Below are 72,089 nucleotides of genomic sequence, written 5' to 3' on the forward strand. Positions count from 1 at the left end.
GGCCTTCTTCGTTCGAAGTTGCTTCCCTAAATTCCGCAGCCACTCCTCCATGTCTGAGACTACCATCCTAACGCTCATACACAATGGGCCCTTTTTCTACTATCTCTAGTCAACCTTGCACCTGCAAAGGAACGCACATAAATCGGTTCACAGTTCCATGCTACTTGCAATTAAAATTCTAAAACAACTTACTAGAAAAGACATTTCCATGATTTAATGTCAAGTGAAACATTCCTAAATCGGCCTACACAGTCTTTTTCCCCACCTGGGCCTCTGCACGTTTCTGAGCATCACATCCTAACATGGGCAATACATTTTCGTTCATTAGGCCTTCATTATTACAACCAGGATACATTTTCTAAACACATTTTCTAACTTAAGCACTTCTATTTCGTTATATGAATACAATAGCAAATTTCTAATCAAACATCTTCATACATACACGAATTGTGTAAGCACTTCACTACAAACAATATTTCTTTTAGTCTAACTTTGCATTAACATATCCAAAGCACTTTACGTTCCCTTAAGTAAATTCTGGCACAGTGTTTCACAGCTCTACAAAACATTCAACATGATTATAGTCCTTTATATGTGTGGGTGCTGATTATACATGAATATGGTGCACCCCTATAATTTCTAACTCAGTTTTGCGCTCTCTCAGGAGCTTTCAAGCTTGCTACTGTTTTGAGAATGGAACATTCTAGATTTTCATTGTAAATAGTGTCCTTGTTTCCATTACCTCCCTTGTTATTATTCGTGTGAGATTTTGAAATGACATGAAGTGATTGAATTTAGTCTTGGGCGTGAAAATGCCACCTTTCACTACCACGTGCTGGCATTTGCTCTGACCTTTTCAGATGTCCTGCTATTGTGAGGTTTCAAACACACGCTTTTCTGCATGTATGCAGTGTTACTGTCATACCATAGCTCTGTGTTTAACTGTGTGCCTTATTCAGACTTAATTCACTTCACCGAATGCTTGAGGCAAGCAGGCCACTTTTAAGATACATTAGGGTTTCGTGTAACTTACCTCCTTCACTGCACTCACATTCCCATTGCTGAATGGACCACAGAAGTTGCTTCTGGGATTCTATAGTTTGTTAGCTGGCTGCTTGTGTTATGGGGTGTGCGCTGCACGAAAAGCATGACATAAGGAGACGGATGAAAGAGCGAGTCAGATGAAAGAGCGAGTCAGATTAGTCCGTCTCAGCCTTTCAAACCTTTCAGAAGTATCACTCTGTTAGGTATTTTTTATGGGGTGTGCACTATACCGGTGACGACATGATCAAAGCGCTAGGAATGTGTTATAAGGAAGAGCACACCTGCACCCCGTTTCCTTATTCATTCTCATGATTTACCCAGGAACTTCTGAAGCGGGCCTTTCTTGATAACAAGGTCCAGTATTTGCCATGGGATCCAAGTCAGTTTATTTCAAGTTAAGTCCCCAAAACCCAAATGCGTTAATGCAAAGGCTTCTGGGCACACGTTTCACTTTGCCGCTTCCGCGTATGCCCCCATTAAAGGCAGGAAAGTGAACGCATATTTCCAAAGGAACGGCTGAGACTGCTAGAAAGGAGCGGTCACCATCTATTGTCTTGTACTGCATTGTGCGAGCCATGTTTTGATTTGCCGGGTTACGTTGTCTTAAATTATGCTTGGGTGCACGTGTGTGAGCTGGTAGGTAGTATTATGCTTATTTAACGCTCAAGTATGGTATGCTTTGCGATGTTATCTTAGTGCTTTGGCTGTGTGTTTGCGGTTGTTAATTATCCTACAATTTATTCTGCTGCCTGTTACTATGTTATGCTAAATTGTGGTTTGTCATTGTGTTCTCTTTTGCTGTGTTATGCTGTTTTTCTGCGTTACACTGCCCTATATTCTTTTGTTGTTCTTTTAGTATGTTATGTGTTGCTGTGTTGTGGTGTTTATGCCATGCGACAGTAGGCCGTTTTGCAGTACTCTGTTCTATGTTATGCATTGCTGCTGTGTTGTGTTATGCTTATGTTGTACCTTGATGTTTTCCCATAGTACACCATGCCACGTAATGCTATGTTATGATGCTATGTGCTTATTTAGGCCAGCACTTCTTTGGGCGTACAACCTCACTCCATGTCATCACAGCACTATGTCCCCAAGCCTGGGCTTTATTTGTACTGAGGGTGCATTCTGGGAGTCATAATTGTGGTCTGCTTCCAATTAACCAATCAGACAAGCGCGCAAGACAGCAAGCATGAGTAAAGGCAGCCCGGGGTGTGAGGTTGTGACACTGTGAGTAACGGGTAGCATACCATACCACCACACAGGTTTAGTGTTAGGTTACCGGTAGCTTACGGCGGACGTATTTTATGTTCTGATGTATAGGCACGGTCTCTTTTTCGTGATTATTTAACCTGTTACATATTGAAATCAGGAATATGTTACAGTTATTAATTGTGCAGGCAACACCACATGTGTTCAGATTAGCACATTAAAAGCAGATGCGAGGCTGCCGACTTTCAGTGTTCTACTGCCGGGCGTTTACAGCAAGAATCTGAGTGGTCCGTCGGCATAAACGCCCGACGCTGCTGCTGGAAACCAGGGTTAGAGCCTCAAGGTCGTGTCCACATCCTGTGATTCTGGGCAAATCACTTAATCTCCCCGTGCCTGAATGTGTAATGTAAATACGGTGCTCGAGTAAAGCGCTCCAACGAGAGAGATTAAGCTATTGACATTGCCATTTATTTATCTGTTTTCAAAATCAACACATAAATAAAAAGTTTGCGCCTGCCCGAGGCCACGCAGTGGCCATAAGGAGGGCGGGCTCCTAGTCACGGAGGGCTGTCCCGCCCCTGTATGACTCAGCAGTTTCCTCACCCGAGGCAGTCTCCCCTGGTTGGTGGAGGCTGGTATGTGATGCACGTCCGGGGCGGCTGGGAGGAGCCTTCTGGAGTACTTCAGACCTCTGCCCCTTCGGGGAGGCCTCTTTGCCACTCCGGACGTCGCGATACAATGTTGGGACACTCTTTTGGTCACGTCGGGACACTCTTTCCTTCTCCTCAGGTCGCCGTCCTGAGGTCTGGTGTTGCGTCGATGTGATGGATCCGACGTGCTGCTGTTGCGTTGCTTCCGGTGAGTGGGGATGTGAGGCGTCTGCTGGTTTCTTTGTCCCTCGGTGTCTGTTTTGGTTGTCTCCCTCCACGGTCCTGTCGCCTGCCCCCAGCGTCTCATGTTCGTGAGTACATGCGAGGCGCTTGTGGCGGGGCTTTCCGCCTGAGTTATTGCGTGGTTGTGTATTGGTGCGTCTGGGGAGGTGGATGTAGGATTCATCGGGCAGAGTCCTTTCGGTCGGGCTTGGACCCGAAGTATCATGGAGACTTGTGAGGGGTTTGGGGGGCTGTGGCCTTTCCTGGATCCTGCCACGGCGCCTGTCCCACGCAGCTGTGAGCAGGGATGTGTTTGTATCGGTCATGGCGCCCATCCCGGGCCTCCGAGGTTGGGTTGTTGTGAGTGCTGAGCGGTCCCCCCCCCCCCCAGCGAGCGCGTGTAGTGTTGCTCAGAGTTGGTGACTGAGTCTGCCGGTGTGTTTCCGGTTGTATGGCCTTGGTCTGCTGTGTTTGTTCTTCCCTCAGCATGCTCCGGTCGGGCAGGGTCTTGCTGGTTTTGTGTCGCCTGGTTCCACGTTCGGGGGCTGGACGGTGGCCTCTCCCTAGCTGCTTGTCGCCATTTTGGTTCACGATCGCGAGTGAGGTGTGATTTCTATGCATGGTGAAGTTCTATTGAGCGGGACAGCCTTGTGTCCCTCGCCTATTTGGCTGATCTGTAGATTTGATTTGTGGGCTCCTGCTCGGGGGCATTTTGCTGTGGGCCCATGGGTGGTTCACCGTGCGCGATGCAGGGCGTGGTGCTCTAACTTTTGCAAAGGCGAGACCGTTGCATTGTAAATGCTTTTTATCTTCAAGTAAAAGTCAGTTCAGCTCACGGATTTAAAGCGAGCACGCATGCTCAGCTCCTCTGCATCAGCAAACGGAGTACAGCCAACGCTGCGTCTGGTGTAAGTGCCTCCTCCGTCCACTGGATGGCAATCCTCCCTCATTGATGTGCAGTTTTTGCTACGGAGGAGATTGTAATAGGTTCTGCATGTTTTCTTTACCCATATAGTGGTTTCCTCGCCGATCTTTAGACGATGTCGCAGTGTTTCTACAATTGAAAAGCGTGCAAAAGAAGTTTTCTGTATTCCCACCGAGATTTCATTTAATAAGGTGGCATCACGTTTAATAGTTCAGTTTTTTTAAGTTGTGTTTTGATACAGCTTTTGTACAGAAACATCAGCTTGTTATCTCTGAGGTGAATTACTGTCGTAGTAATGTTGAGCATGGAGGTTAGCCCCCATACCCCCCCCCCCCCCCACCCCCCACCTACACCCAGTAGGCACAATAATGCAAAAAATGTACGATATTCTATACTCTGCTATGACGTATTTAAAGCTGTATGTTGTGTTGTGCGTGAAATGAATAAAGATTATTTACAAACAAAAGTCTCCTTGTATCTTTGATTCGTCTTTGTCTTCAAGGTCTTTCTCTGATTCTTCTGCGTTTCGTCTTTTGGCCTTGCATGGTTATTCCACATATGCTTAGACTCTTAGAGGCTGCAGCACTATAGCCCGTTTTTTCCACAACTGTTAGTGTATAGGTGCTTGTTGGGCGGTGTACACACTTTTGCTACTTGGCTCTCCTGAGTCAGTCAATGCATTTTTGCGAGTTCTAGGAAAGTTAATTTATTTGTGATTTTTTTTACCTAAAGGTACTTTGAAAGCCTGAGCGGCAGCCCTTATGGATTTTTTGGATATCTTTCTAGGGTAAGATGACTGCACAACCCAAATAATATTTGTAATCATCAATAAATTGTTTTTTAACTGGGGATTTCGGACTCTATTTGCCATAGGTTGCTACAACTGATCTATGTTCTGATGAAGACCCTTTGAAGTTGCTGCTATTAAGTTGTTCCTCTGTACAGTATGCTTCATGTATGAGTTTTGTGTTGCCAAATATATACTGTCAATCAAAAGTGTATTTCTATTTGTAAATATTGTTTTGCGTACCAATATTCACCTTTGTCACAACTCACTTGCACAGCGCCATGCCTTTGGAGCACCTTATGGACATTTATGATTGTTTCTTTCTTTATTGAAGTTAAGAAATCTAGAATTAAAAAATATATCTCTTTGTTTATGTCAGGGGTCTTCAACCTTTTCTGTAGCGAGAGCTACTTTTTGTCACTGAAATATTCATTGAGCTGCCACCTAATATATGGATGTAAATAAAAGTACATTAAGTCCACATAACTTAAACACAGCCACAAGGGTACCCCGGTCCTACTCCAGTGCCGATACAGCGTTAGTGCTACATGAGCAATATAGCAAATGTAAACTTGTGGGTGTAGCCAAGGCTCCGTTTTGACCCTTGTTTATAAATCACACTGAGAATTGAGAATCTAATTTATACTTCTGTTCGTATTATCATGCAATGCATAATATGACCCCGCTCATTTTGAGAGTTAGGGCACAAATACCCTTAGCAATAATATATTTTGTGAGGTCCATGCAGACTTCATACCTATCTACAAGTATGTAAACATGTCATGGGAGAGACACGCACACTGTACAGCAGTCAGATAATAATGACAGAAAAGTGTAGGCAGTCTTTAACGAAAGGAAGAAAGAACAGAAGAAAGACTGAAATAAAGCAATGAAGAGTGGAAGAGAAATGAAGGACGGAAGAAAGAAAGGAAGGAGACAAAATAAAAAGGAAGTAGTGAGAGGTAAGGGAAATGTGAGGAAGACAAAAGGAGTGGAAGGAAGCAGGAGACGAGAGGAAGAGAGAAATGCAATGAAAAAGGAAGGGAAGAGTCAAAGCCAGAAAAGAGAGAGAGTAAAGTACACAAAGAGAAAAGCAGCAAGAAAAGAGGAGAATGAAAAAGAGGTGGGGTGAGAGAATGAGAGATGGAAGGAGAAAGAAGAGAATCAAGGAGAGAGGAAGAAAGATGATAAGAGAAGCAAACAAAAATGAGAGAATGGGCGAAAATACATGAGAGAAGGCAGAAAACCTAAGAGAAACAATAAGAATAAAAAAGGGGTTTGAGGAAAAGAAAGGAAGAAAAAACAGAAGCCAAACATAGAACCAACAAAGGAGAAAAGCAAAAAAGGAATAAACGAAGGAAACAGAAGTGAAAGGAGAAGGAAGAAAAAGAAAGACCTAGCAAAAGGTAACACTGAAACAAAGAAAGGACAAATCAGAAAGCAAAAAAGAGCAAATACAGAGAAAAGGGAAAAAAGTGAAATTAAGATAAGAAATTGACAAGGAAAGACAAGAAGAGGAGACAAAGAAGAGAAGTTGGAAAAACAGAGAAGAAAAGAAGAAAAGAGAAAGTGGGGCGAGAAAAATGTGTCAGAGGAGAGTGAAAGCAAGCTGAAGAAAAAAGTAGTAAATTACAAAACATACAAAGATTGACAGAAGAAAAGTAGAAAAACCAAGCAAAAGAAGGAAACAAAGTTTAGTGAAAGAAGCAAATTGTTTTTCAGAAGAGTGTGTGCTAGATGGTCCTGCATTTTCAGCTTCCCAGGCACCATTTATATTTCTGCTTTAGCATTTTGGCAGCTTCATATTGTCAAACCAATTGACAGGTAATTATCGTGTGCAAGCTACTCAGAAGTAGCATGAGAGTTACTGATAGGTAGCGGTTGACCTTTTGGAGAACCCTGGTTTATGTGGTGCCAGGGCACAAGCACTCTCCAAGGGATTTATTTGGTCTTGTGGAGATTTGTCTGAACTGGGGTGGCGAAGTGAGCTAAAGAACGATGATGGATTCAACCCAGATCTCTGACTAGGGGTGAGTGTCTGAAAAGTTTCAGCGCTCCGTCCATCATTTCCTTATGTTTGCCAGATTCTGCACACCGTCATGGGTCACCATCTATTACTGCCGCTCCACGTCTAAGGGCGCAGAATGGTTTATGGACAACAGATGTCGGTGCAGAGGAGAGGCACCTTTATTCTGCTCTGCACCATCACTTCCAGGCGAGATTGCTGTGAAGTCCGATGACACCAACTATCAGTGCGCAGGAGAAGCTGTTGGAAAAGGTTCTGGGTCCAGTCTGGCCCCTTATGGATTTTGAAAGCTATAGTGTCTGTGACTGGTTAGAGTAACCACCAGAAAGTGTTACTGAAAGTTGGTAACTTGTTCATTCGGCTCTCTATGCTACATACTGTGTAGGAAAGAAACTGTGGTCAATTTAGGGAGATGTGTATCCTTATCAGAATCTCCCTTACCACCCTTCATCTGTGCTTCCAGTTACTGCTGGGACAGGGGATGCCTGAGATGTGACTCCACAAGGGAGCAAGCACTTTCTGACTCCTTATGTGCTGTTTGCTAAGTCAGTGTACTGCATAATCCCTTGGAAGTTACTCCATTTTCTGTAGGTGTTTGGATTCAGACAAGTCACGTATTAAAAAGGCCTTACAAGATCCCTGTGGAGAAAAGACTGCAACTGCCTCAGTCGAAATCCTAACACATTGAAGAAAGACTGTAAAGTTGTAATTCTTTCTTCATAACTGTTTCTCTCAAAAGGAATTTAGCAACACCGTTACTGGCCCGTTTACAATTCGCACTCTGAACTAACTGGAAAGCGACAATGCAATATGTTCAAAACTCCTGAAATAATTAAATAATATTCCTTTGCACTAAAGAACAAACCTATACAATTAGTCTATGGTGCTGAACGTTTTCAGGTCTGGTGCTAAGTGATGATGCAACAGAGTGACCCCGAGTAATCAGTGAATCAAGCTGACCACAGCAACATAGGACTTGTGCACTGTTCACCTGACATCCCAGCCCCTTTAGGCCCCAAAATCTATGTCCATAAGCAGACTTCTTCACCAGGACAGCTATTCTTTTCATGCGACCAAGATACAGGTTCTGCCATTTAACCCAACTGCGTTCATTTAATTTGACTCTAGCTGTTTTCTGACCCATCCAATATCGATTTGTCTAGTCTGCCTCACACCACATAACATCAGAGCCCTCTTTGTAGTGTCTGGCTACAGACAGTTTTAGAGCTCTGTGGGCAGCCTTTCAGTCCCATCCTGCTGATACTAAGCCACGGTGCTTTGAGCTTTTGATAACATCATAATGTGGCTGAAGCAGCTACAGAAATGTCTGGTCCACATTTTTACATGCATGAAACAATTGTGGCTATTGTCAGTTTTGCAGCCAAGCCAGACTTATTGGTTTTGCCAGGTTAATTTCATCAGTGTACCGAGTACTTTAGGCTCTGCTTGTATTGTATGTTTGAAGTGATTTACATTCCTATTTTTCTTGAATTTGTTTACCTGCAAAGTATTTATTTTATTATTTGCCTGATTTGTATTGTGTTGGTTATTTAAACTGCATATGCTTTCTCAGTGGTAACCTGGTCCTTGACCCTAGACTATTATCAGAGGGGGAGCAATGGTGACAATAGGAAGTCAGATTGCATATTGTGGTCAAGTATTCTGGGCCGGTAGCGCTGCTGTAGTACCCATCTGTGCATTTATGTCCTTCCCCCTTACGCTAAGAAATTTCAATGTAAATGTGAATACCATCTTTGAAAATGAAGACATAAACTGGACACCGGTGAGAACAGAACAAAGTTCTTTAATCCTAAAGTCATAGACATTTGTATAAAAATATTTACATTGTGTGTGTACAACAAAGATGCTATTCCGCCAAAGGAGAAGTTCACAACTTTTGGATTTTTGAGACATAGTCGATGCTGGTAGCATGAATGGAATGTTGACAAGGAAAGAAACTGGAAAGAGGTTGTGCTGTCCTGTCTCCCAAACCAAATCCACACAGCATTATGTTGTGTGTATGAGAGATGAGTACTGTAAAATGGGTAGCATGTGAAAGTGTAGACAACAAAAATAATGTTACAAAATAAACTCCCAAAAAACATCTACTGCTAGAATATCAATACTACATAAACATTTTCCTACACAACTTCCAACAGACCCAAAAGCATTTGTCACCAAATGTATAGGACTGAAGTGAGAATAGTAAACCTAGTCCCAAAATGTTTGTGCAGCGATTTTGGCTGAATTTAGGAATTAAGCAAAGGTTGGCCTTTTGGGAGGGAGATATTTTTGTAAGGTCGAGATTGTTGGGAGTGTATATTATGGAGTGCTTTTTGCAACAGATGCTTTTGCAGTATGTTTTCACATAGAAAAGTAAAACTGGTACCAGGGGATGGAGAGTGGGTGTTATTTTCCGCTTTGGAGCTAGATTTATGGCCTAGATGTGGACGCATTGGAGCCTCCTCTGTGCCACTGCAGTTAGAACATGATCTCATGGCTTAAAGTGGCCCTGATCTGTTCAGTCTGCCTCTGTTACCCAAATAAATCCTATTCCCGTAACTGGTCTTCAACAATAAGGTATTGTCCGCTCTGTGCCACCAAGTGGCATTGAGATGGACACATTGGTGCGATGTGCCGCGTCTCTTGTGTGGATGAAAGGAACGTCAGTACTGCACCACAAACCCCATCACTACATTGCCACCAGTTATCTGACTGCAGGATTAGTACATGTCTATGGTTAAAAGTGTAGAGAAGTCTGTTAAGTTCTCTGGTCATATACAAGTGTAAACAAACTCAAACTCTGGGCCACTGACTGTATTTGTGCGAAGACAACCTTTCATGGAGGGCCAACAAACCCTCGGGTGAGAAAGAGAACCCTTAGGAGTGCAATGATTGTTGTGAGCCCTTCCTTGTTACCAGGAAATGGATCTGTGTTGGGAGACTTCCAACCCTTCAGAGATACCAGGACCTTGAAGCCATGTCTGTGGCGTTTATGGACACCCCTAAGGTTCAGAAGTAAGGCGAAAGGCTATGTGGAGCACTCATTTCTATTTTATAGAGATATGAAATAGAGAGTATTGGAACACTGAACGTATAGGAAGCAGAGCTATAAAAGTAAATGCTTATGGGACAGACGCACAGTGAATCAGACGTTAGGATTGAGGGAAAATGTATATTATGCCTTCTATTGTGACTTCCCCTTGGACGGTTGTTTTATTTTATAAATCCAAAATTTTGTGTTGCAGTCCAACACTCATATTGATTGAGAATGGGAAGAAGATGTTGGTTGAAAGGCGTTATGGGGCTGAATTTGGCTATCCCAAAAGATTGGCTATTTTCAGATTTTGGAACTGAAGCATAACGCCGGGAAGCAAGGCTACCCAACCCAGGCTCTCTTGTGCAATGACTATGGATGTCTTATGAACAGAGCCCTACATTGGAGGGAAGCAACGAACACAGGGCAGTGAGAATTTCCAGCGCAGTGGCTCACAGTCATGGGCGACAGAGACCAGGCTTTGTCCGTGGGACTGTTGGGTGGATCTAGGACCAGGGTATGCCGAGCTGGTGCTTGTCCAGCCAGCCACCTTCCTTACAAAACACAAGCTTGTCCCGCTGTGTATTGCATTTTGTCCTGACATCTCATTAGGCATGTCTGTCTCTTCCACCCACACCTCTTCAAACGAACGGGAACATTTGAAATTATAGCACTCTGCTTGGTGTTATGGTTTCTTTGCACACTTAACAGCAATTTCATATGTGAGCGTTAATACATACATAATATGTTGACATTTGACAAAAACAGACAAGACAAAAATAACGAAAGCCACAGTGTATTGCTATTGGGGTTACTACATGAACACCGCTGCTCTAACGAAGGGGTACTTGAAAGGTCCATTGCTTTTCATTGTCATTGGCGTTGTATCAGTTGGTTCCTATAAAGTGGCGGCCCTGTCTAAGATGACGGCCCTTCTGCACGTGGCACGCATGTCCACCCTCCTCGGCGACGCAGAGCTTCTTCCTTCAGTTTCTGGCATCTGATGGGTTGAGGTGAAAGCTGAGGAGGGAGTATTGTGCTGTTTGCCCGTGAGAGGGGGCCCGCATGCCCTGGTAAGCCTTACTTCTTCCGCAGGACAAGGTAGAAAAGTCCTGCGAGGAAGCTGAGACAGAAGCAGATCCAGGCCAGGATGAAGCAGTAGCCGTGGTACCAACTAGATGGGAATGTTTGGGGGAAGCGTGCAGTGTAGATTGATGCAGCAATCATTATACACACCCCTGCGGAAGAAGAAGGAAAGAACCAAGAGTAAGTAAATCAGACTGCACCCATTCTGCCGATGCGGCACGGCCATCGGCGCAACATCTTTTTACACTACCAACTCCAAAATGAACCAGTTATACTCAGTGTTTTAAATGGGCTGGTACTGTCCGGTACCGAGCACCAGCACTTTTTTTTATATTGAGAGGGAGAGTACCTAACTTTTAACTGGAGATTACTGGCACTTCTCAGAAACGAGCAGGTACTCTGGTACCCGTACTTCTATTTTTCCATTTCAAGCACTGGTTAGACAGGACAAATGTTCTCTATAGTATACACACTAGTATCGCGAGCAAGCCTTTTTTTCACACATGCTGGTAATCTAAGAACACTTTTAAAAGCACATTTAATGTGTAATACAGGGCTGGCAGTTGACTCCTAGCACACACTATCTTGTATGTTTCATTTAATTTTTATTTATTTATGAATTTGTTAACAATCCTCCCCCCTTTTCCCCAATCCGTTCCTCCAGTGCCCTTCAGATCAAAGTATTAATTCCTGTTGCAATCAACAGGTGACTAGCTGAAAAGCCCTCAGCGATCTATGTCAGGTCAGCGCCTCATAGTTGACATACAGACGGACTCTGTTGCTATACTACGGCGATCTTGTCTTCCGGGGTTGACTTAGCCCTGGGAATTCCCATTTGCGTCCAGCGCAATACACTGGAGCATTTACTTTGGACTACCTTCTATGTTTAATTTGACATTTCGACTTGCTTTACTTAAGACCTGATGAAGTTCTCCAAGAGAAAACGAAATGCTTTGGCTGAGCTGAATGTTCTATTACCGTTTAAGAAATACTGATTTGAAATAAAGACCTTTTTCATTACAACAAGAGTATCTTGGACTTCATTGCCTGGCGCACACCCAATTGCAGCTGCACTTTTGAATCACTGTCTTCAGAAACCTCCATAGTAGTTTATTGAACTCAGTGGCTTGGTGTAGTGCAGCTTTTCTTATCTTTTTTTACATCACCTGGTGTCTACCCTGTATATATCTGAACTTTTTTGTATCCTTTAACCCATAGTTTATTTAGACCTGTTCAAACTATTTTATAACCTAATTGATAAAGAGGTATCCAAATTTTAATGCATCAAACTTGTTTCACTTGCCAAAAGCTTCTCTATTAAACCTGCGTCCGAAGCCCGGATTTCTAAATAATGGTGTTTATTGTGATGTGGAAGACCTGTTGATTCATGTATAGTGCTCAATATTAGGAGTGTAGACCTGGGGCTCTATTATGTAAGGCAAAAGACACACAATTGATGGATGGAATGCAGAACAAATCAAAACATTCACCCCCAGTCAAGAGATCTGGGTTAAATCCATCATTCTTTTGCTCACCATGCCACCCCAGTTTAGACCTGTCCATATGCAAATTAGTCTTGACCCTGTGCCTCATGGGAACAGTCCAGCCCGAACTGCCAAGCCAGGTCCTCCCTGGACCGGAAACAAGCATCCAAAGGGATTCCCTCATTTTCTTGGGGCTACGCCCCATGCAAATGAGGGAACGCCCTCTTGAGAAAGCGCAGTAACTGTTTGTGCTCCTGCGCTTTCAGTATTACAGAAGGGGCCGCACAAGGGTCTGTGGTCCCTTTTGTAACACCAAAGTGCCCCCGAGGCATGGCAAGTGGGCGCAAATGCCTGTTGCACCCCTGGGGCACTTAGTGAATATGGTCCCTGGTGATTGGAGGCCTAGTCAAGTTTGGGAGTCTGTTTTGAATTAGTCTATTTTGTCCATGTGTCCAGAGAGCTTCCCCTACTAAGTCCCAGCCCATGAAGTGGTTTATGAAACATCAGCGCTCCTGCACTCCAGCTTTTCACCACTCTAAAAGGTAACTTTAATGAGGAACCTGGTATTAGGCAGAAAAGTAGGGTACCCCCCAGCCCTCCTTGCTATAGTGAGCTGTAAGCAGTACCTGTAGCTGTCCTTGCTTTTTCACTCCCTTTATGAAATTGAGACGTGCATTTTGTGATTGTGACAAAATGGGAAGGTCTAATTGGATTAGTTTGGCCTGAAAGAGGAAGAGAGCCTTCAACAAAATTATACTATTATTGAAACTATTCGCCCATTCCATCAGAGTTAATAAGTGTCATTGGGCCAGCACTTGGACTTTCTTGAAAAGAGGTGGGTAATTTGTGGTGTGTCTACTTTTTATTTTTGGACCTAGTTGGACTCCTCAATATTTAATAATGCTTTGATTCCAGATAATGGCGGGTTAGATCTCAGCCAGAGCTCGTAGCTCTTTAGGATGTTAATTCCTAGAACTTCTGACTAGGTCATGTGTTGTTTAAACCCCGGGATTTGGTAAAAATCTGTCATTGTCAACGGTGGTCTTGGTGTGGGCAAGGTCACTAGAATGTAATCTACAAACAGGGAAAGTTTAAAGTCGAGCTCACCTAATTTAACTCTTTGTCTGTCCGTAATATTTTCAGAATTTGCTGCGCCATCGGTTCCAAGTAGAGCAGAAAAAAGAGGTGTGATGGGGTCAATCCTGCCTCGTCCCTTTCTCTGTCTCTACCCCTTCTCAGTCCTGTCTTTAATTCGCATCTTGCTTACCCATGGTTGCAAACCCATAACGCCATTGATATAAAGCGGTCATTTAGACCCCTGTATATATGTATCTATGTTGCTGTCTATTCCTTCTACCTTGCTTATCTTGTGAGTGTTATGCTTGCCTCCATCATATTCCCCCTGCATTGCCTGCTTGCGTAATGGGTCTTTCAGGCATGTCTCGAATCCTGCCTGGTGATTAGTGCTTGGTCACCTTGAGTTGGCGTCTGGGCCCTCCCCCATTTGTAGCTTTCATGGTCTGCGCTCTTCGCGTCCACTAGCTTGCTCATTTCAACATGTCCAGCAGAGCAGCCGCCACCTTTGTAGACTTTGTAGAGTAAGCAGCGTCTGCAGGCCTCTGTTTCCTCTGTGTGCAAAATTTTACAGGGTCTCCCATCAACCTCAAACCTCTGCTTAGGCTTTGTGGCCCTAGTTGCTCGGCCCCACTGCTGTTTATTCTAATGGTGTGATCGCTGGGATGATCCTAGTATTCCTTCACATGGGTGCTTTCACCAGTTGGATCACTCTACCTACCACTGCGCTTAGAATAGTCGTGTGGCCCCAGGGTAAATTTTTCAGGTGCAGGTGAGTTAGCTCAACATGCTCCCCCCTTCCCTACTAATATCCAGGCGTCCTCCACCACTGAGGGTGCTAGCTGTCGGTGCAGGGGCTGGCTTGAACTTTGGTGCTAGTTGACGTTTTAGGCACTGAGTTAATAAGGGCTCAAGGAAATCAGCCCCCTTCATTGGAAATATTTTGATGAGATCACTGACTCCCGGAACAATGCCGGACCTTCCTCCACACACAACTGCAGGTTGCCAGAAAGGAGTTCAGCTCCTCCATACCCATGTACTTTCAGACAAACACCTCATCTGTACATCCGCAAGAAATGAAAGTATTTTTTTTAATCTTTGAAAATTTGTGCATCACACCAGCATGATTTGCTTTGCTGAAGCCCAGAGGAGGTGAAAGGGCATGGTGCGCAATCCAAGCAGATGGGCTTTGACACTGCCAGATGCCTGGACGATGTGACCAAGAGAAACCTCAGTGGACACAGGTGGTGTGCAGGCTGAGTTAAGAGTACCATCTGTTGTTCACTGCTAATCTGGAACAACTTCGAATATGATATGCACAATTATGTTTTATATGGTATTTTTCCACAGGCGGTGTTACTAGCTGGCAAGTGGCCTCATGTTATGTGCAACTCCTGTGTATCCAAGGTCGTGCTGATGATCAAACCGTAGAATAGGCAAAGAAAGTGAAGTTGACAGTATCTACTGTGAGACGGTGGAAAACTACTGGAGTTGATGACGTGGAATTCTCGAATGTTCTGTGGGTTTAATTGGTGATCACACTTTAGTCTTGAGAGCAGATACCCCTTGGACTCTGAGAGGTACTGGCCTCGGCTCATATTTCCATTGTTTTGCTTTGTGCTGTGCATTGTCCCGATTTGCTCAACTTTAACTGAAGCCACCAGTATGCTGATATAACCTTCCTACTTTCCCATATTTAACTAGATTTCCCGACTTTAGTTTGAGACTAGTTAAAGCGTCTTTAAATGTATTCATGTATAGATTGGAGGATCGAAACCTGTACACTGATCATCCAATCCTATTTCTTATCCTTTGTCTTGTTGCAACTGAATTTCTTGTATGCCGTATCCTACTAAGATATTTCAGTTTACCTGTAGGAATTCTGTATTTTTACATGTTCTGGAGATTCATATATATCAGTTTGGCCCTTAATTTGTAATCAAACTCATTTTATTTTACTTATAGATTCCTGGCCCTTAATGTATGGCCAAATGGGCTACCCTGTAAATGTAATTGTTTGATTGAAGATAACTTCCCTTTACCTCTCAGGCAATTAAGATTAATCGCAGGATAAATGGTATGGTCGGCCTAGTGCTCCATCATTAGTAAACATAGTTTACTCGAGCCAGGTAATAAATTATTTAATTCACACTATGCAGGTTTGATAACTATATAAATGGGGTTGAAATCAGTATAGCAAGTTGGAAACCTTAGATCTAACCAGTCCGTGATTGCACTTTAAAGAGAATATGTATTTAGCGTTTGTGTTTTTGCATTGGGTTGCATAACTGCCTGTTATAATTCCATTTATAGTAACATGCTGCACTCAGAAAATGTGACTGTCCAGGAGCTTCTGAGTGCCATATAACTTCATGTGACACCAATTCGGCTGCTCAGAGGTCCTGCCTGACGGTTCAGTTCCTCGGGGAAATGTAGAAGCTGGCTCCCATGTTGGAGTTAGCTGTCTGTGTGGGTGCAGGCTGACTTCCTGGTGCTAGTTGTTGAAGTGTGGGCTGGCTGGAGCCCCGAAGCTAGCTGTCATTTAGGAGCTGAGGCTAGCTGTTGGTTGCTTGTGCTTACCCTGACATCTTGGAGCACATTGGGAGGTGGTGGGGTGGGGGGGGGGGGGGGGGGGGAGGGGTCTTAGGGGACAGTACTCACAGCAGAAAAGCATGATGCTGCCAGTGATGTAGAAGCGGCAGCCCTTATCCAGTGTGAAGAGCTGGGCAATGAAGGCCATCAGGGCGATGCAGCCGAAGATGATGGCCAGGATCATAAACGCTTGGACGGCTTTCATAGCGCCTAGAGGACGAGGAAAGAAGAGGTGTTAGAGAGAAAGATTTCACAGGAGTCAATGCTGCTTCGGGTTGGGGGGCATTGCACAAGTTTTTGGATTTTTTAAAAAGTATTTTACTCACTTTCATTGTCTCCGTGATCAATAATAATGCACGACCCAGACGTACAGTACTTCCATATCCCAGCTGAGTCACCATCGTTGTTCCTCATCCAGACCTGAAAATCAGAGAATACATTCCTCAAATGGTGCAACACTAATAAGGACTGACAACAGTATATAATGTTTGAAACTGTGATGACGAGGGATGCAAATGGCCGCTTTAGACAGAGCCGGTCCAGCCTAATCCAGTGATCCCCGCCAAACAGCTTTACAAAAATGAACCAATGTAAATATGGACAAAGACACTGGGTCTGGGTTTGGCTAGTATAAGGAATTTGTATGTTTCACTAACACATACGGGAGCTTATTTACAATCCTGTGCACCGCCGGTACGTCACTTTTTCCCATAATAAAAGTGACACACCAGCGACGAAAGTGGCTTGCAAATAAGCCGCACAGTGTGCAACGTGAATTTATAGACAACAATGTGTATAATAAGAAAAATTGTCCAGCCGGACAATAGTTTAATCAATAGTGAAATTTCAGACAAATGGGTGAACAATTATACAGTGGGATACAGTCCTGTATCCATTACATATAACACAAGGGGATAAACCAAAAACATTACATAAAGGGGTAATTTGGCAGGCAATTCTAAGGTAGGGGACGCTGGTAATGAGTTAGATTTTAACCAAGCTGACCATATGTAGTAAACACAGTTGGGTAATACAATGGGAAACTAGCGTGAGGACTACATAAATGTCGACGGCGTTTCGATCCTATGTAAAATAAAGGATCATCATCAGGACTACAAATACATTGCCTGGAGGTTAACCATACCCTGTAGGGAAAATACAAGGGAAACAAAAAGACAAGGAACAAAAACTTTAGAGTACAGACCTGCATGGATTGGCATTTGCGGTATAGAGGACCAACCTTATTGTGACGACCTTCCATCCGTGGGTGGCTAGCTTAGCGTGTCACTCAACCTGTACAGACTAGTGAATACTGTGAAAAGTGAGTAAGGAGAATTCAAGTATTAGGGCCTAGTTGATTGCGGGGATAGGGATTGTGGCACATGTGGGTTGGTAAGGGGGTTTATATGTACTGGATACAGGACTGTATCCCACTGTATAATTGTTCACTCATTTGTCTGAAATTTCACTATTGATTAAACTATTGTCCGGCTGGACAATTTTTCTTATAGTACAAATTGTTGTCTATAAATTCATTAAGCACTTTATCTTATTTACTATATTAAGGACCGTTGGTCTTTATAATAAATGCTACCCCTGGTCCTTGATTACCTGGAGGGTTCCCTTGTTGTTTTGAAGTAGCACAGTGTGCAACAGCAGAGCAAGATCTCCTCAAGACAGACTGCTCACTCCATGTGCAGCAGCATTCGTTCCTCTACACATAGCACACACATCAAATGATACAGGAACGCAAGCTTTTCTACACAAAGAACATAACGTACAAGTGCAGCAGTGGTGGAAGTATTTCTCTCAGACACATGATCAGCAGTACTGCTTACTCCGTCACAGAACATTATCAGTATGTGCTGCACTGCAATCTTCTCCCCCACATAGGACATAAGCAGCAGTGCAAGGTCCGTACACACACAAAAGGTACCACATTCAGAGCAGAACCTCACGCCAACACCGAATAGAACATAAACAGCATATACAGTAGCAGTGCAAGCATCCTTCCACACAACATAGAAGTGCATGCTTCCATCCCGCACTGAACATAAACATGTGCAGTAGCAGTGCAATCATCCTTCCACACAACACAGAAGTGAAAGCTTCCATCTTCCACAGAACATGAACATGTGCAGTTGCAGTGCAAGCGTCCTTCCACACAACATAGAAGTGCAAGCTTCCATGCCGCACAGAACATGTGCAGTAGCAGTGCAATCATCCTTCCACACAACATAGAAGTGCAACTTCCATCTCGCACAGAACATGAACATGTGCAGTTGCAGTGCAAGCATCCTTCCACACAACATAGAATTGCAACTTCCATCTCGCACAGAATATGAACATGTGCAGTTGCAGTGCAAGCATCCTTCCACACAACATAGAAGTGCAAGCTTCTGTCCGGCACAGAACATTAACATGTGCAGTAGCAGTGCAAGCGTCCCTCGACACAACATAGAAGTGCAAGCTTCTGTCCCGCACAGAACATGAACATGTGCAGTTGCAGTGCAAGCATCCTTCCACACAACATAGAAGTGCCAGATTCCGGCCCTGCACAGAACATGAACAAGTGCAGTAGCAGTGCAAGCTTCCTTCCACACAACATAAAAGTGCAAACTTCCGTCCAGTTTAGAACATGAACATGTGCAGTAGCAGTGCAAGCGTCCTTCCACACGACATATAAGTGCAAGCTTCTGTCCCGCACATAACATGAACATGTGCAGTAGCCGTGCAAGTGGCTTTCCACACAAATAGAAGTGCAAGCTTCCGTCCTGCACAGAACATGAACATGTGCAGTAGCAGTGCAAGCTTCCTTCCACACATTATAAAAGTGCAAGCTTCCATCCCGCACAGAACATGTGCAGTAGCAGTGCAAGCGTCCTACCACACAACATAGAAGTGCATGCTTCCGTCCCGCACCGAACATGTGCAGTAGCAGTGCAAGCGTCCTTCCACACAACATAGAAGTGCAAGCTTCTGTCTTGCACAGAACATGAACACGTGCAGTAGCAGTGCAAGCGTCCTTCCACACAACATAGAAGTGCAAGCTTCCGTCCTGCACAGAACATGAACATGTGCAGTAGCAGTGCAAGCTTCCTTCCACATATTATAAAAGTGCAAGCTTCCATCCCGCACCGAACATGTGCAGTAGCAGTGCAAGCGTCCTTCCACACAACATAGAAGTGCAAGCTTCTGTCTTGCACAGAACATGAACATGTGCAGTAGCAGTGCAAGCGTCCTTCCACACAACATAGAAGTGCAAGCTTCCGTCCTGCACAGAACATGAACATGTGCAGTAGCAGTGCAAGCTTCCTTCCACATATTATAAAAGTGCAAGCTTCCATCCCGCACAGAACATGTGCAGTAGCAGTGCAAGCTTCCTTCCACACATTATAAAAGTGCAAGCTTCCATCCCACACAGAACATGTGCAGTAGCAGTGCAAGTGACCTTCCACACAACATAGAAGTGCATGCTTCCGTCCCGCACCGAACATGTGCAGTAGCAGTGCAAGCGTCCTTCCACACAACATAGAAGTGCACGCTTCCGTCCCACACAGAACATGAACAGCAAGTGCAGTAGCAGTGCAATCATCCTTCCACACAACATAGAAGTGTAAGCTTACGTCCCGCACAGAACATTATCAACAGGTGCAGTAGCAGAGCCAGCGTCCTTCCACACAACATACAAGTGCAAGCTTCTGTCCCACACAGGACATGAACAGCATTTGCAGTAGCATTAGCAGTGCAAGCGTCCTTCCACACAAAATGTAAATTGTGGTAAGAGTGAGCATCAGGAGTGCAATCTTCCTTCCCGCACAGAACAAAAACTGTGGGGCATATTTAAAATAATTTAGCACAGACCAGCACTGCAAGCCTTCTTGCTGCACTGTCCTACTTCAAAAGAAAAGGGCAGGAATGCCCCGTATCTACAAGATATGGCGCATTCCTGTCCTTTCTGCCAGTGCCGGCGCACAAACTGCAGCCGAGCGCCAACACAGGCACCCTTCACCATGATAAAAAGGGTGTTTATGATGTTGGCAAGATTGTTTTTGTGCAGGAAGGGACACCTTCCTGCACAAAAACAATCAAAGGAGGTGTTTTCCTTGTTCTACGTGTGGTGCAGAATGCAGCACATGTGGAAAGAGGAAAAAACGAGGAGATATGTACACACTTCTCATTATACCTGCTTTGGGAAGGCGTTAGTTTTAGTGCTGCCCCAGATTTACGCTATGTTGTAAATCTGGGGAAGTGTAAAAAAACATGGATGTTGCGTAGGAACACCCACAGCAACACCCATGGAATGCCCCTTCTACGCAGAGTAAGGCATTGCCTAACTCCATATTTACAAGGCCATGAAAAGCGACACAGGGTGGCTTTGCCTGGCCTTGTAAATATGGGCCAGACACGAAAGTGACGCTCCAGTGCGTAAAAGTGCAGCAGAGGCATTAGAAATATGCCCCTGCATGTGCAGTGCCAGAGCAAGTGTCAATCCACACAAAATATAATCCGTTTATGCACCGGGAGTATAAGCTTCCTTCCCACGCAGAACAATAAACAACATGTGCAGCAGCAGTGCAAGCGTCCTTCCACACAAAATATAATCAGCATGTGCACCTGGAGTGCAAGCTTCCATAGCACACAGAACATAAACCACATGTGCAGCAGCAATGCAAGCGTTCTTCCACACAAAATATAATCAGCATGTGCATCAGGAGTGCAAGCTTCCGTCCCACGTAGAATGTAAACAACAGGTGCAGCAACAGTGCAAGCATCCTTCCACAGAAAATTAAGGTAAGAATGAGCATCTGGACTGCAAGCTTCCTTCTCTCACAAACTGCATGTGCAGTTTTAGAGCAAGTGTCCTTTCATCAACATATAATCAGCATGTGCACCGGGAGTGCAAGCTTCCGTCCCACGTAGAATGTAAACAACAGGTGCAGCAACAGTGCAAGCATCCTTCCACAGAAAATTAAGGTAAGAATGAGCATCTGGACTGCAAGCTTCCTTCTCTCACAAACTGCATGTGCAGTTTTAGAGCAAGTGTCCTTTCATCAACATATAATCAGCATGTGCACCGGGATTGCAAGCTTCCTTCCAAACAAAATATAATCCACATTTGGATCAGAAATGTAAGCAAAACATAAAGTGCATGTGCCGCAGAAGTGAATCGACTACCCCACATAGTATGGATACTGCACATGCTGCAGCAGGACAAGCTTCCCAGGGCAAGCAACCTAAAAGACATGTGCAGCTGGTATACATACGTTGGCGATGGTGGACACAAAAAGCATCACCACAGTGGCAATGTGGCACACAAAAATCCCGGCGAGTAGGACCAGCATGATGGCGTCCGGCGGCTGCACCCCTGGAAGAAGATTCTGCAACAGAAAACAAACAAATATGTGTTCACAAAGATGCTTCGCACTTTTACTATGCTTGTTTTGTAGACATGACATGTAGACGGGTATGCCAGTAATCAGCCTCTATCCGTCAGCAATTGGAGTATTTTGTCCCAGTAGACACAGCCTTTGGCAATATTTACCCCCCTCAATCAGTCAGTTGCAAATGCTATCCAGTATCCGTCCCCCCATCTGCACCGTGGCAGAGTGTTATTCTGACAGCACTCCGCCCTTGCTGTTTGGCCAGTAATTAAGTGGTTCACTATCTGGTAATGTAATCACGACTTAAATTGGCACAAAAGGAAAGGCCATCTTATGTAGCTCCCCCATACTCCTCTGCCCCTGTATAGTGGTTGTGAGCACAAACGATTCTGGGGCCCACACCCAACATAACATTATGGATGGTAAAAAATGAATAAGGAAATGAATCTTTAGCTACTCCAGAAATTTGTTGTAATGTATTTAGTTATATTTTTGGAGCTATGAAGCTGAGGAAAATGTGTGTGTTGTAAAACGTATAACATTTTAAATGTGGTGCTTTGTTTGCTGTGGTTTGGATTTTAAGATATTTATGTTTGTATTTTTTTTGTTTTATTGCTTATATAACTTTATATTTTGACCTTATTATGCGTGCTTTTATGACCAATAATGTTCTTGAATAAAGATCATTGATTGAATAATGGTTGTTTTTATCTCTGAGTTCCGAGTGACATCATAGACAACTCAAACTTAATTCTCCTTATCTATTTGATGTCACTCAGCACCCAACAGTGAAAATTATCCAGCAATATTTAAATATGTTACTGGGTTAGTAATCCTGCACTGTCGGTGTTACTGGGCCAGTAATTGTTAGACGTGGCACCATGGGTTTGCCCTGCATTTTTTGCTTTTGACTCCTGTGTTTTGCTGTGTGCTGGACTCTGTTGTGCTGGTCTGTGTGCTTTGGGCACTTTACCACTGCTGTTAGTGCCAAACTGCAAGTGCTTCCTCTGTAAATTGTTGTTATGGATTAGTGATTCCATGATTGGCATATTTGATTTACTTGTCAGACCCTAGTACAGTGCACTAACCGCCTGATTCATGCAGCAAAATTGCACTCGCAAAGGGCAAGATTCTCAGAATCTTGCCTTTTGCGAGTGCAATTTTGGCATTTGGGATTCACAATCCCAAATGCTAAAATCGCTAATGAGGAATTAGCAAATATGCGAGGATTAGCATTTAAGGAATCTCTATTAGAGATTCCTTAAATGCTATTCATGACACTTGCAAAAATAGCGATTTAGCAAAATTGGGCCGCTATTTACCGAGAGGTCAGACCTCTCGGTAAATAGCAAAAACATAGAAAAATGCTTTTAAAAGCATTTTTCTAAGTTGCATGCTGCACACACACATGTCCTTTGGACATGTGTGTGCGCAACACCTGTTCAAATGTGCATTTTAGGGGTGCTACAGGGTGTCCTTTGGACACCCCTGGCACCCTTAAAATCGCTATCTGATTTGCGAGTAGCAAATTGCTACTCGCAAATAAGGGATAGTCCCCATTCATTCCTATGGGCCTTTTGGCCCATAGGATTGAATGGGGAGAAATTCCCTTTTTTGCGAGTAGCAAATTGCTACTCGCAAATAGAGAACATGTAGGAATCGCTATTGATTTAGCAATTCCTACATGAATGCCGTTTTGCGTGTCCTCAATAGCGAGTCGCTATGATTCGCTATTAGGGCCACGCAAAACGGCCCGTACATGAATCAGGCTGAATGTGTGCCCAGGGCCTGTAAATCAAACGCTGCTAGTGGACTGTAGCACTGGTTGTGCCACCCACAGAAGCAGCCTGTAAAATGTAACTCTGGCCTGCCATTGCAGAGCCTGTGAGCTGTCTGGGACTGCAATGTTGACTAGGCAAGTGCACACACTTGCAAGTCCCTAAACCATCCCTTTTCTACATATTATTCACCCCTAAGGTAGGCCCAAGGTACCCCTTCGGGCAGGTTGCATTGTATGTGAAAGGTAGGACATGCCCTGATGTGTGTGGCATGTCCTGATTGTGAAATACTGCCAATTTTGTTTTTCACTATTTCAAGGCTACCTGTTCCCAAGGGACAGAATAGGGAGTTTATTTATAAAATCTTATAAACATAACTGGCCCCGGGTACAAGGTAAAAAAAATTATGTTCAGGATGCTTGAACTCAGATTGTTAAAATACATCTTTTAGTGAGGAAGGTTTTTACATTCAGTGTTTGAAAATACCACTGTTTGAAAGTAGGTATTTACTTTCCTAACCATCCAGTGTGCCTCTGCTAGGTTTGTGTATTGCACGTCTGTCTAGCTTTTGGATGACAGGAGCTGGAGAGGGGCAGAGCCTCCAGACGTCTGATGAGCCAGGGTTGGGCTGAATAGACCTGGATTACATTTAGAGTAGGAGGAGGAGATTTCCTTTCACCTGAATGGGCCTGGTCTGCCTTCCACAATGCTGTCTCCACCTCCTGCCAGGAAGCTGCACCAGTGAGAACAGAACTTATTTTGGCTGGGTACAGACACACTCTGCCTTCAGGGAACAAAGTTTTTTTGTGTATAAAAACAGGGGTACAGACCCAAGACTTTTAGATCACTTCTGGGCAATAAAGAGGAACCTTTGCCAATTAGAAGAGCCGGAGAAGCTGAGAAGGAATACTGCTTCTGTGCTGTTTGCTGTCTGGGGTTGGCCAGCAGTGGCTACTTGCCGCCAAGGAAAGGAGAAAGGACTTTGCTGCTTGCTTTGTCCTCCTGCTTGAAGAAAAGATCTCCAAGGGCTTTGAATGAGCTTGCCCCTGTTCTAGAGGTCTCAGGAACAGCAAAGACCTCACCGGTTCTGTGGGAACCATCTCTGATTGTCTCCTCAGAAGAAAAAGGGTAACAGACTCTGTCATCAAGTCCGTCGCAGGTTTCCATATCCTGAAAGCAGCACCTGGAGCAACGCCTTGCTTCGCAACGCAACCTTGGGTTCACCTACTCCGTCAACGAGCTGCTGCTTGCACCGCATCCTGTGGGCACCGCACTCCACAACGCTTCTTTATAGGCTGCAAGAAAGTCACTGACTTTATCGCTGCTCGACGCGAACATCAATCAGCTCTATCACCGCAGCGTGACCTGCCAGCACCGCAGCGTGCATCGTCTCACCCTTCAACAAAAGCCCTGGTCTCACCGACTCCGTCAACGAGCCGCTGCCAGCACCAAATCTTGAAGACATCGTCCACCGCAATGCTCCCTTTCACAATACAACTGCGACGTTTGCCCTAACCGACTCACACTGACGTGTTGGTCGCAACAAGAAAGGTACTGTGTCTGAGGCGGTCGGCTGGAATTGTTAGATGCTGTCGTATGCAGTATTGCGGTAGCCCCAGGAAGAGCTACAGTGTCAGAGGAACTATGTTTTACTGATTTTCCTGCAATTTAAAGGTTATTTTGCACCAGCACTATTTTTAAGAGTATGTTGGATTTTGTCGTATTTGGTCTTGTTGGTTTAGATAAAGAGTTACTATTTTTCTAAACTGGTGTGGTGTCCATTTGTAGTGTTTTCATTGTATTTCTGTATATGTTCACAAATGCTTTACACAATGCCTCGGAGATAAGCCTATCTGCTCATGCCAAGCTACCAAGGGGGTGAGCAGGGGTTATTTTAGAAGTGTATCCCCCTTACCCTAACTAGAATCAAGGATCCCTATGTGGAAAAAGGTACTTACCTCTGCCAACTAGAGACCCCCTTTTATAACAGTAATCATGCACTATTGATGTTACTGGGTCTGTTATCATGCACTGTTTGTGTTACTGGATCAGTAATCATGCTTGTCCGTGTTACTGAGTCAACAATCATGCACTTTTGGTGTTACTGAGTCAGTAATTGTGCGCTATCAGTGTTACTTGGTCGGTAATCATGCACAATCGGTGTGACTGGGTCAGTCAGTGTTACTGGGCCAGTAATCATGCACTATGGTGTTACTGGGTCAGGAATCTTGCACTATCAATGTTACTGGGTCAGTAATTGTGCACTACCAGTGTTACTGGGTAAGTAATAGTGCACTATCGGTGTTACTGGGTCAGTAATCATGCACTATCAGTGTTACTGGGTCAGTGATCATGCACTATCGGTGTTACTGGGTAAGTGATGGCGCATTATCGGTGTTACTGGGTCAGTGATGGTGCACACTATCAATGTTACTGGATCTGTCAGTAATCGTGCACTATCGGTGTTAATCGTGCACTATCGGTATTACTGGGTCAGTAATCATGCACTATCTGTGTTACCGTATCAGTAATCATGCACTTTTGGTGCTATTGCGTCGTGTCAATAATCATGCACCGTCTGTGTTACTGGGTCAGTCAGTAATTGTGCACTGTTGGCGTTACTGGGTCAGTAATCATGCACTGTCAGTGTGACTGGGTCAGGAATTGTGCACTATCAATGTTACTGGGTCAGTAATCATGCACTATCAGTGTTACTGGGTCAGTAATCGTGCACTATTGTGTTACTGGGTCAGTCAGTAATTGTGCACTGTCAGTGTTACTAGATCAATAATCATGCACTATCAGTGTTATTGGGGCAGTATTTGTGCACTATCAGTGTTATTGGGTCAGTGATTGTGCACTATTGGTGTTACTTGGTCAGTCAGTAATCGTGCACTGTTGGTGTTACTAGGTCAGTAATCGTGCACTGTCGATGTTACTGGGTCAATAATCATGCACTATCAGTGTAACTGGGTCAGTAACCATGCCCCCTCAAAGTGCTGTGATTCAATAGCCATGTCCAGTTAGAACTGGATCACTAAACATGCACCACCAGTGTTTAACTGGGTCTTAAGTTGTGCCCCAACTTAGCATTATAAGCTTAGTAATTGAATCCGTCCACTCTTATTGGCTCAGTATTCCTGAATCCTTTGGGGTGTTGTGGGGCTATTAATCACACCCCATGAGTGATAAGACGGTAACTATGCCTTATCAGAGTAATATTACGTAGGTGCCACAACATAATTATGCCTCATCTCAATTCTTATCAGGCCAGTAATCATTCCCCGTCCAAACCCTTTTTAGTCACCTACGTCCAATCAGTGTGAGCATGTCAGTAATCATGTCTAATCACTGTTTTCAGGTCTTGCCTACGCAGCGCGCATGCGCTGCATAGGAGGACCTTTAGCCGTTCCTCTGGTCATTTTCAAGCACACGCTCGTGCTTGTGGCGGCTCCACCTTGCGGGAGCGAGCAGGGGGGTGCCACAAGCATGAGTGCAGTGCTTTAAAATGAGCAAACGGCTCTCCCGGCTTGACATTCTTGCGCTTTCACTTTTGTTTGTGGCAAGCGCGTGCACCACTCGCGGGTTCACCTCCTGCTTCTACCTCGTTTCCCTCTCTCTCCTTCCCCACACGTCCCTCTCTCTTCTCGCCCACTCGCTCCGCCCTCTTCATCTTATTTTTGTAGACCGCTTGTTACTGTTTTTCTCCACAAACTTGACGATACAAAACCTCTTGGAAATGGGAGCAGGAGCACTAGCCGTCTGTGTAAGTAGCTCTTTGTGCTTGCTGAAGCTAAAAAGTGTCTAGCTTAGTGAAATGCGTATTTTAAAATGTTCGCCTATTTGTGTCGTTTCATCATTGTACTGTTTAAAGTTGTTCGCTCAACCGTGAAATTTGGAGACCACAACTCAAACGCCGCTTTGCCAACAGTTGCATATTGACATTATGTGATTGTGGGCTTCTTTCTAAAGCTGGAGGGAGGGAGGAACTGCGCTAATAGCGTGTTTGAGTTTCGCCATTTGCAGTTGTAAATGTCCCCGTGGCATGCGTGCCTCAGCCAGCCTCTCTTTGATATTTCTCAGTATATCCCACCATGACAGAATGCTTTGGCACTCTGAAACATTTGTAGGGCTGGGATCATAATTTAAACAACAGTACAATTGTGTGATCCAATACAGTTGCAGTAAACGATCCATACATTCGCATACGCAGCGTACGGTATAATGTAAGTTCAATTTCTCAGATTAGAATAACCAGGAGAGAGAGAGAGTAGTAAAGTAAAAATAACTGGGTTTGTGCAGTCTCATCCACCAACTGTCTTTGGTCAACTCAATTTACGAATCTTTCAATTTCTTCGCATTTAACCATCCACTCCACTCCACCCAACAATTTGTATTCTATGACTACTAGGCAGCTGACCAGGATACCCACACAGACCTCAGCATGGCAGCTTGGAGTGCCCTGCTGGCAATATGTGCCCATCACATGCCATATCTGCGGGAAGACTCGGGAGTAACTGTGGCTTTGAGTATCTAGCATCCCAGATGGGGAAGTTAGGCAAGTGCCAGTTTCTGTGTCTGCCCACCATAAAAGACGGTGAAATGTGTCTTCTTTTTTTTTTTTACTTTTGTTTTTTGTCTTTGTTTCCATTTGGATGGCATTCTCAATTCTGTATTATGTATGCACTGTTCACCATGCTTCTCATAATGATCAGATGTGTGCAGCAAGTTTACTCTATTACTTTTTACATAATACAAGCATTGGCATAGCCAATAGGTCTCACCTTTGGGACCTTATATGTGTTTAGCCATGCAACACGTGATGTTGTTGCACCAAGGATATTGTGCTAGATAACTAAACACTTATAAGGTCCCAAAGACAAGACCTATTGCCTATGCCAATGCTTGTTTGGATCAGTAATTATACCCTATCAGAGCTTTTTGGGGTCAGTAATCATACCTTATCAGAACTTTTTGGGGTCAATAATCATACCCTATCGAAGCCTTTTGGGGTCAGTAATCACTTCATTACAGTGTTATGCAGACATTAATCATGTCCCATCAGAGCTTTATGTGGTTAGTAATCATGCCCTGCAGAGTATTTCTAGATCAGTAATGATACCCTGTCAGGACATTTTGGGGTCAGTAATAATATCCCATTAAAATCTCTGTGGTCAGTAATCATATCTCGTCAGTGCTATTGGTTCAGCATGTATGCCCCATCAGAGTATTATTATTTCAGTAATCATACCCTAGCACTATTATTGGATCAGTAATCGTACCCCAGCCCTATTATTGGATCCTTAATCGTACATGGTGCACTATTACTGGATCAGTAATCATACTCCTTCAGTGTTATTGGGTTAATAATGATGGCCCATCATAATCTTGTTAGGTCAGTAATCATACAATGTCAGTGTTATAATGTCAGTAATCATGGCCCATAATAAAATAATACGGTCAAGTAATCATACCCCACCATTGTACTTGAGTCAGTATCATGACCCATCAGAGTGTTGGGTCAGTATCATGCTCCGTCAGTGTAATTAGATCTGTGATTATGGCCCATCATTATTATGATTTAATTGATCTAACATGCAAGTGCCTCAGAGGGTGTCCTGGCACTGGAGGTGGAAGAGAAAAGGCGGCGTTTATAAGTTTCTTCTTAACAGCTGAAAATTCTGAAGTGGTTTTCAGAGACATTTGAAGATTATTCCGGAGTTTGACTGAAAGTGTGACCTCTGAGGCTTGTTTTTAGAAAGAGTGGACCTTCACCAAAAGGATGATAGCATTAAATGTATCCTTCATATGTGCGGGCCTGAATTGTGGATGGCCAAGTAGACAAAAGAAAGTGATCTCAAACTAGTGTTTGTTCACATGGAGCCAATGAAGGGCTTTGAGATGAAATGAGATAGGACACTACCAGTTAGGGCTAGATTGATACTAGATGAGCAGCAGTCAGGAGGTCTCCATGGACACATTGTTGGTACTGACAGCACGAGATCTATGAGACCAGGATATGAAACATATATGTGAATTGTGATGTACCTTGATAAACACAACAGAAAAATTAACAGAGTCTTTTGACTGAATCGTGACTTTGAGCCCTGATGATGTCGTTGGGATGAAACGTGTTTGCTGCCCTCCATTGACTGCTTTTGAAGAAAAGCATTGATTGAATAAAAATGTTGGATCCATTAACAAACACAAGACTCCTAAGTGAATATTTTTTTAAAGGACTGATGATAATTAAGGAAAGAACAGTATTATTCTTGGAATTTGGCAAGATAAATCAAGGGTGGACTTTTACCTGTTCCTTTTCTTCTAAAATTGGATAGGGTTAGGCCTAGTCTTGCTGCTGAGGTTTACACAATCTGTAAGTGATGCGTAAGAAATCCGGAAACTCAAAGTAGGCGGCATTGCCATAGCCCAGGCAGGTTGTAATGAGAGCCTGGACAATGGTTCTGCGAACTTTCAGTAGAAGTAGGGTAAACATTTTCCTGAGCATTTGTAGTAGATTTTAAAAAGTACCGGAAACCCCAGAGATCCGTTTAGAGAAGGATACATTCTGATCAAAGAGATTCTTAGTCAAAAGTGTTGGACTAGTGGAAGGGCTACCTTTACTGGCCAGCATAGGGCTGGTCAGATGCCTGCCAGAAGGAAGGAAGGATTTCAGACTAATAGCCATTTAATTTGAAGATGCTGTCGCTCACCCACTGAAGACTCTGGCTTTCTCTTTGCTTCAAGCTGTTTACATGGTCTGTCTGTACCTCAAGCTCTGGTGTCTGCCCCAGTGCCCCTAGCTTCTCACTTTTAGTCCAGCTCCTTCAAGTCGCCACCCTGTCCGAGTGTCCTAAGCCTTTCAGTCTGTGTGCCCCAAGCTCCTCACTCTGTCTGTGCACGTGCTTCAAGCTCCCCATAGTCTGTACTTTTGCCATAAGCTCCTTACACTGCCTGTCCATATTATTGTACTGAGTTTCTAAAACCACATGCTTGTGTTCCAAGATCCCCACCCAGTCCGCGTGCACATGGATAAATCATACTGTCTATCCTTGTGTAAGAATGTATGATGGTATTCCGCATGCGTTTAGTACATGAGTCTGTAATGATAATAATTATTGAATATGTTTAATCACTGTAACTCGAAACAGTTTTTTAGTGATGTGAAGGTATTTTATATAACCGGCATCTGAAATAAAATTCAACAGACAAGTCCTTCGGTAACTGTAGTTTCTTGGTGCTGTTGCCATTGTGGCTCGCTAATTCCTGCTCATATGGGGGAACTACTGACCCTTACAGTACATCACTTGCTCAGATTATTTAGAGCATACTGCACTCCCCAAGATTCCACCTCTAACACCCATAAGAGAGGAAAGTTGAGCAGCAACTCCTAAAGTCTTAGGTGACTCCAGGGTTGACATCAGGAGTCAATCTATTAAGGGCTCCAATGGCCGACAAGCATCCTCAAATGTACAACAAAGCTAAATCTGTGTGTGACCTGGGCAGAGGATAGAAGCCTTGTTAGATGGTGTTGCGTTGACTTGCTGGATGATGGTATTGGCTTTTACTTTTACCTTGTTTAATATTTTGTCTCTGATTAGTCGGTTGGTAAATTGCAGGTAGTTTTTCCCTAGGTATGTTTCAAGCTTGTGGACACATTGTTGATCTTAGATTGCTTTGAATACCCCTACCCCGTCTCCCTGTGCTGCCGACCCAGCTCAAAGCCTTCTCATGTAGTGTGGCAGTTTTCCAGCAAACAGAATGACCAAGTGAGGAGCTTGGGGCACAGGGAGAGGCTGGTGGGGATAATGGTGTCAAGGGAAATGTCCTTTAGGAAGAAGCCAGAATCACTCTTTGCCTTCACAGAGCTGGCAATAAAACGAAAACATCTTTAGTATGCATTTGTTCAGCACGCAAGTCTTTAGAAAGATTTGCTTTAGGGTGGAGCATTAGGGGAAATGGTATTGGATTTAAAGTCCAGGACCTTCCCTACTGTTGCACAGACGGGAGTTGGAATAGTAAATTAAACTATGCCAAAATCCAGCCCAATGCCCTCCTAAGGCAAGTCATTCATTTAATTAGAAACTTTATTTGGTTATTATCATTAAAAACAACCATAAAAGTACAATCAAATTTAAAATATAAAATAATCATGGCACAATAGAAATGAACTTATTAGATTTCATACATGAATTAATTTTCTGGATCTAAAAACATTTTTTAAAAATGCAGAAACAGATGCAACTGTTAATATATTATCTAGTTTCTGAATAGCTAAAAAAGCGGGGCGACACTGATTAACTTCCATGATCTTCAGTATGGGCACGATCTATCTTTTCCTTGGATTTTTGTACATTTTGCAAAATAAGAAAATATGAATATCTGATTGTTCTGACAAATCATCACATGGGCATTTGTTAAGTTTCCTTGACCAGTTGTTCATGTTGGGGAAACTGAAAAATCTAAATAGAATATTTAACCTGAAACGCGTTAATAGAAACCTTTCAAATTCACTCATGTGTAACATTACATAGAACGACTTGCGTGCTGAATGAATGCTTACCAAAGACGCGTTCGTTCTAATGATGGCGTTCGGAAGGCATGCGACCTAAACGCATGCAGAATACCGTTTTACATTCTTAATCCGCCACCAGACACTCCCTGCCCTTTAGCTCGTTCTTTTTTTTTTTTATTTCCTGTGTTCTCTCCTTTTTTATTTCCTGTGTTCTCTCCTTTTTCACTGTTTATACTTCTTTCCCCTTTTGGGTCTCTCTCTCTCTGGCTGTAGGTCGAAGTCTGTTGAGGAAAAATAAATGACCCCAAAAATGGGTGCTGGTGGGTCCCACCTGCAGCCACCGGATCAAATTAAGTATTTGTGATTGGGTGCTGTTTAAATGCATGAGCTAACATGAAAACCAGAATACTCATCCTTGGTCAGTGCATTGAAACCATTTGCTCCATGTCGCTAAAAGTATTTATTCATTGTCATCCATTTTTGAAGTGATTTATCCACTCTCTCCTCACCCATCCAACTATTCAATTCATTCTCTGAGCCATGCAGCGAGGTCTCCAATCTTCATGATTCGACATAGCTCTATAATAAAAAAAAATGGGTTGAAAAATGCACCATATTTGCATTTTCCTTTCCCCCCCCCCCCCCCCCCCCCCCCCCCCCCCCCCCGCTACGAGCTGTATGAGGGCTGGTCTGACAAAATTTTCCAGGGCTACTTTTGGTTGCCAATCTGGCCCTGAAGGCTGAAAAATATTTGCAGCTACATGGACAATCCTGGGAGGCTCGGATCCGGGCTATAGGCGGGCACGCTGAAGACCCCCACCGCGCAGCCCGCTGCTCTGCCTCCCACCGATCCAGCCCGTCACATTTGCCACTTGGCACCGCACATGGCTCCTCTGAGTAAGCCAGTGCATCCTGCACCCCTGCCAAAGCCTGAAAGCCGCACCCTGTGGCAGCAGCCAGAAGGGCGGGGAGGCAGCTGCCAGCCCAGCACAGTCTCTCATACACGTTTACGTTTTTTTCTTACACATTTCCTCTCTTTTATTGGATTCCAAAATTACATCACGTCATATAAAAACAAAATAACTAAGAAATAAGGTGGTGCTACCAAGGCGACGGCACGACCTGGTTGATGGTGGCGAAGGTCTCATTTTGTGAGGGCTTCACAGAGTTCCCAACGTTGCCCATCGGTGTATGAACAAGAGAGTACATGCTCTGGGGCAGACGGAGAAAGAAGCTCAGAGTCCAAGCCCTTTCAATTCTAGGGGCCTTATTTATGAAGGCCTTGCGCCGCCGGTGTGTCACTTTTAAAATGGAAAAAAGTGACGCACTGGTGGCGCAAGTCCTTCATAAATAAGGCCCTAGAGGTCTCTCAGCTGCGACTGGCACTTGAATTACTACTAGACAGAAGAGTCCACATCCTGTCTGCACTCAGGCCGTATTTTCGGATTAACATATGATATGGAAATTATTTCCATTTATTTTCATTGTATTTAGCTCACGTGGATATCCTCCCGTCATCCTGGCAATATTTTATCGAGGGGGTTATTCAGGGCTTTAAGTGGGCCGCATCTCAAGGGGTCTGAGCACTGTCAGTTTTTTTAAAGGGGGCCTCGAAACGGGTCTCTATGGGGCTCTGTTTTGAGCCCCGGCACAGGCACGGGAAAAAGTGCCAGGGCGCAAAACAGCCTGATAGAGACTAGTTTGCAGACAGCAAGTACATCCATGTGTGCTGCTCACACTGCTCACTTCTCACTAGTGGAGAAGTTACGGCATGACGTCATGCCAGGTGAGCGTTGTGGGTGAAGGGACATCCTTCAAATAGTCATTTTCTTTCTAGATTTCCCTTCTCTTTCTGAAACGCAAGAGCAGTAACATTGCGGTAGGGTCACCAGGGCTTTAAGTGGAAGCTTTTTCAATATTATATGTAACAAGCCATAGTTACAGCTTATTTATTTTATGCAACTAATAACCATTGACAAAGCCAATAGTCCTTACTTGTTGTAAGTATGATGTTACTTGTATCACATATCTGGATTAAATGACAGAAACAGCAAAATACAAGTCAGGCGGCACACTATGCTAAACACAGATTTTTTGCGTAAGTGTGTTAAAACCACGCCCCTAATTACAATGGCCACGCCCCTTTGAAAGCCTCCCCCCCACACACACAATTTTTTCATCCCACTTAAAGCCCTGGAGTTATTTAAACTAGTCGGGATATGCTGGCTGCAAGCAAATCTGCAAAGCACGGACATTAACTCAGTGTGCTCTTTTTTACTCTCTACAACAGGTGGCCTTGTGGTACACAATCCCATCTCTGCAGCGTTGCATATGCCATAGTGCCAATATCGGCAACACTCATCAGTTCTAATAACGCAACATACATAAATAAACCACAAGACACTTTGTTAGTGGAGAATATTACTGCTGGTTTTTTTTGCATAACAAAATTATGCCAACATGGTGAGTTATCTTACGTGGCCCCCCGGGCAGCCTTCGCATTCTTATAGCGGCTCAGCCCTCGCGGATACCTTCAGGAGGCCCCTGCTCTCCTGGCATCACCCACACTCAGCTGGCAACATTCCCGCCCCCGTCTGTTTCGGTTTGGGATTGCTGGTCCGGAAATGGCTTTCTTCCAGCGAAGGGGTGTGTTACTTACAGTCTGAGCCCCAATGCTTGCGAAATCCGCGCAAATATGCCGCGGGTGTCGTGTAGGCTTGTTTTCACAAGTGCCTGAAAGCGAAGCGGAGCTGGCCGCACCTCAGTTTCCAAGTGTCGTTCTTGGGCAGGAGTTTGGCAACAAGGGGCGTCGCCTAGGTTCGCATTGCACTTCCAAGCTCCCGGACCACCAACTGTCTGAAAAGCGCCTCCTGCAAATAGCAGAGGGGCGTCATTAGTCGCGCTACGGACCGGAAGTGAGGCCAGGCAGAGAGGAGTGCATGGTGCTCCCTCAGGTTACCGAGCTTGTGCAAAAGGAACCCTGTCTGGTTGGTGCCATTTCCGTTAGGGAGCATTGCACCTGGGGGTGGAGGTCGAGGGGTATCCAATTCTGCGTCACCCCGGGTAACCCTCTTTGACCACTTTTCCTCCGGAGCAGCAGCTTAGCTATATGGGCTGTACAAATTGCTAAAAGAGATTTTTATGGCCTAAAACAATATCATTGGATGTTTCTTAACCCTATTAATGAGGGTTTGACCTAGGCACAGGGCCTGGGAGGGGGCAAGGTGGGTTGGCTGACCTGCTAGTGGTCCAGACCCTCTAGACCATGGGTCAGGGTCGGATTGGGATCACAATTTGGCTCGGGCACTGACGAAAAAAGTAGCCCTCATTCATGAGGCGTGGCCCATATTTAAGGGGCGTGGCCCACATTCAAGGGGCGTGCCCATTCAAGAAAAACCATTTGCACTGACAAGGAATGAAAGTGGGAGGATACTGTTCTTGCGCAGGACACAGGGCCACGTTGACAATGGCCTACATGCTGATCAACTAAAAAAAACAGCAAGGCCCCTTTCTGTCACAAAATTATTTGAGCCCTCCAGCGCAGGAGCCCCTGAAAAGCAGGAAAGCCCCTGCTATTACGAACCAACTTAGCCCTCCCCAGACCTTCAGCTCAGGAGCACATGAACATAGGTAAGGCCCCTGCAATTAGTAAATTAATCAGCCCTCCAGGCCTCAGTGCAATGTCCTGGCAGGGGAGCACAAACGCAGCTGCTGGGTCATCCAAGGTAGCCAGGTAGCCAGGGGGAGGCTGAGGTGAAGGGTGCGAGTTCCAAACATCACCTGGCCCCCACAGAGAGACCCATTCTTCCTCGCCCACTAAGCCCTGAATGTGAAGGGCTGTGGGCGAGGTGTTAAGACTAACACTGTTTCTGGGCTGCGTGGGCCCCAGGGGGGCCGGGGTGAAAATGGCTGATAGAACTGAGCAACACCTTGCAAACAATCACCCCTCCCCAGCCCAGCCTCTGTGTGATTGCTTGGGAGGGCAGGGGGTGAAGGAGAGACCACAGCTGATAATCGCTGTACAGCCGCACAGTGAGGCTGCTTTCATTTCTCTGTCTCTGTCTCAGTGCCCTCTGTGGGCCGTTTTTTTTTCTCCCCTTTCCCAGTCCACCCTCTGTGGACTGGGAAAGGGGAGAAAAAACCGGCCCACAGAGGGCACTGAGACACCGGCCCTTCGGCCGATGCCCGAATGCCCGCCTTGCCAATCCGCCCCTGCCATGGGTACTTACAAACAGGGGCTGCACAGTTTGGTCAATAATGTGTCCGAGGGCCGCACTGATGCCAGCGGGGAATGTAAAGTGGGTGTAGGGGCAGGAAAGCATTTATGTCTAGTGGCTGTCTTTCAAAATGAAGATGTGCCTAAAGTTAAGGACCTGGTTACTTCCTTTCCCTAACTGCAGTTAACCTTTAAATAAGTGTTTGCTGTATATTTAAAATGTTTTCCTTCATGTTATTGATCTGGAAGAGGGATGTAAATATTGTACATGTGCGATATACTATGCCAGCAATATGATCTATGGCAAGATACAGAACTTAGGTTATTCACTGACTACATATGCAGACATTCTGTACTGCTGGTTTGGAAGTAAATCTTAACGACACCCTACCTACCAAAAAAAACTGTCAAGTACGGTTCTTTCATAATTGGTGGAGTGAAGGATAGAGGCACCCACAACATTGCACGCATGCGTGGACTTTGCTGCAGGAGGGGTCATCTTCCATGGTCATTAATAGCCACGGGCTGGCACCGACTGAGTCCACTGTATGGATGTGCAAAGGCTGATACCGGCTCAGCATGTGGTGCAGAACTTTGGAGATTCTCACCGGCTGTGCCTTAAGTATAAAGCTAAGCAGGGAGGCACCAGCTCAGCCTATGCTGCAGATGCACTGGCTTGGCCAAAGGTTTCAACTTCTAGAAACTGGCACATAGAAATAACGTTTAGGCCATTGCTATGGATTTATGGCGATTGGTACTGGGTGTGCAAGTACGTTATGGACAGTAGGTACTTAACTGAGGTCGGAACGGGTTTGGTTAACAGTATACAATTGTGGAGACTGGAACCGGAGCAGCCACAGAATAGAACTGGCTCAGCTAACAGTATGTACCACTACAGAATGAACAGGCTTTGCCTACGATACCTACTCACCGAGGGTGCCACAATACACATCTGTGGTAAAGACATCTAAAGCCGGAAGGTGGCCCGCTATGCCACTAGAACCAAGCTATACCTGACTGATGAGCCCTAACAAGTGCAACATGGGGCTTGGGTTACGTGTGTTTTGTGTTATTACCAGGATCTGAGATTCATTCAAGCATTCCAACCATCACTTTTTATATACTTCAGTGTTACGAATATTTAAAGGCAGAGAGCTACTCCAGTTACTGCTTGGACATCTACAGAGCTGACAGCTTTGGTGAGGAGGAACAATCTCCCTTCCACCTCTCAGAGTGTCAGAACCCCTCCCAGTGCCCTTCCCCGGGATAGACAGAGTGCCTAGCCCTAGAGCCATCTACTCTTATCTCAGGAAAAGAGCAAATGCCTTCCGCTGCCACTGTAGAGTATCAGAAGCCAAGCCTCTCTCACATTAAGAGAAGATCATTTTAAGTCTTCCATCTACACCTCACAGATGAGTATTCGGACCCACCCAACTCTCGCTTCACAGAAGAGTGTAGGCGGCCTTTCCACTCTCACTTCAAGAGGAGAGTATGCAAGGCCGTCCCCTTCTACCTCACAAGGCAGTATCAGAGGTCACCCACTCCCATGTCAATAGAAGAATATCTGAAGTCATTCCACTTTCCTATCACAGAACAGCAACCAAAGCTACCCCTTTCTCCCGATCCCAGTCTCACCTCACAGAAGAACAGTCCATGAAGCCACCCCACTTTCACGGCTGAAAAGGGTATCCAGAACCATTCCACTTTAGCCTCACAGGAGAGTTACAAAAGCCATCTGCTCTTCCCCTCCCAGTGGAGTTTCCATTGCCATCCAACTTTCACTTGACTGTCTAGCATCTGAAGCCATCTACTTTAACCTCAAAAGAAGAATATCTGAATCCACCATACTCTTACCTCAAGAAAGAGTACCTCAAGGCACCCCACTCTCTCAATTCAGGAGACAAGTACCTAAGCCACCCCACTTTCACCTCCCAGTTGACTATCATTATCACTTCCACCCTCGCCTCATAATAGAGTATCAGAACCCACCCATTCTCAGCTAACTGGACGGCATCTGAAGCCACTCCACTCGCCTCACAGTAAAGGTTCAGAAGCCATCCCGCTCTCACCTCAGCAGATGAGTTTCAGAAAGCACCCAATCCGACCTCAGAGTGTCTCAATCTACCAGATCCTAACCTCACAGTATCCAAACGATCAGCTCTCCTCCCATGAGAAGAATTTCTGAAGCCACCATGCCCTCATCTCAAGAAAAAAGTATAAATATCTTTTCCCTTTTCACCTCAAAAGAACTGTACCTAAAGCCATCCACTCTTCACCTCACAGTGAGGCTCCAGAAGCCATCCTGCTCTCTCCCTCAGTTGATAGGTCTCAGTAGCTATCCAGTCTGACTTCACAGTAGAGCATCCAAAGCCACCAGAACCTATCCTTTCTGTTGCATACCCAAAGCTGTTCATTCTCACCTGAAGGAAAGAGCATCCAAAGCAACCACGTTCTATCCTCTAGAGAAGAGTAGCTGAAGCCAGCCATCTCACATCGAATGAGACAAGTATCCAAAGCTACTATTATCTCAGCCCAAGCAAAGTATGTACCAATAGTCAACCACTTAGACGCAGTGCTTACCGCGCAGTAAAGTATCTGAAGACATTGACTCTTGTCTTAAAGTGGTGTATCTTAAACAAACAATGGCCTGCCCTGATGCAGTATGGAATCAAAGTGGTGTATCCCAAGCCAACCTACTTTCTGCTCACAGTAGGGTATCAAAATCTATCCTGTTCTCTATAGAACCCCAGCACCCAGGTTTCTTTATTTAGCTAGTGCTGGCTGTTTCAAAGTACCTTTCAAAGCACTTCTACAGACGTGAATTAAAAGGGAAAAAGAGGAGGTCTGTGAATGTAAAGGTTGTGTGTACTGTCAAAGGCCCATCTTATGGGTTAGGTGGAATACTTTGACCCACAGTCAGTGAAGGGGCAACACAGTTGCTGATTTGTGACTAGACCACTACCAGCTCAAAAACAGGCAGGGAATATGTTTTGGGTACAATACTGTTTGGGTATGGTTTGCTGTGGAGTAGAAGCTAGAGCATCCTTTCAGAGGAACTGTTGGTGGAACGCGATCTGCGTGACCGTGCTGAGTTGATTGGCAGTGAGGCACAATGTGGCCGACCTTTAAACATGGTGTACAAAGTGTATCCTTGGATAGCATCCACTCAATATGTTGGGATTCAATGGCCTAAGAGCAGTTCTAAAGAGGTGAGGCATGGCCCGCTGACTCATCACCAACCGTGGTTATGAATTGGGCCTTTTGCTGCTTCATATGACAGCCGAAGAAAACCAAAAAAGTGACAGTATTAATCTCAGCCATTACTAGTTACTTAGGGATGCATTCTAGTACCTCGTTTTTACCCCACCTTACTAACAAGGACAGTAATCAACCAAACTGGTCTCGGTACAGCCCAGAGAGAACATTCTAACCTGAAGTGCCATGCCAGGTCCCCACTGAACAGGAACGCAAGCAGACCTAGACCGGTTTCAGCCTATCTGGCCCTCACCAGTCAAGTGCATTTGTAGTCCTGTTGAACAGTGAGCACAGGACCCACATCTGGGCTTACCCATCACTACAAGTGCTCCCTGACCCCGCTTCTTTGATTCCGCATCTGCCCATCACAGCAGAGTCTGTGGCTGCGCCAAACTCAGCATTGCACCAGTCCCAGCATGCCCAGGGTGTGGGGTTGAAGGCGGCTCTGCGATAGTGAGCCAGGTATCCTGCAGGTGAGGCTCCGGAGGCTCACAGCAGCAATGTGCATTTAAGGTGTGCCGTTTCCGTGGAGATGAGAGGGATGGGTCCCTGACACTCCCTGTTGAAGTAGTCCAACATTGTTCATACAGAGGGAGACATCAAGGGCATAAGAGGACATCCTTGCTTGGGAACGGTGAACATGAGATCCTCTCCTGGGAGAAACAGTGTGATTAAAACTAGGAACAGAATTAAACAAAGTTCAATGCTAGTGTGGTTGTCTGCACCTGTTATTATCTGTCTGTGTTGCTGTCTGACAGTCTGTGTCTGTCTGCCAGCATCTGTCTTCCACAGCTGCCTAGTTTGTAGCTGTCTTTTTTAACCTGCTCGTGTCTATTATTGTCTCCACCTGTCATCTTTCTGCCTGTATGCGTCTGCCACTATTTGCTCCTGTCTCTTAGTCTCTTTTTGTTTGTCCTGCATGTCGCCCTGTCTGTCAGCATCTGTTCTCCGTGTTTGCATAGCTGTCAGTTTGTCTGTATCTGCCTGTGTTTGTCATTGGAGGTGTTCCTGTCAGCATTTTCCAGTGTATCTGTTTGTCATTATATTTCTAGCCATGTCTGTTTGCCATTTTTTGCCTGTCTGTTCTCCATGTTTTCTGTCTATCTCTGGATCTAATTCAGTGGTTCTTAAACTTTAACATCTGTGGATGCCATTTAATTGCAACTGGAAGCCAGAGACCCCAAAGCCATTTTTAAGATTTTAACGGCAGCAATCATTCACAAACAAGTACACACGGTATAAGCTCAGTGCATCCACTTTCCTTATGTTATGACACTCTGCACCATTTCACTCTATGTCACTAGTTCACTCTGACAGTCCTTCACTCTACGATACTTCTCCAATCTACGACACTCCACTCTATGATACTCTACCATACTCCACTCTACGCCACTTAACTCCACTATAAGCCCCTGTACTCCACTCAACGACACTCTACTCCACTCAGTCACACTCCACTCTGACACTCTACTCCACTCTATGCTACCCTATGCCACTTCACGCTACGATACTCTATGCCACTCTATTCTACGCCACTACACTCTGCAACACTCTACATGACTGTACGCCACACCGCTGTACGTAACTCCACTCCACTCTATGCCACTCCAAACTACGCCACTCCACTCTGCGCTACTCCACCCTATGACTCTACTCTATAACACTCTATTCCACTTTACATCACTCTACTCCACGCTATGGCACTCTGCTCCCCTCTATGACACACCACTCCTCTCTGCAACACTCCATTCTACGACACTCTACTCCATGCCACTCCACTATATGACACCTCACTCCACTTCACTCTGCCACACTCTACTCCATGCCACTCCACTCTATTCCACTCTACTCTTCTCCGCTCCATGACACTCTACTCCACGCTACTCTATGCCACTTCCCTCCTATGCCTCTCCACTCTGCTCCACTGTACGCCACTAAACTGAATGCAACTCTACTTCACTCCACACTATGCCACTCAACTCTGCACTACTCCACTGTATGCCAGTATTCCACTCTATGACACTCTACTCTGATACTCTATGCCACTCGAAGCCACTCCACTCTATGACAAACCACTCTACATCCCTCCACTCTACAAAACTCTGCACCACTATCTGCCACTTAACTCCACGACACTCAACTCTACAACACTCAACTCTACAACACTCTACGATACTCAACACCACTTTACTCCACTCTGCGCTACTCCATGCGACTCTACTCTACAACCCTCCAGGGCCGTTTCTACCATTAGGCAAGACTAGGCGGCCGCCTAGGGCGGCAAAAGGGGGAGGGCGGAAAAAAACATGAGTTTGGAATCTCTAATGTATTCATTCTTCTAGCCTGGATGACAGGGGGAGAGAGTGATGGTAGTAAAAAAGAGGGGGCGGCATTTTTCAATTTTCGCCTAGGGCGGCAAAACACCTAGAAACGGCCTTGCAACCCTCTACTCAACAACACTCCACCCCACCCCTCACCACTTAACGACACTCTACTCTGACACTTCACTCTACGACATTCTACTCTACACCCCTCACTCTGACACTCAACTCCACTCTCTGTAACTCTATGCCACTTCACAATCAATCCTCTACTCCACTCTGCACCACACTACTGTACGCCACTCCACTCTCCAACACTTTACTCCACTGTACACCATTCCTTGGTATGCAACTTTATTCCACTTCACTGTATGCCACTGCATACTACACCACTGAACTGCACTACCCCAACCTATGACACGACTCCACTCAACGGCACTTCTCTACCCCACAGCAGTGCACTCAACGACACTCCACTTTACGCAACTCTACTCCACTATAAGATACTCTTCTCCACTCAACAATACACAATCCTCTCTACAACAATCGAATCTATGACACTCTACACCACGCCACTCTACTCTACAACACTTCAATCCACTGCACTCTACTCTACCACACTCTACTCCATGACACTCCTCTCTATGACACGCCACTGTACAACACTCTACTCCATGACACTCCACTGTACAACACTGTACTCTATGACACTCCACTCTGTGACACTTCACTCCATGCTACTCCACTCTGCTCCTTGCTACGCCAATCTATGACCCTCAACTCTGCTGTACACTAGTCCACTCCCCGAATCTCCACTGTGCTCTATGCCACTCTAAGCCACTCCACTGTATGGCACTCTACTCCACGTTATGCCACTCTACAATACTCTACTGCACTCTTTGCTACTTTACACCCCTCTACTCTACACCACTTTACACCGCTCTACACCACTTCACTCTACAACACTCCACTCTATTCTCTTTGACGCCACTCCACTCCACAATACTCTGTTCTAGGCCATTCTACTCTACTCTACGCCACTTTACTCCACTCTACTCCATTCCAGTCTACAGCACTCTACTACACTACACTCTATGTCACTACACTCTACGCCAATCCTTTCTACTACTCTGTGCCACTCCACTCTTCACCACTCTACTCTATGACATCCACTAAACGCCACTCTATTCCAATCTTTTTCACTTCACAACGCTATACTCAACTCTGCGCCACTCCGCTTTATGACACTCCATTCCATTGCACTAACTTTTACCCATGTTTGTCAGCAGCCACGCTGCTGTACAACATGGCCAAAACACATTGGCAAAGCCAATACCGCTAGAAACAGGCAAGTCCTATTTGCTTTGCCAATGCTTATTTAATATTTTCACTGCAAGCACCCTGAATTCAATCCAAATATCCAAGTATGACTGAGAGCATTCTGAATTATCTGCTATCTCATGGCTGCAGACCCTTCTGTTTTCCCAAGCATATTCCTGCTAACCTCCCCATGGCTTCATCTGTTGTACTCTGTCAATACTCCAGCACCAGGAAGCCGCTTGGTCGCAGTGCGCTTAACTAAGAACCTTCAACTTCAACTTCTGCATTTTGCGTTATAGAGCACTTTGTATACTGTAATAAACCGGTATTGGCAAATCTATTAACGCTGGCTTTAAAATTCCAACATTGCGCTTGCAGAAATGCTGTTGTCTTGCATAATTTCTGGCATTTCACTTTACGCCTGTCACCATTACACCTCCTCGCGTAATTTCAAGGCCATTCGGGTTAAAAGTCTATCGCAGAAGCACCGAAACAATGCAAATTGTTTTGTAATTGTTAGCAGTTGAGTTTTTATGCTATTTTGTTAGCGGGAAAACGTCCTCGTGTCCATTACCACCAACTAATCGATTTCCGTTTTCCTGAATTTCGCATTTTTTCAAACATTTCACACAATTCCAGAAATAGAAATTATGTGCATTTTGTTCACCCCTAGGTGTTAAAAAGATTGTGTCCGGATGAGTAAATTATAAAATGAAATGGAAAAGGCCATGGCGAGTCGGGTGTGGTGGGTGGTAAGAAGCACTAGGGGCCTGTCTTGCCTGAATGAAGTACACGCCCCGTGTTAATTTAACATATTCCACTTATCCGCAGAGGTGCTCGAAGCTTCGATAGGAATCTTTGGCAGGGTGCATCCAAACTCTTGGACCGCGAAAGATGCACACCCCCCCCTCGGAGTACCCGCAACATATTAAGGCTCAGTTGAAACACTGTCTCGAGATTGCGAAATTGCGCCACTGCTCTAGGCCTTGTCCGGCACATTGCTGAGCACCCTCAAGCGCATCTCTTGCGTAACCAGTAACAAATAGCTGCCACCGCTGCCCTCGCGCCTGGGCGTGGCCACATACCACGCGCTCATCTTCCGCACGCTATTGACGCATCTTTGCTGAGGAGAGCCCTGGTATCTGGGCGTCTCCGCAGTACGAGTCAGGCGGCTGAGCCCTGACAGCGGAGAGAGTGCCTGGGGCGTGGTGCTGGTGTCCAAACTACAGCTCTCACAAACCGGTCAGGCCATTTTAGGGAAGGCCGAGCCAGGCAGGACTGGCCAATAGGAGCACTTGGAAAACCCTGATGGGCTGAGGGGCAGGATGACAGGGCTGGAGAGGCCAGGACCCTAATGGTACGTCACCACTGGTTGGCTGAGAGGCAAGGGGTCAGTGTTAATTTATTTATGCACTTTTATAAAGCGCGGACTTTACCCGAAGGTGTCAGAGCGCTGTACAATAGAACCAGTTACGTTACATGAGAGAAATGTTACAAAATAGAACGTACAAATATAGCACCTGGAAAACTGAGATGGACTGGGATTGCCGAGGCGTCATTGCCAGGAACACTGGGACAACCATCGAGGGTGGTTTGGAAGGTAGGGTACCAGCGCTGCAGTGCGTCACGAGACTGAGATATGATTCATCTGGAAGCAGGTACTAGTTTCTGCAAAAAAGAACCTTTGCATGGTGTTCTAGAAAAGGGCGGGAATTCCAGCTAGGGCGGGAATCCCCGCTAAGGCACAGTGGCTTCCCACCCTCCCGGGTTTACCTGGTGCTCCATTTTGACTCCGTCGCATGTTATGTGACATGGTTTGTAGAACACAGTGGACGGCAGTTGTATGACTCTCTTGGGGATCCACAGGTGGGCAGGCCCCTGTGCCCCTCTTGACATCAGGGGGCATATTTAAATGGCCATTGCGCAACTGGAGCATCACTTTTTGCAGCGCTCCGGTGCCGCTGTTCCCTACTCTGTATTTATAAGGAGGTGCTAAGCCACTTTGTGTGGCTTGAAGCTGCCTTGTAAAATGGCTCTCCTTGATGCCGTTTTCGACGGCAAAGGGGCGTGCAACAGGTGTTTACTGTGCATGCAGCACACAAAGAAAGAGAAAAACACCATTGATGATTGTTTTTGTTGATTTAAGGTGTCCCTTCATGCGCAACAACAATCATCCCTGCAATGCAGGTACCCTGCGCTGGCACTAGGCTGCTTTATTTGTGCAGGGGTGAATACAGCGCATTCCTGCACTTAGAAAATTATGCTGATCGGCACAGCAAAATGGCTTGCAGCATTTTTGTGTAAAAATTGCTCCCAGGTGTTTTTTTCCCCCTGAGAGCCAGAATATAAAAAAAGACTATATATATATATATATATATATATATATATATATATATATATATATATATATATATATATATATATATATATATATATATATATATATATATATATATATATATATATATATATATATATATATATATATATATATATATATATATATATATATATATATATAATATGTGGCATTGAAATTAATAAATGTGATACCATTCAGTTCTGGTCTGAAAAACAAACACCTCAAATATCTTACCTGCTAGGAGGACTGACTAAAGTACTGATCTTTCTTCACCAGGATCGGGCTCACACTTCTCATGCTCTCTGAAACAGTATCGCCCCTGCTGCACAGATTTGTGTGTGAGAGCTCTGGGCTCGAACGTGAGAAACCGGACTCAAAATGTTTGCCTTTCGGTGTCAAAAAGAATACTGTGTATTTAGATTAAAGTAAGACATGATGGGTCATATTTACAAGACAGTGCTGCAAGCAATTTAGCTGGCCCAGCTGTGTCAGTGTCTAAGTGCAGGAAGGCGCTGTATTTACAAGACTTCTTGTACTTACGCCTGCGCCAAAAACAGCAGCTGTGTGCCAACGCAGATACTCTTGGTGCAAGGGTGCCTGCGCCACAAGGATGATTATTGTTGTGCAGGAAGGAACATCTTCCTGCATAACAACAATCATTAATGGCATTTTGCTCCAAGGATGCAGCACACAAAGAAAGCGCAAGAGAACAAGGAGAAGTAAAAGTATTTCTTCTTGTGCTACCCTTACACCTCCTCTGGGGAGGTGTACGTTTTTGGCACTCCCTCGGATTTGCAATTCCTTGTAAATCTGGAGCAGTGTCAAAAAGTCATGGTTGTTACTGGGAAGGCCCACATCAACACCAATTGCATGCCCCTTTTACTGCAGAAAAAGGGAAGTAGATTAGCGCTGCCTTGTAAATATGGAGTAGGACATAGCGCCACCGGAGTGTCGCAAAAAGTGACGCTCCGATGGAGCAAGGGCCTTGTAAATGAGGCCAGATATATCTAGCGTCACAAAGCTGTATGGTGGTGCAGCAAACACTATAGCAAAGAAATGTAAATATATTTATCGGCATAAAATGATTCTTCACAATAAGATCAAGGATTGAATGAGAGAGTAAGATGACCCCTCTCGGTCAACAAAATTGTTTAAACACACAGTCTAATTAAATGTATAAGATGTATTTCTGTGCAGCACTTGATGTCGTCTTTATGGCGCTACAAATAAGGAGACTCCATTATCGTTTCTACCGTTACGCATTTCGTCACTTGTGGCAGGATGAAAGGCTGAGCAGTTCTAACTACTGCCTATACTCCCGGGATTTACACCTTTGAGAAGCACGGTGTTTGGCAGCAGTCGCTAATTTCATTGGGCTGTGCCGGAGGCTTCCTGCCAGCTGTAGTTTTGAAGAGCTGGACACTCTGTTTTTTTGGCTCGAAGTGGGCACATTTCTGAGGCAGGGCGCGGCCACATTCCGTTGCAATTACTTTTCAGTCAGACAGTCTTTGGTTTGTGCCTTTTCGGCTGAAAACAAATCTCTGGAAACTGCTTTTTGTAATTAAATTCACGCATTTGCACATGAGAAAGCTCAGTGGGTAAACGCATTTCCTGCAGACATTTGCGTGTCAACTGTCGATCATAGGTTCATGTCCCGGAACTGGCCTTTCATCCTTCTAAGTTGCATGAAATAAGGACCACGTTGAGGTGGTGTACAGTAGTTCTGTTATGTGTACATGTTTGGTGTGCTGTGCTGCGCAGTCTCAGGGCGCTACGTATTCCATCCAAACTTTGCAAAACAGTAATCATTTTGAAGGAAGGACGACTCTCCGAGTGTAACCCCTGCCCCTCCCCAATGCCTTTGCCATTTTCAAAGTTCCGGAAGATGGGTGGCAGCTTCTCTGTTTTTCAGTGGGAGCTCCTTTTTTTCTAGGACTGCGGCCTCTAACATTAACAAAAGGAAAACTCCAAGTTCGTCAAATATAAAACTCAGTTATTCCGCCATCCGCACGTGCCACTTCCGAAAAGAGGGGTTTAGGGCGTAGTGTATGCCCTGACAGTTATGTAGCGCTCACACTCTGGCGAAACAAGGCGCTACGAGAAAGCGACACACATGGAAAAGGTTCTGACTAACATAAGCATGGATATGTTCTTGAGCACACGTCAAACCTGTGGAAATGAGCAAGCAGTTATGTATACCTCAGGTTGAGGACCGACCTGCTTCGAAGCGTTTGTGTTTTTTTCCTGTAAAGTCTGGACTAGGGCTGGGAGGGGCTGGGAGGGGCGGGGTGAGGTGGTAGCGACGTCATGCACGACAGAGCAGGATATAAACCCCCAACTTTGACTTCCCTGCCTCAGCCCCGTCTGGCTTTCAGAAGCTATGTCATGTCCTGATTTGCCTAGACCCCATGTATCCACCAACAACTTTCACTGTGCAACAAAACGTGTTTTTGTACAGCAGCAGCTGCACACTAGAGGTCTGATACTGGTGTTCACGCCTTTACTCATTTTAAGACTCTCATGATACAAGTGTAAGCGAGCCTGTGGCGCGAGAGAGCGATGCTTGGCCTCAGAGGCCCTACCTGAGGTATCGGAGAACAGTGTTAAAAAAAGGGGAGGAAAACAAATGGATGCCACTGGGGGTCTCGGTAGAGTGGGACGACCTGCTCCTCAAGGGGTGACATCAGGTGATAGGTGGCTACAGAAAGGCTGCCTGACAGCCTCCCCCACTCACTGCACATCATCCACCCCCTCCCCCCCCCTTCGCCCACAAGGCCTTGTGACTGAGAAAGTCGTGGGTGTTGGCCGTGGGAACAGAGTAGTTAGGCCTGTGGTTCGGATGGAGGTTCGTAAATCATACAGTGGAGGCATTGTGCCGCCCAACCTAGGGGATGGAGGAAACAGAATTATAGTTGTACTACTTGCACGCTTGGGATGTCATGCATGCAACATGGCACCATCCGAAGTCAAGATGGCTCCCAGAGCAGAAGTGGGCGCCAGGAAGTCATTCATTTCGTCCACTATGGTGTCAAACACCCTCTCAATCTAAGGTACAGACCCACAAGCTTTCTCCTGTATGTTTCTGGGCCCGCAGGTGCACGACACAGCCTTCTAAAAAATAGTCTCCTGGGCTGTTTTCTCTTTTTGGAGTTTGCATGTCTCACACCTTTCATGTCTCTCTTGCTGAAGGGTGGCAATGCTTAGACTATCACCCGGAAGTGATTTATGTACCAGGCCGGCCACGCCCTCCTCTGGGCTGTTTATATACTTCTGAATATATGCGCCCCTCAGAAACTGGCACAGTATTCCAGATGTGGAATCCAGATCTGGACTCCATACACTAGATGTTGGTGCAGTACTGATAAGTGACTTGTAGCATTAACCACAATGCCTCTGGTGGCAATTACACTGGGTGGGGCTGCTTGTGAAATCCTTACAGTGTATTTCTCTCCATGGGAAGCAGTCTCCTCTCTGCAGTGTCACACTTTTAGCACCACACCCTGCTCATGGCTTTAACTGGCTGGGTCCTGCCGGTGCTGTGTCAATGCTTAGACTCTCACCTGGACGTGACTTTGGTATCAGGCTGGCCACGCCCTCCTCTGGACTGTCTAAATACTTCTGAATATATGCCCCTCAGAAACTGGCACAGTATTCCAGATGTGGAGTTCATATCTGGAATCCATACACTAGATGTTGGTGCAGTATTCACATGCGACTTGCAGCATTAACCACAATGCCTCTGATGGCAATTACACTGGGTGGGGTTGCTTGTGAAATCCTTACAGTGTTTGCCCCTCCATGGGAAGCAGTCTCCTCTCTCCAGTGTCACACTTTGAGCACCACACCCTGCTCCAGAGATTTAAGTGGGCCGGGTCTTGCAGGTGCTCAGCACTGGCAACTCTAAAAAGCAGGTACTGAGACCGTCCCTATCGGGCTCTCCATTTTTGCCCTCACCTTCTGAGTGGAAAAAAATCTGAACTCTGCAGCAGTCCACTGCTTTTGATGTCACTTTTTTTGCCGTTCTATGTAGGGCCAACTCGACCGAAATGTATTGGAGCGCTATACATGAACACCAGCTACATTACACAATGACATATTTAATAATATATATTTGGGGGGGGGGAGGCATGGGGAGATTAGGTGATTTGCCCAGAATCACAGGATGTTGAGCTGAGCCCCGACTTGAGCGTGCTTTCCCATCTCCAAAGTCGGCAGCTCAAGTTACACCACAACCTCTACCAGAAGAGCTGAAGCATTTTTAATATTATATACAACTTTACGCAACAAACAACCATTGACTAAGCCAATAGTCCTGGCTTGTTGTAGGTGTAATGCTACTTGTTGTATTATATATCTGGATGCAATGACAGAAGAAGCAGAATACCAGTAGGAGGCACACAATGCTAAGCACAGATTTTTAGCTTGATTGTTTTAAGACACGCCCTTAAATATATTGGCCACGCCCGTTTGAGAGACCCCCTCGTTTTTACATCCCACTTAAGGCCCTGCCCTGCTCTACAGATACCTGCAGCCCTGGTCATCAGGTTCCTAGTGAGGACCACTGGGATGACAGCGCTGACAAGGGCCAGAACACACCTGACGCTGTGGACATTTTTCAGCAGAGCTCTTCCTGGAAATGACATAAGCAGCCAGATTCAGCTTGGCCCTCATTGACCACAGAGGGAAGAGCCCCTCCCTTAGACTTGCTGTCTCAGTGCCATTCAGGTGTGGTCCATGAAACAACAACACAAGATGATGGTGGTGAAAATAAGCACCCTTACGGAAAATACACAAAAGCGTCAATAAACAATAAAACAAGCAAGACAGCAGCATATTGCGTCAATGAAACCGAAAAAAGACGCATAATCAGTACGCAGGCAGGTAAAGATAGCATAATGCAGTGCTAAGGGTATCTTTCCCCACGTAAGAGAGACATGAAACTGTAATTCGCTAGGGAAAAACTTCAGCAAGTGAGGTCCTAAATATGTACATGAATGCTAAGTACACCAGCAAATGAGAAACAAAAATGGGTACATTAAGTTCGAAAACGAATGAACAAATTGGAAATAAGACAATACATTTCCAAAATAAGTTCTCGATTCTTAGGGCTATCCAGCCCTGTCTCTTTTCCTCCTGGCTTGACCAAAGGTGTAAGCCCCCTCTTTCAGGCAGCCCCCCAAACTATTGGAACTCTGATCCCTTCGGCTGTACAGCTACTCTACATTGCCTTGTGCATGCCACGCCCCAAACGCATGAGGCAGTGCATTCCAGCCTCTGAACACTTTGCAGGGTAGCTGGATTAAGTCCTTCCCTGTCCACCAGGTTAAGGAGACCTCCGAAACAAAGCTAATAGTTAGTATCATGATTATTAACAATAATAGCAATAATACTATCATTACCAATACTAGTGATACGAATGTCATCTGTAATGGCTTTATAGAATATAAAGCGTCAGTGCTATTCCTCCAGCAGCTTTTGGGAGTATCAAATGTACACCCTGACTTCATCTCGGGTGCCCAGAGACAGCTCACTCCAGAGTGTGCGCTGCATTACTGTGATCACTGGCAAAGCTTGAGCCCAGGGGATTTCAGCGGGCATTGAAGTGCTGCACCGGTGCCCAGGGAGTGCTAAACAGTGCTCACCAAGAAGAAGGTTGAAGATTTTGGTCATTTATATATCTCATAACACTGAATGAATTGCTTGGTGGTGCTCAGATAACGGGGTTACGTGTTGCGCAACTCAGTGGTGTTTATTTAAACTCTTTCAGAAGATGAAGAGCTGGCGGGGGGGGGGGGGGGGGGGCGCGGCGCTTCCTCGGTTTGAGACCCATGGCCGAACGGATACAGATATGCATCAACTCACTGAGCTGTCTTTCTGGGACTGGTGAGCTGCAGGTTAGACAAATAAACACACACAAGGCTATCTATATCTATCTATCTATCTATCTATCTATCTATCTATCTATCTATCTATCTATCTATCTATCTATCTATCTATCTATCTATCTATCTATCTATCTATCTATCTCTCTCTCTCTCTCTCTCTCTCTCTCTCTCTCTCATTATGCATCTGTGTATGCAGGCACATACTACTTCCGCACTACTAAATGTATATATGTTTGTTTATGTATCATTTCATCTGTGGATGGAGACAGAGATGTCATGGGTGTGTCCCTGAATGCATATGTGTTCCTTCCTATGCAGCTCTTTACACACAGCTTGTGTGTATATCTGCGCCTCGGAGCCCCCGTAGAGCAGCCCTGAGCATGGATTCAGACTGCCGCCACCTTACCTCCGGTTCTGTAAAAGCGTTTGCTGGATGGAGAAGGGTTTGTCTGCCTCTCAGCTGCGCGTCCCGTCGCTCCTCTGAAGCAGGTGCCCCTCCTCGCAAAGTTATAAGTTTCCTCCCGGGCTCTCTGGACGCTCTCGTGCCAAGGGGAGGCGCCTTCTTGTTTTTAAAGGCCGCTTGATGAATCACCCCGATTGAAAGCACAAAAAAAAGCCAAGGATCAGCTCCACCCAATTTTCTTGGCATCTGGTATTAGAACACGCTGCTTGGGAGGGAACGCCAAGGCAGGAGAGAATGGGATAGCAGGCCCGTGAATCACTCCGCGAGGCGCACAGATGACACAGCTGGGGTGGGGAACAGGGAGCGCGCAACATTTTCCCACATAAAAACCAAAAGAGGCGAACAACATCCTCTGTCAGCCGCTAGGCGGGTCAACAGATACCGGGGAGGGAAGCTGGCATCAGCCAGGAGCTGGACTGGGACGGGGAAGCCCTTCTACTGGCGGACACGCGCGCACATTCCTGCAGACTGGCAGGGCGGCGGGCACGTGCTCTCTTGATCTCGCAGAGAGCGCGCGCCAGGAGGGACAGTGTGCGGATGGATACCAGGCAGAGGGGCACGAGATGGGGGCTGTACCTCCTGAACTGTACTACCAGGCCCGTCGCACCTGCCCCCTTCCTGTTCCAGGTGGAAAGTAGTCCCCAGCTATGCCTGTGACTGGCCCTGCCTTTCTGCTGGAAGCTGGGTACACTCTTTCTGTAAAGAAAATCCCTATGTAATTCCCTCTCGGACGTGTACAGGATTCTCTAGAAAGATTCCTGGCACACTCTCTGCAGCTTTCCAAGAGGTTGTCTCTAACCTGTCTTCCCCTTTCAGGAGATGGAGATAAGTTCTCCAGCACTGGGCACCGCTCTCGATGCGAGGCCTTCAGAACTGAGTGCAGCACTCCAGACGAGATCTCTAGGGCTGGGCCCAGCACAGAAGAAGAGGCCACCAAAATCTGACAGTGTCCCATATGTGACCCCTAGAACTGGACACAATATGGCAGAGGAGACCTCCACAACTGGACGTAGCACTCCAGGTTAGGCCCCAAGAATTAGACACATTGTTTTCGGTGAGCCGTTCAGAACTGAACACAATATTCCACTATACAGAGATGTTTGAGGGCAATTGTCCAGATCCCCTAACTGCCAAGGCCCCACTAGTAAAGTGATTCGGACAACCTGAGGCCTCTTTGTCTCTCTTTATCGGTCTTATAACCTGTCTGCAACTCAAACATTCTTTCTTCTGCTGCTTACTTCTACCTCTCACTCTTCCTACCTCACTGCTAGGTACTGTTCTGCCTACCTCACCTGTCTCTTGCTGTCATCTTTCTCTCCCTACATTGCAAAGGAGTAGCCAGAAAACGAAAATACTCCCCACTTTAAAATGAAAACTCTTATGGCACAAAGCAAGTAAAGGAAGTGAGCCGACCCCTCCCTAGAAGAGCTCCCCTATCTCTTCCATCCAGGCATCTATCCATTCATCCTTTTACTCTTCCATCCACCCACTGATATCCATTATTTCATCTTTACATTCCTCCATCCATTCATTTTTTTATGCATCATTCAATCTTTACTCAGTCCATCAATCCATCCACTCTGCTATTCACCAACCTATCCACTCTGCCATCCATCCATCCACTCTACCATCATTTCACTCTTTCATCTACTCTGCCATCCATTTGCCCATCCATCCATCCATCCATCCATCCATCCATCCGTCCGTCCGTCCGTCCGTCCGTCCGTCCATCCATCCGTCCATCCATCATTCAATCCATCTCTTTACTCTACCATCCTTTCCCCTGCTCATCCATCCCTTTACTCTGCCATCCTTTGATCTGCTCATTCACCTATCCATTCATTTTCTCACTCTCTCTCTCATTCATCCATACATCCATCGATGAATCGATCCATCCACTGGCCCATCCTTTCACCTGTATATCCACCTATCCTTTCACTCATTCTTCCACTCATTCATCCATCTAGCCACACATCCATCTACCCACACTTTCATCCAGCCTGTCACCCATCCACCTATTCGTCCCTCCACCCTTCCCTCCTCACTTTCACCCTTCATTCTATTAAATATTTCTTCCTTCATTCTCTTTTCTTTGTACCCCTCTTTTGTTTTTCCTTGCCTCCACTTACTTTTCTCTTGACGCTGTATTCCTTTAGGGTGACCAACTGGCATTGGTGCAAATTCAGGACGGTGAGTGTAAAAATTCAGGACAAAGGGTCAAAATTCAGGACACAAATTCAGGACAGTAGGTCAAAATTCAGGACAAAACTTCAGGACAATTGGATACGTTTTAGAGACACATCAGAGGTCGCGCAATAGTATATAAGTAAGCCCAGCCATATCCAAACATATTCAACCATTTGCAAACCTATTTATCATGTATCCTTCCATCTATCATTTCACTCATCCATCCCTTCATTCATCCTTTTACTCATCCATCATCCATCCATCCACCCTTTCACCCTATCCATCTGTACACTCATCCATCCTCTCTTCTACCCATCCAACCATTCATTCACTCATCCATCCAGCCATTTACCCTTTCACCCATCCTTTCACTTACTATCCATCCACCCAGTCACTCATCCTTCCAACCATCCACCCTTTCAGTCATCCATCCTCCCTTTCTCTCTTCATCGACCCTTTCGCTTAGCAATCCTTCCTTCCATCCATCCACCCACCCACCCACCCACCCACCCATCTACTCATCCACTCATGAATCCATCCATTGACCCTATCACGCATCCATCCTTTCTCCCATCCATTTATACTTTCACTCCTTCACTCATCTATTCATCCTTTTGTCCATATACCTTCCCTTTCACTCACTCATCCGTCCTTACATACACCCTTTTGCTCATCTGGCCATCCATTCACCCTTGCACTTATCAGTTCATCAATCATCTATCATTTCACTCATCCATCAACTCACTCACCATCCACGCTTTCACTCATCCAGCCATCCTTTTACTGATCCATCCAACCTTTTACCCATCCAGCTACCCTTCCACCTATACATCCAGCTATTTACCTTTTCTCTCTTCCATCCTTCCACTCACTCATCAATCCAGCCATCCTCTCTCATTATCCATCTATTCAATCTTTCATTCATCCACTCCCCCTTTCACTAATTCATCCAGCTATCCACCCATCCCTTCACTTACTCACTCGCCCACCTTTTCATAATAATTTTGAGCTAAGCCTTTCTGAGAAGAGGCCCATCAAGAACTTCAACCTCGCTGCAGGAGCCTTTCCAGGACTGAGACAGAAGCCACCCAGGGCAGAGACAAAATCCACCACAGGGGGGAGGGGGGGCAGGAGCCATCACAGTCAGGGGGTGGGGGGTGAGGGGACAAGAGCCATCATATGGGGGGGACAGGAGCGATCACTGGGGGGGGGGCAGGAGCGATCACAGGAGGGGGAACAGAATCCACCAGGGTGGGCGCAGGGGTGGGTATGCAGTATTCTAGTATCATCCTGTCTCTTCCAGGGTGGGGTAGGGCTCCTCACCCCCTCCTGGACAAGACAACGAGAAGACAAGCTCTCTTTCCAAAATGTTAGTTTTGCCATCTCCCATTGTGATGTACAGCACTTAAAGGAGATACTTCAAGAGAACTGATTTAACTGATTGTTCTCCATACTTTGTTAATCAGTGTGGGTGCGATTGTGCCATTTCTTTACTTTATTACATTATAGGCTGCATGTTTGAAGAACCTCTCTGTGAAGAGAATCAGTGCTGCCTCGGTGTAATCAGAGCCGGGTGTAGGATGTTTGGGGCCCTGGCAGAAAGGGAATGTGTGAGGCGGCGGCCCCTCTAAATTTTAGAGACGCATTCAGGGCTGTTTGCATCTGAATAGATGCCCCTGCTCCTGAAGCCACAGCCCCTCCCTCTGTCACCTTCGAGCACCTCTTAACAGCTCATCAAGAGCTGAAGGTGTGAGGGTTGCCATCCCGCTGTGCCTCTCCAATGCTGCTGGGTATCTTAGCTTTGGAACAGCATCGGAGTCAAGAAGGGAGGTGGGTGGAAGCTGTGCCGGTTAAAATTACGGACAAATGCCGTCCGTTAAAGGATCCTTCACGGACAACGGACAGACGGCCGAAATTACGGACTGTCCGAAGAATTTACGGACGGTTGGTCACCCTATATTCCTTCATAGTGTGAATCATGAGATTGTGTTTGCATATTGCAGACAGAAGAGGCCCACAAAGAGCCCCACCCCCGCTGTAGCTGCCAAAGCGGGGGGAATCACGACCAGGGCCGGACTGGCTGTAGCGGGCACCTGGTGTTTTCCCAGTGGGCTGGACAGGTGGCAGCTGGTTTTGGAGCGGTGGGGGCTTTTTTTGATTAATGGGGACCGGTTTTGCAGCAATGCTGCAATATCGATCCCCTGTAAAAAAAAGGCAGCAGCAGTGCGTCCCACTAGCACCCCTCGAGCCACCCCCTCCCTCCCCCCCCCGCCCGGGTCCTGTCCGTTAGAAATGCCAGGGCTGGTTTGTGTTCCCAGTCCGGCCCTGTTCAGGACACCCCTGCAAGTACCTTGCTAACCCTTTTTACCTGCTTGTCATGGGACTCGAAACGCGTTCTGCCTGAAATATTCATTTTAAATAAAATGCAACCTGAAGAGAAGTGCTGGTGTGGCCTGGATTGCGTCGCAGTAGCAGCGCGTAAGCTTTGATGGATATATATATATATATATATATATATATATATATATATATATATATATATATATAAACAAGGCTCCTCCTCAGCACGCTCTGCGCTCGCAGACACCGCTTCCACGCCAGCAAAATGAGGAACGGACCAGCAAAGTCAGCAAGATGTTATTTATTTATCCACAGAACCAGCGACGCGTTTCGGGCAAAGGTGCCCTTGTTCACGCTGCAACCATATATATACATACCGCCTCTCTCTCGCCAAACTCTAACTCATCAGTCTCTCTTAACCCCTCACATGCTTCCTCACCACTCTACCACATAACTTTTTCTTTCTGCCTTATTTCTCTCCCTCACATCTTTCTACCTACCTCAGTCTCTATCACTAACCTTTCAATTTACCTCACCATTCATTCTCTACCCCACCTTCCCTCTCTCTCTCCTTACCTATGTTCTCTCTACCTCACCCCTCTCACCCCTTTCATTCCTTACGCACTACCTCTACCTGATATTTCTATCTACCGTCTCTATTTCAACTCATCCTATGTACTTCACCTCTCTCTTCACCTTTATTTATATAGCACTCTGCCTCACCGGCTCTTCCTCTCTCCGTGCTTTACTATTCTGATAGAGACTTCTAACTGTGTATAGGTCCTCATCCGCGTGGACTCTAGACAAGAACCTCTTCTTCTCTTTAATGAGACATTGGCCGTGGGAAGGTTGCATAGACCTGCTTCTGTGGTTCCAGATTTCATTCTATATATCAGATTTCATCTATCAGCCGCCTGAACCTCAATTCCTTCTCATCCACTCCACCTGACAGGGATCCAAATGGATGGAGACAGTTGATAAACGGATGTTCTCCTCCGCCAGCCCCACCCTAAGCTCCGTCAATACCCCATGCCCCGTGGGCAGGTATTTATTTGCTTGCATTAAGGGTAGGATGGTGGACATCGTGCCAGCTGTCCCAGAGGATCTCCACCCATCCTTGGACAGCCTTATTTTTGATGGTCAGGACGCAGCAAAATACTCAATCAGATCCAGTCTGGACACTACCAACGGCCTGGGTAGGGCAGTTGGCACAAGTGTGGTGCTTAGGCATTACGCCTAGATTCGCTCCACAGGCTTCTCATCTGACATGCTGCAGCCCCTCATGGACATGCCCTTGATGACTCCAGGCTGTTCGGAGCAAATGAGGACTCTGCCCTTGAAAGATTTAAAGGGAGCAAGGCCATTGCCTCCTCTACTTGCTTAGTTCTGCCAGTTTCCCCAATAACAGTGCCCCTGTCGAGGCTTCAGTAGGGGCTACCAACAGGGGCAATATGCTCATGATCAGCAATCAGCATTTGGTCTCCAGGTCCTTTCAAGTTGGAGGCCAGGGATCAGGCCGACAGCATGCAGGTCTCCAGGGGCAAAGAGGTACCCCAACTCCAGCCCCTCCTCCCGCAGCTTCCACAAAACCAATTTAATTTGTCCTTGGCAGTGCGCATTCAGCCTGTAGGGAGATCACATCTTCTTTCACCTCCACGGCTGGAGGAGCACCAGGTCTACCCAATGGGTGCTCCAGATCATCCTAAATAGATACTCCCTATCCTTCCTTTCCTACCCCCTGGACATGCCACCCACACCACAGACTTGTCCATACTCTGTGGAGAAAATCGAGCTCTCCTGCTCAAGAGAGTGATACAGAGGGCACTGCCTTAGGAAATTGGGACTTGTTGTTACTCCTGGTATTTTCTGGTGCTGCAAAAGGATGGATCCTCCACCCTATTCTCAACCCCCTTCCTCTAAATTTCTTCCTTTGGAAGGACACGTTCATGATGTTTACCCTGGCCCACGTTCTGTCTGCCCTGGACCCAGGATACTGGATGGTAACACTGGACTTGCATGATGTATATTTTCACATCCCTGTCCTGCAGTCTCAGAGACATTACCTTGATTTCAGGTGGACCAAGAGCACTTTCATTTCACTGTGCTACTGTTTGGCCTTACCATTGCACCTCAGGTGTTCACAAAGGTGATGGTGGTAGTCACAACCCACTTGCGGTGGTTGGGAATACCAGTCTTCCTTTAACTCAACAACTGGCTGCTGAAGGTGGGCTCACCTCAATCAGTCATGAACCACCTCCAGACAATGGTATTGTTGGGGTTTTTTGTCAATGTGCCAAAGTCAGACCTGACTCCTTCCAATGGTTCTCCTTCATCTGAGCTATCCTGAATGCAGTGCTTTTCCATGCCATCCCTGCGCCTCAACAAGTCCAGGACATTCCGGCTATGATTTAGCGATTCAAATGGTAGCCTAGGTCTCAGTGAGGTTGGCTCTGAGACTGCTTGGACTCTTGGCATCCTGTACCCTGCCTGTGGACCACACCAAGTGGCACATATGGGCTCTGAAATGAGATCTGAAGTCTCAGTGGGTTGAGCATCAAGGCAATCTATGAGATTCCATCTTGGTTTTGAAGGAGACTGAAAGACTTGCAGTGTTGGCTGCTACACTGTGGTTGGTCAGACGACAGAACCCTCTACCTACCCCATCCAAAACGAATGATCCTGATGGATACATTGTTACTGTGTTGGGGAGGTCTTCTGGGAGAAGTGGCACTGAAGGCATTCCTCTCAATCATCAAGGGGGAACAGGATCAGGTGCGCACAGACAACACGACTGCCAAACGGTAGTTCAGCAAACAAGGCGGTGTGGGGTCATGGGTCCTCTGCAAGGAAGCTCTATGTCTCTGGAACTGGATCAACGCTCCGGATTTATCCCTGATCACACAACCCCTGGCAGGATCTTTGAATGCCAGGGCCGACAAACTGAGCCGCCATTGCCTAAGAGAAACACAAATGGCAGTTACAGTCAGAGGTGGCACAAGGTGTCTTCTGCCAATGTGGAGAACCCTGGTTCAATCAATTTGCCATGTAGAGAATGTACAGTGTCAAAGCTTTTGTGCCTTGGAGCTCCCAAGGCAGTCCTTGCTACGAGACGCCTTCCACCTACACTGGTGCTCAGGACTCCAGTATGCCTCCCCCCTTCCTTTCCTGTTCTGATTACTGAAAATGAACAGGAGAGATCGAGCCCAAGTCACCCTAGTGGCTCCAGACTGAACAAGAAGAATGCAGTACCTGGAAAGTCTTGGCAAGGGCATTTGTCCTGCGATGCAGTTGGTAGCCCCTTCGAAATAACCTCCTGTAGCAGCAACAGGGCTGTGCCCTGCACTCAAGCCTGCACAACTAACACCTCCAAGTGTGAAGATTGAGCAGCAAGAGTTGATGGTTTTCAATCTTCCTCCTGAAGTGTTTGGTGTCATCTTGGCAGCTAGGCGTCTATCAGCAAAACGGATTTATGCAGGACGCTGGAAGAAGTTTGTTGTCTGGTGCTCTTCCCAAGATATACAACCTCTGAAAGTGCAGTTATTGGATGTTGTCCTGTTCTTTTTGTTACTGGCCCAGCAAGATCTTGCTGTGGCAACAGTCAAAGGGTACCTCTTATCCCTTTCGGACTTCTTGCTTTTACCTGACTAGCCATCCCTCATCAAGTCACCTGTTGTGATGATTTATTTGAACGGCCCACTCCATATGCTCCAGCTAAACCCATTTGTCATGCTACAGTGGGACCTTAATTTGATACTCTCCAATTAGATGTGCACTCCCTTCAAACCCAGGTACAGTTGCTCTGTTCGTCTTAGTAACATCAAGTCAGCATTTCTCAATACCATAACATCAGCAAGGCGAGTAAGAGAACTCAAGGCATTGTCTGTGGTTGACGTATATACATCTTTCTTCCCTGACACATTAGCCCTCCGGACAAAAGCAGCATTCCTGCCCAAAATAGTCATGTCCTTCCACCTTGGGCAATCCATCACCTTGCTGGCTTTATATGCACTGCCTTACCCCTGAAAGGAGGAAGAACTGCTTTATCGCCTGGACCTTAAATGGGCACTTAGCCTGTTTGTGGACCACACCAGAGATTACCATCATGACGACTAACGTTTTGTCAGTTTTTCAGGGGCTAAGAAAGACAAAGTGCTGCATAAGAGGGCCATCTCAAGATGGATTGTACTATGCATCAAGATCTGCTATGGGGCAGCCAAGAAGCAGCCCCCAAAAGACTTGCACACTCATTCTACCAGAGTGAAGACTGCTACTACTAGACTGGAACACAATATGCCACTCATGGAAACTTGCTGTGCTGCTATATTGGCGTCCCTCCAAATGTTCACAAAGCATTACTGTCTCGATAGCCAGGTCTGGTGGGATGAGCACTTCGCCTGATCTGTTCTGCAGGATTCCCAGCCTGAGCCATTCCACAGACCGACCTCCTGGGCCTTACAGCTTTGCTATCTGTTCACAAGTTGAGGAGTCTGCGGTTAGAAGTCTCTATGAGAGGAACAAGTTCCTTATCTTTGGTAACGTCTCTTCTGATAGAGACTGAATCTCACTTCAGATTCCTCACTGATGCACCCTTCTCCCCTTTCTGAGGAATGGACTCAAGAAGTCTATTAATACGATTCAAACCTAAAGTCTGCACACTGACATGAACTGATTTTAATGGCACAAACAGAAATCAGAAAGAAACCAACATCAGTGGGTGGAGGTGATGCACATATGGTGGCCCCTACATCAGGTCCAGGGTGGGACAGGTCTGTCCTACCCTGGACCTGACATAGGGGCCACCATATGTGCATCACCTCCGCCCACTGATGTTGGTTTCTTTCTGATCCACTGCTGTACAACATCACCCGTCAACGCGCAAGGGAATTGCTACAAAAGGACCCAGATCGGCGCCTGGGGAAATTCACAAGGGGGAGGGTGAAATCTGCAGTTAGGGTCTCTATCAGAAAAAAACATTACCGAAGGCAAGTAACTTGTTCTCTCCTTACTGTACTTTGTCATTCTACCACTTTATCAGCCTCAACTCTCTTTCATTACTTCACCTCATTGTCTCTGCTTCACCGCTTTTCTAACTACATTTCACCTCTCATTACCTTTTTTTTTGCAGCACTCTTTACTTCTCTTTCTACCTCAGCCTTTATTTCACTAAACAATAACTCTTTCTGCCAAACCTCTCTCCCTACCACATCCCTCTGTGTAGCCTGCCCACCTCACCCTTCATTTCTGTCTTACTAATGCTACCGCTATCTACCTCACCTTACCTTCCTTTCCATCCCTTATTCTCTACCTGCCTTTCCCTCTTTGTGCCTCAGTATATGCCTGTATTTCTCTCTTTATTTCAAGTCTTTCCTAACTTCACCTCTCTCCCTCTTTCTTCTTCACATCTCTTGTTATACTGTTGTTTTTTCTCTCTGTCCTTTTCCTTTCTCTAGTCTCCTGTCACCTGCTGTTTCTTTTACACTAGATATCCACTGGACACCTTTGAGTTGCATAAAAAGAGGGGAGGAGGGAAAAGGCATGGCAAGAGAATTGAGAAAAGTATCTGATTTCACCCAGTGGAATTATGATTTTATTTTTAACAGTGCTTATTGTGAAGAGTTATTTATTTATTTATTGGGAGTTTTATGTAGCTCAAACGCTACCCAAAGGTATCCGAGCACTTTACAAGAGCACCAGTTGCGTTATGAACGGACACATTCATTTTGTTAGGCACCAGGAGAAGTGATTTGCTCTAGATTAACAGAATGTTGGCATCCCTGCTGATACTCGAACTCGGTTCCTCAGCTTCACGGTCAACCGCTCTAGCCGTTATGCCCCATCCTATACTCAATGTATTATTATGAATATCCAGCAATTAAAGTCACCATATCTGATGCTATGCCCATATGTTTTATTTTAATGTTAGGCACTAGTCAACTAAACTTCCACCAAGCCACCTTCATTATGGTTTTTATACAATTGGGGGAACAAGCTAGTTAGAAATTGAATTCTACATAAAAAATAGTTAAAGTCAAAGTTATCTAGATCCAAACAGACAAAAATGCATTCATTTGCGTAATTCTTTTTATTGATTTTCCCCCCAAAACAAAACATACAATTAAGTCAAGGCCCAACAGCGACACATCCAATAACCAGGTGGGTGTATACATTCAGCCCATAACACATCTAAAAAAAAACAGAAAACCCCTTCCCCGCCCGCCCACCCTCCCACTCCTTCTTCCTCTGCTCCCCAACCGTGGAAGAAGAAACCTGCCTGCCAACACAGTTCACCAAGATAAACATTCCATTAAATCCAACTAGTTTGTTCACACAAAGCTTTGTTGAAAACAATGTGCAGCCCAAAATGGTACTTAGTGGCAGTGGAGTGGTGTGGCTCACTGGTTAGAGCCGGCAGCCCCGAAAGCAGAGAACGGACCGGGACCAGGGTTCAATTCCCGACGCGGCAGGGTTGTGGACCAGGGTCAGCGGACTCGATAATTCTCGCCTCGGTGCCTACTCTAACCAGGGATCACACTCGGCAACTCTGGGCATTAGCTTGCCTCATCTCTACAACGGCCCCCTACATTCGCCGGGGATGCCTGGTTTCACCTTGGAGATACCCAGTAGGGACCATGTCACAGGGATAGCCAGGACGGGTTCCCCAACGGTCTACAGTGCCACGACGCCTCAGGGCAGCAGTGCGCTTTACAAGACCACATACATACATTTAATACCTACAATTACATGCCCCCTCTGTAGTCAAAGATACATAGGTTCCTTCAGCAGAGGTGAAGTACTGAATGTGGTACACCCCTACTCAGCATACACCGGCTTCCATCTGACCTTGTACTTGAGAAGAACCTTTCATGTTGCAGACCAGTTGCTCCATCGCCAGCATGGACCACAATCAATGGTACCAATTGTGATGTGGTCACCGTCATTTCCAGCACCCGAAGGGGTGGCGGTGGACCACCTGTGGTATATATTGAGTGGGAATGTTAATTAGTTTATTGGGGGTGGGGTTTTGCACTAAATAAAAGATCCAGGTGTGGACAGGATATTGAACAGTCTTACCTGCGTGTGGTGTTCATTCCTGATGCGACATAGCATTGCTGGTGACTAAGGTGGGATTCCGTGGCTGTTCTTTCCCGCTTGTATCCAGGTTTTTTTGTGGAGATCTGCGGTGCTCCCTCGTTGGTGTCCTTGTGCCGATGGTGCCCCTGGAAGCCTTGCTGTATCCCGGGAGTCCGGTGGTGCCCCTGGAAGCGTTGCTGTATCCCGGGAGTTCTGTTCCGGGTATCGCCGTTTGCCCGCTCCGGCTGTGTTTGGGGGCGTGGCCAGTGCGGCTAACGTTGTGCAGCGTGCTGCTGCGGACCGGATGGTTCGCGGCGGTGATAGCGTGTGTCTTGTGCTTCCCAGCGAAGCCAGTGCACGCGGGAGAGCGCTGACAGCGAAGTGAAGCTGGAGACGCTGAGAGCAATTTTGATCGTCTCGTGCTGCCCGGTAAGCTGGCAATGGCAAGGAAACACCGAGTTCAATTCTGATTACTGCCAGTTGACCGTCTAATGGCAGGAGAGCCCTGAGGGCAATTTGGTCATCTTGTGCTGCCCAGTAAAGCTGGTAATGGCAATGAAGCACTGAGATCATTTCTGATTACTGCCAGTGATCTATTAAGGTGATTATTGACTAAAGCCTCTAAATTGAGTCTGGGTTAACTGGCGCCCTGACCTATCTTCAAGGGCGTCATCATGTCGTCCATTCCCCCAGTGGAGCATTTTCTATTGGATGGACCACCGTCTGCCCAGGCGGCCTGGTGGAAAGAGTGGGTGGAGCGTTTGGAAACCTATTTTGATGCTATTGATTTGGTGGAGGAGCGGAGGCGCCAGATGTTGCTGCATCTGGGAGGGGCGGCCATTCGTCGTTTGGGACGGTCAGTGGTGGAGGGTACACCACGTACTTATGACACTTTGAAGCAAGTTCTTACTGCCCATTTCGAGCCCCTGGCAAATCCTGATTATGAACGGTTCTTGTTACGTCAGGCTCGGCAGTTGCCAGATGAATCTGTGGACATTTTTTATGCCTGTCTGCGTACCTTAGCCAGCACCTGTCGATTGCCTGATGTTACGGATGAAATTAGAGCCTAATTCATACAAGGCTGTAAGATACGTGAAGCGATCCTGCAGGTGCCAGACATGCCTATGGCTATGTTGACTCGTGACAGGTCCAAGGAACTTTCAAAGGTTAGAGCGGCTCATATGGATGCTGCCCTTCAACATGCAGTAAAGGTGGAGCCAGTGAATGCTATTTCAGCCAGAGTCCCTTATAGACAAAGGATGTTGAATCGGGGAAAGGTGGAATGACCCCGGCTTTGTTATGGCTGTGGTGACTCTTTTCCTCATAAGGGGACATGTCCTGCTGTTGGGAAGCGGTGCTCTAAATGAAATAAATTGAACCATTTTGCGAAGGTGTGCTGCTCTGCCCCTACACGAAGCTCTGTTCCGTCATCTGCCCAGGTGTACACGGCTACTCCAATGTTGGCAGATGGAGATATGGATGATGATGAGGAGACTGTACACGTACTACATGCTTTGCAACCTAGGGGTGCTGTACGAAGAGGTCTGGTCTTCTCAAATGTTGTGTGCTGGTGGACGGTCATCCAGTGCCTGCTTTGATTGATACAGGGGCTTCAATAAATGTGATGGCCAAATCAATGATGATGACACTGATAACTGTCCCTGTTTTGAGTGCAACTTCTACCAAGGTTTTTGCTTATGGAGCCCGTGAACCCCTTCCGTTGGCGTTTGTTTTCACTGCTGATGTGGCACATGATTCTCATGCTGTGAAGACGTGGATATAAGTCACAAAGGGTGGTCAAGGAATGTTGTTGAGTTGCCAGACAGCAGAGGGACTACAGTTGGTTGTTTTTGCTTTGGCCATGCATCAAAGGGCTGTTTCCCCGTTATTTGATGGCATTGGCTGTTTGAAAAACCGTATGATTAAACTTCACATTGATGACTCTGTCCAGCCAGTAGCATTACGTCATAGGATGGTGGCGTTCCATCTTCGGCCGAAAGTGGAAGCAGAACTGGTGAAACTGGAAGAGGCAGATATCATCGAACGGGTGGATGGTCCGACTCCTTGGGTATTTCCTATTGTAGTTGCTCGTAAGCCTAAACAACCTGGGGAGGCCCGTATTTGCGTGGGTATGCGTTTGCCTAACTTGGCAATCAAACGTGAACGGCACCTCACCCCTACTGTGGATATCGTGGTGGAGGTGAGCGGGTCCCGGTGATTTTCCAAAATGGACCTTCGTGCTGGTTACCACCAGTTAATGCTTGACCTCGCTACCACGTTCTCTACACATGTGGGTTTACAGAGGTATAAACGCTTGAGTTTTGGTATTTCCAGTGCTGCGGAGGTTTTCCAGGATACGATCCGTGGGGTTCTGTCTCGACTGGATGGCGTAATTAATATCAGTGATGACATTCTGGTGCATGCCCCTACTTTGGATGGGCATTTCAGCCGTCTTAAGAGTGTGTTTCAGCGGCTACTGGATCATGGACTTACACTACATAAGGAGAAATGTGAATTCCTAAAAACTGACATCTCGTTTTTTGGATATCGTTTTTCACAGGATGGTGTGTCCCCTGACCCTCTGAAGGTGCGTGACATTCAGACCGCTCCTGCTCCTGTTAATGTGTCTGGTGTGTAGAGCTTCATGAGAATGGTCAAATATTGTGGCCATTTTGTCTGTAGTCTGTCAGATTTAACGGCTCCGTTGCGAGATCTCACCAAATCCAACGTTGCCTGGAACTGGGGTCCGGAGCAGGAGTCTGCTTTTCAAGCCACCAAGCGGGCCCTCTCCGCTGATGCCACTCTGGTGTATTTTAATCTGTTGCTAGACTCTGAACTATCTGTAGATGCTAGCCCCGGCGGCCTGGGGGCTGTACTTTCTCAGCGACAGAGCAATGGTGAGCTGGCCCCGGTGGCGTATGCTAGCCGTGCATTGACAGCAACTGAACAACGATATTCTCACATCGAGAAGGAGGCTATTGCTATACACTGGGGATGTCGTCATTTCTACTTGTATTTATATGGTCAGCCTTTTGTTGTGCACACTGACCATAAGCCGCTTATTCCCTTGTTCATGGGATCGTCTTCTAAGCCTCCCCCTCGTATTGAGAAATGGATCCTGCAGTTGCAAGATTATTGTTTTACGGTGGTGTTTCGTCCTGGAGCTTTGAATCCTGCTGATTATCTTTCCCGGCATTTCCGTCCTGCTACGCCTGCTGAAGAAACTGATGCTGAGGACACTGAGGAGTATGTGCGTCTGGTGGTGGAGCGTTCCAGGCCTCTCCCTATTTCTATGGAGGAGATTGTGGAGTCCACGAATCAGGATGCGTGTCTACAACTCTGTCTTTCTGCTGTGGGTACCAGGAAGTGGAATGGTCTCATGGATTCTGCCAAGTGTCGTACTGAGGATGCTAGATCAACCTTGGCATCTCTCTTTAATGTACGGGAAGAACTGGCACGCTCCCCGGAGGGGTGTTTAATGAGAGGTCCACCGTTGGTGATTCCTGCCTGTCTCCAGCAGAGAGTGGTGGATTTGGCTTATTTGGTTCACCAAGGGGTTGTGAAAACCAAATCCAGGTTGAGATCTAAAGTATGATTTCCCTGATTGGACGCTCTAGTGGAAAGTACTGTGTTGGGTTGTGCGCTGTGTCAAGCTGCTGTGGGTGGGGATGTTCCAGCTCCCAACCTTACGGAAGACATCCCCTTGTTCCCTTGGCAGAGGGCAAATGCTGACTTTGGATGTTTACTGGATGGGCGACATATGCTGGTAGTAATTGATGACTTTTCTAAATATCCTGAAGTTTATGGATCCTACTACGGCTTGTCGCACTATCCCGCTGTTTGATAAGATCTTGGCGACACATGGTTTGTTTTCTGAGTTACGTACTGATAACGGTCCTCCTTTCTCCAGCCATGATTTTGCGACCTACCTGCAATCCAGGGGTATTTGCCATCGAAGAGTTACCCCTTTATGGACGCAGGCCAATGGAGAGGCAGAGTGCTTTGTGCGTACCCTTAATAAAGCTATCAGGATTGCCCTCACTGACTGCCAAGATCTGGACTGTGCTATATTCATGTTTTTGAAGGAACACGGATGACTCCTCATTCGACTACGAAAGTCAGTCCGATGTCTCTATGCATGAATCGTCCTATGGGTGACTTTGTTCATCAGATGGAGGTGGTTTCTGCAAAGTATGCTGTTGTGGCTGGGGAACTGCGGAATCGAAAGGTGAAGAATGATAAAGTGGCGTTCAGGCGTGGGGCTAAGCCCAGGACTTTTAATGTGGGTGATGCTGTAATGGTGAAGAATCGGCACCTTAGAAGAAAGTTTAGTCTGCCTTTTGAGCCTAAGCCATGGATTGGGCAGTCCGTTCATGGGACTAAAGTTACTGCTGTAAGGGATGGGTTGAGTATCTCCCGGAATGTGTCTTTCTTTAAATCATACCGGGCTCCTGTTGATGTTCCGGGGTATGAACATATGATACCATCGGATGCTGAGTCTTTGGGTTCTGATGATGAGTTCACGGATGTGGATCCGTTGCCTGCATCTGTTCCACTGACGGAGTATAAGGTGCCTGGACAGTGTGGCGTGTCTCCATCTGCCATACCTTCTGGCGTGACTCCAGAGCCTGCTCTTTTGTTTCCATCTGGCGAATGTCAAGTACCCGATTCTAACTCCCAGCGATGGGGTTTGGGGAGACACCAATTGCGGCCATGTCCTGCTAGATCCACACCTCTAAAGAACTATGTAACATATTGAAGTGAACTTATGTTTTGTTTTCATTTTTTTTTATTTTCTGGAGGAGTGTGATGTGGTCACCGCCATTTCCAGCACCCGAAGGGGTAGCGGTGGACCACCTGTGGTATATATTGAGTGGGAATGTTAATTGGTTTATTGGGGGTGGGGTTTTGCACTAAATAAAAGATCCTGGTGTGGACAGGATATTGAACAGTCTTTCCTGCGTGTGGTGTTCATTCCTGATGCGACATAACACCAATAAAACAACAGGGTCAGTCCACTCACAATTGAGGCCAATAGTCAGTTTGGCGGTGCCCAAACACTGCTTCACCATGTGCGATTTCTGTTTGCATGGACCTCTGGTCTGTGGGTTTTAAGCCCAGCAACAGCGCCTCTGGAGTAAAGCTTAAGAGATACCCCAGAATGTCTTTCAGCGTCCCAACCACACTCTCCCAAAAAGGTTGAATCTTGGGGCAAGCCCTCCTGATATGTAATGCCTCCCCAAGAGCCCTGCACCCTCTCCAGCACCCAGGGGGCAAATTGGGGAACATGCAGTGTAGAAGAAAAGCTGTGTAATACCACCCAAACCAAACTTTATAGGTGTTTCCCTGTCCGAGATTGGTGTAGATGATGAATGGATGTCCCTCCTGAAGAGTTCCCACTGACCTTGAGAAAGCTGTGGTCCTAGAGCCCGCTTCACTCATCGCTCATCGAATCAGAGGGTGAGTGATCCAGCTCCAGATATCCGCATGTTTTTTCACACGTTATTTTGGTACTCTAGCTTGTGGATGCCTGAAAGCTTGATATTTCCGCTGTTTTAGCTACTTATTTCTGAATGTTTAATATCTAATTCAATATTGTTTGGCATCATTAGGGTTTGGATGAGCTGAAAAACGGCAGCAGATTCAAAGATGTCCCAAATAGTGGGCCCTCAAATATGCCTTGCTCAGGACCCTAAGCATCCTAGTGAGACTGTGGGAATATGACATAGTGCAAGGTGAGGCTTCCAGTGCTGCACTCAGTACCTTCGGTGAAGTGTCAACAAGTGGACACATTACTTTAAGTGTGACCTTCAGAACTAGAGTCATTGTACCAAGTGAGGCCTCCTGAGCTAGACAGAGCACTTGAGATTTTGCCTTAGTCGCGGGTATAGTCTTTTAGGTAAATCCTCCAGATATACATACATATAGTTGTCCAGTAGGCCTGGTTGAGAAATTCCGAACCGCTTTCGGAGTTTGCTGAGTTTTTCCCGCTCTGTGCTCTGCGTAGAGCAAGGATTTCTGAACAATCCACAAAGCAGAGTTTTTTCCTCGCTCACGATTGCCAACGTTAAGTTGGCGAGTGTGAGCGAGGAAAATCTTACTCCAAACCACCTCACAGAGAGATTTCTCAACTTGGGCAATCGTGAATGGCAGCTACCGCTGCCGTTGAGAAACCTTCCGTTTGCGTTGAGGAAGCTGCCACTCGAGTAGAACATCTACTCGAGCTGCAAAAAGAAGCAGAGTCCTCTTACGCTGCGCAAAGTGCAGTTCACACTTATTTTCCAGTGTGGGCCAAACACCTGGCGATAAAATTTTGGTGCAGGGTTCGTGGAAATGGTGGGCATGGGAATGATCCGATAGTACAAGGGAATGAGGTGAAAGCACAGCATGGGAGAAAGTTAAGGGAGTCAGCAGATGAAGGGGCGATTGAGAGTGAGATGATGGGGGGCCTGGGGCTATGGCGAAGACATTTTAGGAATTAGGTGCATTGGCCTGGCATGAGGTAAAAGATATGAGAATGAGGTGAAGGGTGGTTGGTGGTAATGGAGTAAGGGGTGTATAGATGTAAGGTGATGGGGTGGTAAACATAGGCGCTGGAAGTAGGGGTATGGAGGATATATCAACAGTTAGGGAAGCACAAATTGAACACTTTTTTGTAATTCTGAAGTATGATGGAATCAGATGTCTCAATACGATCAAAATCGATCAAGGCACTTTACTTGGTGATGTGCAAATGATAAATGTTCATGAAACCCAATTTCCACGGATCACCAACAGAACATTGAAAACATAAATATCGTGTGGACAGAATATTGTGTCAAAAATGTCGAGGACCAAAATATTGAGATGGTAAGTGCAAATAGTAAGCATAGATATACCATTCTTAACTCCACATCCACGTATCTTGAAAATATATATATCGTCATGGTACATATATATATATATGGAGTTATATATATATATATATATATAGTAAAACTTTACTTCTCTATAGAAACTTAGCTTCTCAATATTTTTGTCCTTAATATTTTTGGCATGATTTTTGTGTTTTCGATATTCTGTCTAAATACCATTTCCACACATTGAGCCCTATTCACAAGGGTAAACTTAGACGTTTGGTCTAAACTTAGACCAAACATCTAAGTGTACGGCTTTGGGAATTCACAAAGGGCATTTACAAGTAGTATCATCACGTCTGCACCGGGGGCGGATTCCCAAAGTTGTAAACTTAGACAATTGGCCTAAGTTTAGACCAAAAGCCTAAGTTTACCTTTGTGAATCCGACTCATTGTTTGTGTGCTACATAGTTTTATTCGTATAACGTCTGTGCAAATTGTGTTCCCATTTCAATGGAAAATGTGCCATCTGTAAATGACTGTGAGCTACCACACCTTGTTTTAGTATCATATGTGCAACAGTGTGCTCCACCAGCCATATAGCACACACCTACTACATACCTGTCGAATGAGCATACTCATTTGCTACTCTTGTTCTTTGTGACTTCAGTGATATGACGCTTATGCCACCCGCTCTGAAAATTTTTCCAGTACCACTGGTAGTAAACGAGTAAGGGAGACCGTGGATAAGGTTAGAGATCCAGCATGAGACTAGAACAGAGCGCTAGGGGTTGGCACAGTCCCCGGGTGTGAGATCCGCTGCCTGCCCGCACACGTTGCCATCTGAAACTCACAGACTTAAAAACCAGGAGGGATCATCTACTTTGTCAGGGGCAGCCACGCCTTTCTTTCCAGACAAGAAGAACACACTTTGTACTTTAAAAGGGAACCTTGGTGCACTCATTGGCTAATAATAATAATAATAACCAGTACACATTCTGTAGGGCTGGGAAGCATGTCTGTCGGTTCCTAAGGGTCCCCTCTGCAGGAAAAATTGACCCATTGCCTCACAGGAGTGTTGTGTTTTAGCGGAAGGAGGTTTGCTGAAAACATAGTTATTTCGCAGTGCAAAAGTGGGCAACGAGACACTTCGCTCCATGGCATACTCCTTCATTTACACCAAACCCATTCATTAGGTTCAATGAAAGAGTCTGGAAGGATGGCTCCAAAAAACTGTTGAATTTCTTCCTCCTAAAATTCCCCAAAATTGTACTTGACTAATAGGTTTTCATGGAAGCAGACTGGCCTATAATAACTCCTCTTACCTGCAAGGTACAAAAGCCCCCTGGCAGAGGGAGTAATAGCCATATAGGAATACACTGTTGTTGCTATACTAAAATGAAACACCTTTTTCCTCATAGTTCACAACTCAGTCAGATTCAGTGACAAAGGAAATCAGGAGGTTTCTCATTAAGACCAGGTGTCTGGAAGGCAAGCATAGCTGTGCCAATACTGGTGATATAGCAGGTTACAGCATTTTCTAAAAAGATGGGGGCCCCTGGATTTGTGGTGTAAATACAAAGCATCTGTCTATAAGGTAGAGTGTTTTGAGGCAAGAAGACATAACATTTGCACATTCAACCAATCTTGCCATAATCTAAGATGGAGTCGGTTATTGCAAGAGATCCACCAGAGTACCAGTGACCCTTGACTTGTTCTCCAGCTATGTGACGAATGATATGGAAATGGTTTTGCAATGGGCTGATTTGTCAGCAAAGCCAGTTATAGCAACAGATGTACGGTATTACCTTTGGACTTTGACTTATCACACCAAAAGCATCTCTCGTTTACATACAAACAAGTTTATAAAATTCCCCCATCTGAGTGGATACAGTTTTGCGTATGATACACTACATGACAAATGAAAATTGGCTTAATATAGCCATTAAATCAACTGTCCAGTCACAGTTATTTAAAAACGTCCACTGTATTACAATCAAATGAAGGCTTATCGTGCCAA

The 72,089-nt window shown here is 45.8% G+C and overlaps 1 protein-coding gene across 1 annotated transcript; it reads right to left on the bottom strand.

Moving 5' to 3' along the window:
• Positions 1 to 8,651: 8,651 nt before the first annotated feature.
• Positions 8,652 to 51,734, bottom strand: EMP1 (epithelial membrane protein 1). Its single transcript, XM_086958932.1, has 5 exons — positions 51,579 to 51,734; positions 21,404 to 21,517; positions 16,463 to 16,556; positions 16,206 to 16,346; positions 8,652 to 11,138 (listed from the first exon to the last, which is right to left on the bottom strand). The coding sequence occupies exons 2-5, from the start codon at positions 21,479 to 21,481 to the stop codon at positions 10,981 to 10,983; spliced, it is 471 nt and encodes a 156-aa protein (XP_086815058.1). The 5' UTR covers positions 21,482 to 21,517; positions 51,579 to 51,734; the 3' UTR covers positions 8,652 to 10,980.
• Between the last annotated feature and the right edge of the window lie 20,355 nt (positions 51,735 to 72,089).

This window comes from Lissotriton vulgaris, chromosome 1_1, assembly GCF_964263255.1.
Source record: "Lissotriton vulgaris chromosome 1_1, aLisVul1.2, whole genome shotgun sequence".
Taxonomy (NCBI): Eukaryota; Metazoa; Chordata; class Amphibia; order Caudata; family Salamandridae; genus Lissotriton; species Lissotriton vulgaris.

Coding starts and splice junctions, on each gene's coding strand:
- EMP1 (XM_086958932.1), bottom strand. CDS start 21,481: ATGCTGGTCCTACTCGCCGGGATTTTTGTGTGCCACATTGCCACTGTG. Junction 16,557..21,403: donor TTGTGTCCACCATCGCCAAC/GTATGTATACCA, acceptor TCTGATTTTCAG/GTCTGGATGAGGAACAACGA. Junction 16,347..16,462: donor TGATCACGGAGACAATGAAA/GTGAGTAAAATA, acceptor CTCGTCCTCTAG/GCGCTATGAAAGCCGTCCAA.